The sequence below is a fragment of the Pelobates fuscus genome, chromosome 4 (assembly GCF_036172605.1).
Source record: "Pelobates fuscus isolate aPelFus1 chromosome 4, aPelFus1.pri, whole genome shotgun sequence".
NCBI lineage: Eukaryota > Metazoa > Chordata > Amphibia > Anura > Pelobatidae > Pelobates > Pelobates fuscus.
In genome coordinates, this window is record NC_086320.1 from 123,109,290 (window position 1) to 123,181,378 (window position 72,089).

Here is a 72,089-nt window from a genome sequence, read left to right on the forward strand (position 1 = left end):
CAGAGATCAGATGAGTCCTTCAGGATTGTAGTGGACACTGAATACCCGAGCCTAGCTATCAATTTCCCTATGTAATCAGCAGCAGCTAAACTTTCCCTCCTCTCACTAAGCATGCATCTTCCGAATGAATCGAAAATAGATGCTGGGAGGGAGGTTGGAGGGTGTGGAAGGGAGGGAGTGCTGCTGATTGGCTGTAATGTGTCTGCTGACCGAGAGGCACAGGGTCAAAGTTTGCCCAATGATGACGAATAGGGGGCGGATCGAACTGCGCATGTGTCCGCCCGCCGCGGCGAACGCGAACAAGCTAATTTCGCCGGGAACTGTCTGCCGGCGGACAGTTCGGTACATCACTAATAAGGGGTAGTGATGTCGCGAACATAAAATTTTCCATTCGTGAATGGCGAACTTCCGCAAATGTTCGCGAAGGGACGAACCGCCATAGACTTCAATAGGCAGGCGAATTTTAAAACCCACAGGGACTCTTTCTGGCCACAATAGTGATGGAAAAGTTGTTTCAAGGGGACTAACACCTGGACTGTGGCATGCCGGAGGGGGATCCATGGCAAAACTCCCATGGAAAATTACATAGTTGATGCAGAGTCTGGTTTTAATCCATAAAGGGCATAAATCACTGCGTTGCGCTCTCGCGGATCGCGAGAACAGAGGACCCTGCTGCTGCTGGATGGGAAACAAGGATGCAAAGTACTGGGCCCCTCTTCACTGTCACCTGACCACCAGTCGAGGAGGACAGGACGGGCAGGTAAGTGGCAGCACTTATTCCACACAACATGCACACTGCACACACTATACACACACTGCACACACTATACACTGCATACACTATACACACACACTGCATACACTATACACACACACTGCATACACACTGCACACACTATACACACACTATACACTGCATACACTATACACACACACTGCATACACTATACACACACACTGCATACACTATACACTGCATACACTATACACACACTGCATACACTATACACTGCATACACTATACACACACACTGCACACACTATACACACACACTGCATACACTATACGCTGCACACACTATACACACACACTGCATACACTATACACTGCATACAGCATACACACACACTGCATACACTATACACTGCATACACTACACACACACACACTGCATACACCATACACACACATTGCATACAAACACTGCACACACTATACACACACTGCACACACTATACACTGCATACACTATACACACACTGCATACACTATACACTGCACACACTATACACACACATTGCATACACTATACACTGCACACACTATACACACACTGCATACACACACTGCACACACTATACACACACTATACACACACACACACTGCATACACTATACACTGGATACACTATACACACACACTGCACACACTATACAAACACTGCACAGACTATACACACACTACATACACTATACACTGCACACACTACACACACACACTGCATACACTATACACTGCATACACTACACACACACTGCATACACACACACACTGCACACACTATACACACACTGCACACACTATACACTGCATACACTATACACACACACTGCATACACTATACACTGCATACACTATACACACACTGAATACACACACACTGCACACACTATACACACACTGCACACACTATACACTGCATACACTATACACACACACTGCATACACTATACACTGCATACACCATACACACACACTGCATACACACACTGCACACACTATACACTGCATACGCTATACACACACACACTGCATACACCATACACACACACTGCATACACTATACACACACTGCATACACACACACTGCATCCACTAAACACACACTGCACCCACTACGCAAACACACTGCATTCACTACGCAAACACACACTTATACATGTGTATCTGTATGTCTGTGTGTCTGTATGTCTGTGTGTCTGTCTGTGTGTGTGTGTGTGTGTCTGTGTGTGTGTCTGTTTCGGTGTTCAGTGCCAAATACAAAAATTGCAGTTGTTTTTTACATTTCAAAGTGTTGGGTGGGGGGTGCCAAATAAAGGATCCGCCCCGGGTGCCAAATACTCCAGGTACGCCCCTGGTGACACCAGATATGAGTGGTGGCACTGGACAAGTGGGCACAGTATACGCTGTGAGCCTGACACACACGCTGGCAGGCAGGCAACTGTAATTAGATTACACAGAAAAAAAAAAAGCACACTGATGTTCTAGCCCTAAAAAGGGCTTTTTGGGGTGCTGTCCTTACAGCAGAGATCAGATGAGTCCTTCAGGACTGTAGTGGACACTGAATACACTAGCCTAGCTATCGATTTCCCTATTAAATCAGCAGCAGCTACACTGTCCCTCCTCTTACTAAGAATGCAGCTTCCGGGGGGCGGGGCCTAGCTGTCATGGAGGAAAGACGCACTTCGTGTGAGCTCCCTCAATATCTCACTTTAAGCAGCTATCAACAAGTGAATTTCACCCCAGAAGGGGATGACCCAGCAATGTTGCTCCTACCTGACCGACCCGACATGCTTAATAGCGGTCAGCAACTCGACAGAGTCTTACTTACCTCCGCGTGGCAAGTGTGGCCTGGTGCTCAACGGGCGGGAGAGGCGGCTGATCTCCCGATCCTGGGATGCCCAGGAGCAGCTACTTCCCGGCAGGAGCTCCGTTACCCCCCCCTCGGACCGGTGGGGGTTATCCCGGTCCACCCCTGAAAGGCTGTCTGGAGCTAATGGACGCACAGAGCACAGCCGCCCAGGCTGACATACTCATCTGCGACTCTCCCAATATGGCGGCAGCCGCGTGTCCTCTTGGTACCAGCAAAGCATGGCAGGATATTGAGTCTAAGCTGGACAGACTTTTTAATCAATTTTGGAAGCAAATAACAAGCAGGAAGCCCCAACAAGCTCCACCACAGCCCCAACAAGCTCCACCACAGCTAAGTGAAGCAGTCCCCATTAAAATCCACCAACGCAAAAGGCGTCGAAGACGGGACCAGAGGCACAAACAGAAATGCAGAGCCTGCCCCACGTCAAGCACTCGCCTCCACCTTAAGCCACCACAAACCCCCACCGGACGTGAAGCACCACCGGGACAGATCCGACCACCCGACAAAAAAAGCTTCCACCACCTCAAGCCGTGAACCCGGCACTCAGCCTTGAGACTTGCATTTGTTGTTCCAGGTATCAGGAACTCCCAGGGTCTGCACCTGGCGCCCAGAAGGGATCGGATGAGCACAAGCAGTAAACAGCAGCCTGCCAAGCATGTCCCACTATAGTACAAAAAAAAGAGAGAACAGGTACCAGCGCTAGTATATGAAACAAATATTTACAAGATGTATATACAATGAAAATATGAAGATAAGCTGCTAAACACTAAGTCAAGTAACTTCCCATAAGATACAATAAGAATAGTAAACGAAAAAATAAATAGTTTAGCGCTTCTATAGATATACAATAAAAGTAGTAGTTATCTAAAAGGTAGATGGTAGTCTACACCCAAAATACAGACTTATGCAAGTAATAGGTCAAATGGGATCAGGTTCTGTAATAATGTAAAAAAATATCCACATAGTGTAAAATCGTACTAATATAAAATGTATATAAAAGTAAACATAGGAACACTCACAAACATAGAGCTATAAACCTAGCTCTGGTGTGGATGGCTTCGGGTCCGTTTAGGCGACCCACCCCTATATTGGAATGTTGTGTGTGGTCCTAAGAAAATGGAAACAAAAAGGAGACCGCAATAGGGTAGCACAGTATGTATCCAAAGTATGGTGGAGAGGTGTGTAAGAATTATACTTACAAACCTAGAGCCCCTATGGCTCTGCAGTCTTGTGATGTGTAGTAAGGGACTACACTCCCTAAGATGCAAAGAGTCACCGGTCACCAGGATGAAAAGAAAAAACTTGCTTTTATTTGTTACACTTTAAATAGGTAAAACAATAAAAACGGAACAATGTCCACAATAAAATCCCAGGACGCGTTTCACTACAGCGTGTAGTTTCCTCAGCTGGGTTGAAGAGCAAATGCATCCTCCTGGTTTGCCGGTCTGTGTTTAAATACCTTCTTTAATTGACGGATGAGGATTAGGTGTGCTTCGTGCCTCTACGTAATTACCACGATCAGGTAAAACATATGAGGTGCAAGCCTCTAACGTCGTATGCGGATCAAGCCTCTTTCTCATGAATGTGAGGTCACGAAAGTCTTTAGTGGAGAAGTTCGTAGGAAAGGATAGGAACTGATCCTTATAAAATTAATTTCTGTTCGTTCAGAGACTCATCATGTCCAATAAATGATGTTTGTAATAGACCAAAAGGAACAAAGGAAAAAGAAATGTGTATTATTAATTAGAAGCTCTGCTCGTGTTTATAATCAAGAGCATAGAGAAACGTGCAAAGAATATGCGTGTGATTAGATCATTCACATTATAATTTTTTGTTAGCGATACATAACATACAGGAAAGAATGTGTCACAAGATATGTAATATTTAAAACGTAGCGAAGGAGAAATACTTGAATCCCAAAAAAGGATTTGTGATTAAATAGTCAATATTAATTATCTAAAATGATGAATCCATCTAGAATAATATTGGTTATGATGGTTACCCATAAGTGGTAAATGGTGACACAGTAATGTGTAGTCTCTAGTACCCCGATCTATATACGAACGAAGACGAATATGTATCAAAGTACTAATGGAATAATATATGTGTGTGAGGTAGATGGCAAAATAATCATGAAAGTGCATGATAATACGTAGAAAGTGCATGATGATACATAGAATTAACATGATAAATCTGTGAATATTTTTTATAATTCCCAACAACAGAAATGTGGTGGAAATACAAAGCAACAGATTTATCCATAAAAGAAGCACAGTTGAGGGAAGAACTTTCACAAATTTAAGCATGGGTGTAAATACAAAGCAGCAAAACTTGTCCGTAAAAGCAACATAATGGGTACACGGTTAGGGAGAACTTCCACAAATTTAAGCATGGATGTATGTAATAACATCAAATGTCAAACTTCTGCTGAAATACAATAATGTGGATGGGACTTGAATTGTGGTAAAAATATGTACATAAGAAGTGGCTAAAATACATAAGTAAAAAGGGCTTATGAAAAAGAACTATAGGAAATGGCAGAGTTCAAAATCGGCATTTAGTCCGTGGGGGATTAGAGTGTTCATATTGTAGATCCATTCCATTTCAGTCTGGCCTATTCTTTTGTTAAAATCCCCTCCTCTCCAGTTCTTTTCTACTTTTTTCACACTTTTTCACACATGTCCCACTATAGCCAATCCTCCACACCATGCCTTTGATCACATGAACTGCTCTCTGCACATTAACTAATCGTAAAGTAGCAAGCGTTTAAACATGTCATTATTTCACGTCCTAAAGAGTTTATTGTCGTAGTTCCTTACATGCCTTTACCTTAACCGTTCATGTATTATGTTATTCACTAGTCTCATCTCATGGGGCGACTCACACTTGATTTATAACTAGTGGTGGAGCTGCTGATATAAATACACAGTTGATAACGTGCAAGCTACACCCTAAACATGACAGCCATCTTTCACAACAATGTACTGCTATATACTCATACCCTCAGTGCAACTAGCCATGATATACGCACGTTCAGCTTAGCATGCTCAAATATAACACACTTCTGTCTAAAAAATAAATAAATAATAAAAAAAAAAGAATGCAGCTTCAGAATTAATCTAAATTGTATGCTGTCTAGGAGGTGGGAGGGTGTGGGAGGGAGGGTCTGCTGCTGATTGGCTGGAATGTGTCTGCTGACTGTGAGGTACAGGGTCAGTTTACTCAATGATGACGAATAGGGGGCGGACCGAACATCGCATATGTTCGCCATCTGTGGCGAACGCAAACAAGCTATGTTCACCAGGAACTATTCGCCAGCAAACCGTTCGGGACATCACTAATAAGGGGAGAGTTGCGAAGCTAAGATGGCCGCCGCACCAACCGAGCATATGCTACACTGGGAACTTAAGTTTCAGGCGGCTTTCGATGCCCTGTGTGCAGCATTCTGGACCCAGATTGAGTCCCGCCAGCAACAACTCGTACTCACTGCAGCCGAGAACACGGAGGCCTCCAGCTCTGTACAGACAGCCTGTACCTCTCCTAGACTGAGAGCAAAAAAGAGCAAGCGTCCCACGCAGCCTGCACCTGTGAAGAAGCCAACTCGCAGGGCTCACACACGGAAAAACCCTGCCAGACGGAGATCTTGCCGACCTCACCTACCTGCATGCGGCTCCAACACCCAGGCGGTCTAGCGCTCTATGGAACCTCGAAGACTCAGTCTGAACGCAGTGAGGAGAGTATATAACGGTGGGAGCTGGTGGACAGCTACGAGATATACAGCCCGTGATTGTCCTGAAGACCCTGATCACCAGCTTCAGCATGGCCCGCTGGCAACAGGCATTGGATGACCACAGGACTCAGTATAAACCATGGAGAGTAATGGGCTCTGTTTCCCTGTTCTCCTTAAATAATGCTAAGCACACTACTAAGCATACATAGTCTGTAGCCAGTAGTAGAACGCCTACAGGTGGTACTACTCACTTATCAGCATATCTCAATCCCCAGTTGCTGAAGGGGTGAAAACTTACCTGAGGCAGCAACGATGTCCCTCGTCGCTGCCTCCTCCTCCGCGCCGCTCCTCCTACTGACTCCGTCGGCCGGTGGGTGAGACTGATCCCGCCCACCGGCCGAGGAGACCTAAAGCGCATGCGCGGCATTGCCGCGCATGCGCATTAGGTCTCACCATAGGAAAGCATTGAAAAAGATTTTCAATGCTTTCCTATGAGGGAATGAGCGATGCTGGAGGTCCTCACACAGTGTGAGGACGTCCAGCTACGCTCTAGCACAGATAATCTGTGCTATGAGTCAGGAAGTGACCTCTAGTGGCTGTCTAGTAGACAGCCACTAGAGGTGGAGTTAACCCTGCAAGGTAATTATTGCAGTTTATAAAAAACTGCAATAATTACACTAGCAGGGTTAAGAGTAGTGGGAGTTGGCAACCAGACCACTCCAATGGCCTGAAATGTCCCTTTAAATAAACAACATTGTCTGTCTTTGAAATATTGAGGGATGTACTGCCCATTGTCTCTTACAAACACCCCATTTATTGTAGGTATGAGTACTGATAGCCCACCCAGTTCTTTTATTTTATGGTAACAAGATACATTCCATTATCATATCACCTGAATAATATTACGTCTCAGGAAATAAAATACAATTTATTAATAGCTCAGCTTATTAGCCACCATCTGGTGGAGGATAGTGGGAGTGGGAGTTGCACTGCACTTCAGATCACTTCCTAGAGACCCTGCTATTACTGATACTGAATTGCCAGCGCAATGGACGCCGGGAATCGTAATGCAGCGAGAAGCGTATCGCTTCCCTGCAATCAGTGTTTGTGCCTGGCAACGTGCCACTCAAAACATGGCCGCCTCACTCCCCACCCCACCCCACGTGACCGTGACGTCGCCGATCCAAGAGCTGAGTCGCTGTGTCGCTTCCTGCCCCGCACTGAGCGCAGGAGGAAGAGGAAGCGAGGCTCCCAGTGACAGAGCGAGGCGGGGAGGGGGGGGTATGTCTCTGTGAAATCATCCTCACTGCTGACTTACTACTGTGCAACTTCCCAGGTTTGAGATCTACAACACTGCAATATGTGATAGGAGCTGTGTGGGCTTCATGGGGATAACTTTGGCTTATATGACATAGTATGGGGATAAGTGGTACCTAGGCATCGCTAGTCTTACTTTATACAGCATTCACTGGTCTAAAACCAAACACATGCATTGCATAAGGGATATAATAAGAAGGGACATGGGACATTGGGTTTAGTAACACACACCTCTCTCTCTCTCTCTCTGATGGTATTAATATAGTGTATATTTATAACTGACATTTAATGTTATGTAAAATGTTCATTCTCTGTCACAGACACACGCCTGGCTGTGCTTACAAACACCACCACATTCTTAAAAAAACAAAGGGACATAATAATGAAACATTAAGGCTCTATGGTTTATTATACAATAGCCTTCATAGTTTGTTTAAGTAAACCAGGTGTAGGTTTATTTGTTGTAGGAAAGACGACTAATTTCTGAGGGAAGGTTTTTTTTTTTGTAGACAATTCAGGTAATGTCTGCTGGGGAAAAAGGAGAAGTGTAAGAGAGACAGGTGATTTTGCCCACTCAGAATGGCTCATATGGTTTTTAGTGGATGTTGGAATAGCTGTATCCTGAGATTACCTGCAGCATTTTTTTATCTTTTGGCTCATGGTCTGCCCCCGTGACTGATTTTACTAATGAGTTTTAAATGTAAAGGTCCCCACGCGCCAGCATACCTGTAAGAGTTAAAGTAGTCTTGAATCTGGTGCCCATTGGCTCTTATCACAAAGATTTACTGCAGTCTGAGGCTTGAATCAGGAAAACGCAGACAGGGAGCCACTGAGCGTTTTAGCCAACGCTATCAGCCCATCAGCAACTCCCCATTTCCAAACTGGATTGAGAAACATCCATATTTTTCTCATTGTTTTGTGAATGGGAAGCGTCAAATGACACTCTCAGCCTATCAGTAGCTACCAGTCGGAGGCCTCTGAATTCAAGCCTTCTGACTTCAGCGTAATCTTGTGCGAAGAGCTAATGTGCTTCAGGTTTAAGACTTTGGGGCTAAACCATTGTTCACGAAATAGGTTCCCATTTGTCTACTCCTGTTTGGTATTAAAAATTTTAAGTTGAGGAAATGATTAATTACCTTTTATTAATTAATGGTTAATCCTATTTGTTAATGGTTTAACCTATTAAGGTAAGCCTTTCTCTGGGGATCTCCTTGCACCATAACAACTTCATGCTGGTGCCCGGATTGTTTCTTTAAGTAGCCATGTGAAGACTTTAAATGGCTTCTCCAATCCTGTTGGCAAAATATTGCAGCTCCCCTGTCTGATATCACAGAAGCCACATGGAGGTCAAATCATAATAAGCCTTTGATTAGATCATTCACCTGGTTCACAGTGCACGCGTGCATTCTGAGCCGAAGAAAGGAGGAGCAGGGATGGCGGGGGTAAAAATAAATAAATGGCTCATTGGCTACTAAGGAGGAAGGGATGCAATCCGTATAGGAGGGAGGGAAGACACCAGCAGATCATACCTGTCTCCAGCATGTAGTGTGTGCTGACGACGCATGTATAATATGCACAGGGTTGATATTTGGCAGCCTGGAACAGAATTCAAGGTGACATAAGTCATGTGTGCTGGGGATGCAACTAGCCCCTGACACACAATTAAAAATAACTACAAATACTCACTCCTACCACCATGACCAGTTCAGAAAACAGTAGTAGTCATGGTTGTTGGTGTAACCATTTAAGATGATCCTTAAATTTGAAATTCACTTTGAATTCCTGACAATTCTCCCTTTACTGAATAATCCTTTGTTTGCGTATTATTTTTTTTTTACTCATAATTCTCAATTTATAGAGCATGTCCTCTCCCAAGGCTCTGCTGAGCTGCAAGCTTGTAAAATACAAGGATACGAGGATTTTCTAGGATACGAGACCTTTCCTAGAGTGTTTAATCCTTCTTTGTTTATTTCTATTTATGAAGTCAAAACAGAAGAAACCCATTTTCTACCTATAAAAGATTGACATACATCTAGGAATGATAATCACTATTTTGGATAGTATATACGTATTCCTTGCAAGGACGTGATTTAAATGAACATTCCAAACACACACAGAAATTCAGCTTGCTGAAGTGCTTTGTGTCTGAAGTGTTCCATTTCACCCCCATTTTTTTTGCCTCTTCCATAAGTACTTTGCCGAAGTCTGTAAAAGAGGTATGCTTTGACCACTGATATTGATTGAAATGTGTTCCATTGCATTGAGAAGTGCTGCTTTTTTATTTTATTTATTTTGTTGGAAAATTGTGATAACTGATGTAATTGAGCTTAAAGGAACACTATAGTCACCTAAATTACTTTAGCTAAATAAAGCAGTTTTAGTGTATAGATCATTCCCCTGCAATTTCACTGCTCAATTCACTGTCATTTAGGAGTTAAATCACTTTGTTTCTGTTTATGCAGCCCTAGCCACACCTCCCCTGGCTATGATTGACAGAGCCTGCATGAAAAAAAAAATGGTTTCACTTTCAAACAGATGTAATTTACCTTAAATAATTTGTATCTCAATCTCTAAATTGAACATTAATCACATACAGGAGGCTCTTGCAGGGTCTAGCAAGCTATTAACATAGCAGGGGATAAGAAAATCTTAATTAAACAGAACTTGCAATAAAGAAAGCCTAAATAGGGCTCTCTTTACAGGAAGTGTTTATGGAAGGCTGTGCACGTCACATGCAGGGAGGTGTGACTAGGGTTCATAAACAAAGGGATTTAACTCCTAAATGGCAGAGGATTTAGCAGTGAGGCTGCAGGGGCATGTGCTATACACCAAAACTACTTCATTAAGCTAAAGTTGTTCAGGTGACTATAGTGTCCCTTTAATATTGGACTGAAGTAGCTATGGTGACTGGAATCCATGGGAGCTGGTTTACTCACAGTTTAGTAGAGATGCTCAGTCTCCTGCAGCCTGAAGCCCGGTAACCGCTCCAGTGATAAAATGGCAGAGGCAGAGCTATATTCTGCTTCACGCCATACTAATTTTAGCAGGCTTTTAGAGGTATCCTCTAAAGCAGCGTTGTTTTTTTTTTTTTTTTTTGTCTTCTGGGTTTCTTTTGTTATGCCTGCTGTATCTTAATGACTGTATCCCCTGCCAATGTGCCTTTATTTTTATTTATTTTCTCCCTTGTGCTTGATCTCAGTATCCAGGTGTTGCTATTTTATTTTCCTCTGTCCATAGTGAATGTGAGATCCATATCTTTTTATAAATTCTGCATAATATTTTATTTTTTACTTCTTGGTCAAATTAAAGCAGTACTGTCATGGCCACATCCGTTTGTTTATTTGTATCCTTTTCCCGTCTCCTCTACTCTGTGACCCCAGTCAACCCCAAATGCCTTTAGGTACCCCATTTCCCTTGATTTTTTTTTTTTTTTTTTACTGCTGAATTTCTTCTATGGATCCATGTCCTAGACACCATCATCTTAATGTTCCTGGGTGATGTGTACCACATTGCCTTAATTTGCCCATACTAGTTTGCACCATGAAATTCCCACGCATGCCTATTTGAAGACTTGGGCATTCACTTTTGTCCAAATTTCGAACCAAAATTCTGGCTATTCATTCAAAAGACTAATGAACTAATAGAAATTACAACAAATTAGACGAAGACAAAATTGAAATTTAATTTAGTTTATTACACGGAGGGAGCTACCGACTTGCAGCTCCCTCCTTGTAATATTTGCTCCCCGCCACTTCCTAAAACCACCCCATACCCTCCTCACTCTATGGGGTCAATCAATATGACCCTCATATTAGAATAAGGTAAGTAAAATTCTCCCTCCTGCCCCTACTCGTGTTATGTCTACTAAACAGTGAGCCTATTAAAATAATCAGTGGGGCTATTAAACTAAACAGGGGACCTGTAGTCCCCCCAGTGGGGGCCCTATAGGATAATAGGGGTGGACCTGTGCTCTTACAAGTAAATAGTAAGATTTACTAGGGGTTTGGGGACCCCTAATCACTGGGGGGTTGGCTAGGTGCTAGGGGACTCCCAGTCAATGGTGGAGAGGAAAGCATTGGATTGGCTGAGATCAACTGGTTCTCAGTGAAGGGAGTGGAGAAGAAAAACTGCGTGGTGGTGAAAAAAGGTGAGTAAATTCACCTTTTAGGTAGTTGATGGGGGCTAATGCTAGTAGAACTATAGACTATATAACTATACACATTTGTATTCCTGACACTATAGTGTTCCTTTAAAGCCAGATCTGTAAACTTGCAGTCTTAAAATGAATTTAGTAAAACAAATTGTTTCTCCAGTCTATAAAACAATGTTCATGCAATGGGTTGTTTTATCTGACCTGCATGGGGCAGTTATGGCTTTGTCTAAATGTGATGCCAACCGTTTAGTTGGATGGTTTTATTTATACCTGACTTTGAATTACACTGTAATACAGGGATCTCCAGATCTTAAAGGACCACTCTAGGCACCCAGACCACTTCAGCTTAATGAAGTGGTCTGGGTGCCAGGTCCCTTTAGGATTAACTTTTTTTTTTTTTATAAACATAGCAGTTTCAGAGAAACTGCTATGTTTATAATGGGGTTAATCCAGCCTCCAAATCCTCTAGTGGCTGTCTGTGAAAATCACAGTGAGAGCACGCAAGCGTCCACAGTGAGAGCACGCAAGCGTCCTGTGAGACCGGGTGAATGCGCGCGCAGCTCTTGCCGCGCATGCTCATTCAGCCGAAAGGGAGGATCGGAGGAGGAGGAGAGCTCCCCGCCCGGCGCTGGAGTAAAGGTAAGTTTTAACCCTTTACTCTCCCCAGAGCCCGGCGGGAGGGGGTCCACTATAGTGCCAGGAAAAAGAGTGTGTTTTCCTGGCACTAAAGTGGTCCTTTAATATTTACAATACTTTGCTTGCCTGGATTGTGTCATACTACAAGGCATTGGGATCTAACTTTGGCTAGCCCTGTTATGATACAAGGAGAATTCAGGTTTTGTGAGTAGCTATAACCAAAGCAAAACTTGCTTTGACATGTACACATGTAATTACAGTGCCGAATTACTCAACACTGTGAGGCGGTTCTGCATCCTTTGGTTAAGATCTACTTTTAGAAACCTTTCTTGAGCTCCTAATTTCAGGGTTTGTTTTGTGGCCCACATTTATGATTGTGTAACATTTTTGCTTTCGTTGACTAAAATATTTTTCCCCAAGTAAAAATAAACTACCAAAAAAACAGAAGAACTGAATCTTGGGTACCATACTTGGCAGACAAAAAAGTGATCTAATATCTAAAGAGAAAAAAATTATAGCCCAACCAATAACAGACTTTTAGTTGGTTATTTGGTTGTGCTAACAGCGAGTGATCATTCCTCTTTAATTGGTGCTCTTCCTCCTTGGCACTGCAATATTCACCATTTTCAGCTTGTGGCAGATGAAGATATCCGGAGTCACACAATGTTCTACATTTAGAGTTTGCATGGGAATACAAAACTAGGATCTATGATAACTAGTGTCCTTCAAGACCTTGATTAAAGGTACACTGTAGACTCCCAGACCACTTCACCTTAATTTTTAATCCCCCAGCTATTTTTACCTTGCAGCTGAAAAGGTAATGTTTTCATTTCAGGGCTAACCTGCCTCTAGTGGCTGTAATAATAAGAGCCGTTTCCACCGACATAGTAGAGTAAAACTCCACTATGTCAGTCAGATGGTCTCTCAGATTTGCACGCTGTTTTGCGGCACATGTGCCCTAGCCTCCATCGATCTTGATGATCTCAGCGAAAGAGGTGTAGCGGCATGCCGGAGACTAGTGCTGTGAGGGAGGAAAGGTAAGTTACTCTCCTTTTTCAACCTGGCAGGGTCACTTAAAGGTCTTCCAGGGCTCTGTAGCATTATGAATACACATTTGTATTCCTAACTCTATAGTGTTGTTTTAACCATCCCAGATTTTTTAATGCAGTGTAAAAAGTTTTTCTTTCTGAGTTTTTTTTTTTCCTCTCTCAATATTCCTATAATACACATCAACCCCAATACAAAAAAAATGTATTTATAACTATTTCTCCAATGGCAAATTTCTTATCTGACCAGAGAAACCAGTTTGAATGTTGAGAATATAATCAGATGGATTGTACCAGCAAAATACTGTAATCGTCAAATTTTCTAGTTTATGTAATTTGCAGAGGAGTGTAGGAAGAAAGGCAATCCTCTGAAAAGTAGCCCTATAGACAAATTACAAAATAAACTTGATTTCAGTTGTCGATAAAGTTTTAAAACTCAGATTGACAAACCTTGACACGATAGTAAAGGGATTAATGTTTGTCTGATCAGTATTCTTACACAAACCACGTTGGGATGGCTGGCCCAGATAGGATGTGATCTAGTAAACAAACTAAGAATAAAAAAAAAAAAAGTTGCTTGTGTACTATCCCAAATCTCTATGCTCCTTTAAATAACCGGATGTTTCTTAGTATCACACCAATGGCCATCAAAGTGTAAGCTCACCTGCATCTCTGTCTCTTTGGAAAATGTACATTTTGGCTAAAGACGGCAAAGTGAATTGTTAGTGTAGGACTTGCCTACTTGGAGGTTTTGCTTTGATGTGGCACATGAGCTTACACTTAAATGGCCATTGGTGTGATATTAAAAAAAAAACCAAAAAAAAAACCTTGTTCTTTAAATTAACTTATTGATTTGGGATAGTGCACAAGTAAAAAATTTTTTCTTTGTTTTGTATTCTAAGTTCTGTTTACTGTATCACATCCTGTCTGGGCCAGTCGTTCTTACCATCCTAACATGGTTTGTGTAAAAATACTGATCGGACAAACAATCCCTTTACTGTCGTGTTGTAGGTTTTTCAATCTGAATTTTGAAACTTGATCGGCAACTGTAATAAAGCTTATTTTGTAATTTGTCTATACGGCTACTTTTCAGAGTATTGCCTTTCTCCCTACACTCCTCTGCAAATTACATAATCTAGAACGTCATTTGAACTAATTTGATGATTACAGTATTTTGCTGATACAATCCAGCTGATTATATTTATAGCGTTCAAACTGGTTTCTCTGGTCAGTTTGGAAACTTGCCATTGGAGAAATGGTTATAAAGAGCAAGTATGTGTAATTAAAGAGGAACTATTTTTTTTCAAAAGCAGTGGTGTTCTCGAATAGCTAACTAATAGTTAGATATTAAATGGGCTTTTAGTTTGAAAAACAAACTCCATTCTTATTTTATTTAGGTTTGCATTAAATTCAGTAATGCATATATGAATTTAAATATCAAATGAGTATTCCCAATAATTGATTCTGCGCAGTCCATAACTGATTGAATTGGAGAGGTCCATGACCCTTACGGAGAAATGTATAATACTTGAATTGCAACAGAATTTTCGTTGTTTATTCAAATTTCTTTTACACAGACAAAGAGAACTTTATCTATTTCAATATCTCCCCCTTGCAATATAATAACACCCCTCCCTACCTTACTTTTAACTTGGCATATAAGTTTGGCTACTCTTTTTATTGTTGAGTTTTGGATTTTTGGTTACAATTTGGTTTCATTTCAGTTGGAACAATTTTTTTTTTCCCAGCAAATATTCCTGCTGCAATAAATCTAATTTGAAAAAAGTTAGGACCCAATCAGCCCAGTTCAGTTGTTATCTAGCGGTGGATAAAATGACTGTCAGAGGAATGTATAATTTGAATTAAACTAAATAACTAAGTCAGTGAACACATTTTGCTGTAACAAAATTGAGATTTGTGAAGACACTTCTCACCAAAAGAATGTAAAGGGATAACTCTAGTCACCATAACCGCTTAATATTTTTGTTTTGGGGTAAAGACTGTCCTTGCAGGCTGAGCAGTCTTTTTCTGAGAAAAGATCATGGTTACATTGCTGCCTTAAGCCATCTCTGGTGGCTGTCACTTGGACAGCCATTAGAGGGTCATACTGGATGCAGTCTTGCAGAGTTTGCAGGACTGATGTTTAGTGTCTCCACACTCTGCATGGAGATGTAAACTGTATCCCATGGAGATACTTTGAGTCAATGTATCTCTATTAGTGGATATTGATTGGCGCAGCAAGGCAATTGCTGTGCATGCACACTAGCCCCCCAGTAGGGATCGACCGATATTGATTTTTTAGAGCCGATAACGATACCGATATTCTGTGAACTTTCAGGCCGATAACCGATTTAATTTGCCGATATTCTGTACATTTACCATTTTGGAAAAAAAACTATTTCTAAAGGTAAATGCACAAAATATACATGCCACGTGTAGTGGATGCAGTCTGTGTTTGTGTAGTGTGAGTGGTGTGGATGCAGTGTGTGTTTGTGTAGTGGATGCAGTGTGTATTTGTCTAGTGTGTATATAATGAAAGCAGCGTGTTTGTGTAGTGTGTGGGTAGTGTGCGTATAGTGAATGCAGTGTGTGTGTAAAGTGAATGCTGTATATACTAAATGCAAAGTGTGTGTGTTTGTGTAGTGTGTGCATATAAGGAATGCAGAGTGTGTGTATTTGTGTTGTGTGTGTGTGTATAGTGAATGTAGTATGTTTATACAGGGAGTGCAGAATTATTAGGCAAATGAGTATTTTGACCACATCATCCTCTTTATGCATGTTGTCTTACTCCAAGCTGTATAGGCTCGAAAGCCTACTACCAATTAAGCATATTAGGTGATGTGCATCTCTGTAATGAGAAGGGGTGTGGTCTAATGACATCAACACCCTATATCAGGTGTGCATAATTATTAGGCAACTTCCTTTCCTTTGGCAAAATGGGTCAAAAGAAGGACTTGACAGGCTCAGAAAAGTCATAAATAGTGAGATATCTTGCAGAGGGATGCAGCACTCTTAAAATTGCAAAGCTTCTGAAGGGTGATCATCGAACAATCAAGCGTTTCATTCAAAATAGTCAACAGGGTCGCAAGAAGCGTGTGGAAAAACCAAGGCGCAAAATAACTGCCCATGAACTGAGAAAAGTCAAGCGTGCAGCTGCCAAGATGCCACTTGCCACCAGTTTGGCCATATTTCAGAGCTGCAACATCACTGGAGTGCCCAAAAGCACAAGGTGTGCAATACTCAGAGACATGGCCAAGGTAAGAAAGGCTGAAAGACGACCACCACTGAACAAGACACACAAGCTGAAACGTCAAGACTGGGCCAAGAAATATCTCAAGACTGATTTTTCTAAGGTTTTATGGACTGATGAAATGAGAGTGAGTCTTGATGGGCCAGATGGATGGGCCCGTGGCTGGATTGGTAAAGGGCAGAGAGCTCCAGTCCGACTCAGACGCCAGCAAGGTACTGGTTTGGGCTGGTATCATCAAAGATGAGCTTGTGGGGCCTTTTTGGGTTGAGGATGGAGTCAAGCTCAACTCCCAGTCCTACTGCCAGTTTCTGGAAGACACCTTCTTCAAGCAGTGGTAAAGGAAGAAGTCTGCATCCTTCAAGAAAAACATGATTTTCATGCAGGACAATGCTCCATCACACGCGTCCAAGTACTCCACAGCGTGGCTGGCAAGAAAGGGTATAAAAGAAGAAAATCTAATGACATGGCCTCCTTGTTCACCTGATCTGAACCCCATTGAGAACCTGTGGTCCATCATCAAATGTGAGATTTACAAGGAGGGAAAACAGTACACCTCTCTGAACAGTGTCTGGGAGGCTGTGGTTGCTTCTGCACGCAATGTTGATGGTGAACAGATCAAAACACTGACAGAATCCATGGATGGCAGGCTTTTGAGTGTCCTTGCAAAGAAAGGTGGCTATATTGGTCACTGATTTGTTTTTGTTTTGTTTTTGAATGTCAGAAATGTATATTTGTGAATGTTGAGATGTTATATTGGTTTCACTGGTAAAAATAAATAATTGAAATGGGTATATATTTGCTTTTTGTTAAGTTGCCTAATAATTATGCACAGTAATAGTCACCTGCACACACCGATATCCCCCTAAAATAGCTAAAACTAAAAACAAACTAAAAACTACTTCCAAAAATATTCAGCTTTGATATTAATGAGTTTTTTGGGTTCATTGAGAACATGGTTGTTGTTCAATAATAAAATTAATCCTCAAAAATACAACTTGCCTAATAATTCTGCACTCCCTGTATAATGCAGAGTGTGTGTGTTTGTATATAATGCAGAGTGTGTGTGTAGTGTGCATTATATAAACACACTACACAAACACACTGTGTATATAATGCAGTGTTTATATAATGCAGTGTGTTTGTATAGTGTGTGTGTATATAATGCAGTGTGTGTTTGTATAGTGTGTGTATATAATGCAGTGTGTGTTTGTATAGTGTGTGTGTGTATATAATGTAGTGTGTGTTTGTATAGTGTGTGTGTGTATATAATGTAGTGTGTGTTTATAATGCAGTGTGTGTATATAATGCAGTGTGTGTGTGTATATAATACAGTGTGTTTGTGTAGTGTGCATTATATACACACACTATACAAACACTGCATTATATATACACACACTATGCAAACACACTGAATTATATACACAGTGTGTTTGTGTAGTGTATGTGTATAATAATAGTGTATGTGTGAGGGGGCATTTTTTATTAAAAAAAAAATATTTTTATATTACATTTTTTTTATATATATTTAATTATTATTATTTATTTTTTGTTGTCCCCCCTCCCTGCTTGTTGCCTTGCCAGGGAGGGGGGATATGTTAATCCCTGGTGGTCCAGTGGCATTGGCTTAGCTGGGGAAGGGAGGGGGAGGGGGAGGGGAGAGGGGGGTGGGGTGGGCAGCAAGCGTTTACTCACCTCCCAGCAGCTCCTCCAGCTCCCCAGTGTAAATCTTGCGAGACCCGCGGACGTCAGAGCTGGCCGCGGGTCTCGCGAGATTTACTCTGGGGAGCTGGAGGAGCTGCTGGGAGGTGAGTAAACGCTTGCTGCCCGCCCCCCCCCCCCCCCCCCCCCCCCAGGACCGCCGGGCTTGTAATGAGCCTGGCGGTCCTGGGAGGTATTATCGGCAATATCGGTATCCCTATTGGCCGATACCGATATTGCCGAAAATACCGAATATCGGCCGATTATATCGGTAAAACCGATAATCGGTCGATCCCTACCCCCCAGTGCTTCTTTATTAGATTGGATAAGATCATTAGTATTGATTATTTCAGTCAGTGCAGGAGAGGTAGCCACAGTAAGACCAGTGTGTAGGGGGATATAAGGCAAGTTTAAAAAAAAAAAAAAAACACTTTCTTTTGCTTAGCTAAAGGGAACACGATAATCTAAATAGTATTAAACTCTCTAGGTTTAGGAATAGAAACATGTACTTGGACTTTAGCTTTTAATGTAACCCTGTGATCTCCGAAGGATAGGTGACACTCTACAGGAAGTGTTTAGGAAGGCTGTGCAAGTCAGAGGCAGGGAGGTGTGATTAGGGCTGCATAAACAAAGTGCTTAAACTCCTAAATTGAGCAGTGAAACTACAGGGACATCCTCTTTATACCAAAATTGCTTCATTAAGCTAACGTTGTTTTGGGGACTATAGGGTCCCTTTTTAACCCCTTAAGGACTTTCCGCGGTCGTGATCCTGGGGTCTGCCTGGGAGCACAGGCAGACCCCCTCTGCCCAATCGGCCTCTCTCCCCCCCACCTCACCTCCCCCATGCCATGTGATCAGGGGGTCATTGCGATCACATGGCCGGAATAGCCGGCTTATGCACTGCCTGCAGGGGGCCTCAATTTAGTTTTTTGCATTTTTCACACACAAACAAATATTAACACTAAATTTGGCCATGGATTGTGACCAAGTGGCTACTAGAAAAGAATGTACATACCCCATTTGTAATACCTTGCCTTGTCTACTTTTGCAAATGGTATGCCATCATGGGGGTAATTTTCATTCCTGGGCTACCATTTGGTCTCAAAGGCAACAAAACCAATCTGGCAAATTTCAATGTGTATAAACTGAAAAATGTAACATGCTATATTTGTCCCTGTAACTTCCCAAAACACCATAAAACCTGTACATAGGGGGTACTGTTTTACACGTGAGACATCGCTAAATACAAATATGTGGTTTTCATTGCAGTGAAAGCAAACCGTATGATGACATTACTGAATTGAACGCCTCAGACTTTGCAACTCACTTCACTGACAAGATCTCTACAATCAGGGAAGAGATCTCTCATCTTTCTTCTTGCCCTTACAATACTTCCCCTAACCTCACTCCCTCTGCTGTTCTATGTTTATTCGCACCCGCTATAGCGGAAGAGGTTTCTGCTCTGCTCCAGTCCTCCCGCTCCACCACCTGCTCCCTAGATCCAATTCCCTTGCATCTCATCCGTACTGTCTTCCTCTTTCTCTACCTCTCACTAAAAGTCTCAATCTCTCTTTCTCGTCTGGCATATTTCCATCGCCCTTCAAATATGCAACTGTAACCCCAATTCTAAAGAAGCCAAACCTTGACCCGAACTCCCCGTCCAATTACCGTCCTATCTCGCTACTGCCTTTTGCATCCAAGATCCTTGAAAGAGTGGTGTATGCGAGATTGACAGACTTCCTCGAGTCCAATTCTCTGCTAGACCCGCTTCAGTCTTGTTTCCACGCTAAGCACTCTGTAGAAACAGCACTGACCAAAGTATTCAATGATCTACTCGCTGCAAAATCTCGTGGTCACTACTGTATCCTAATTCTCCTTGACCTTTCTGCGTGCTCCTCCTACCTCTCCCAGCGCTCTTTCAGTGTTTCTTTCTCTGGCTCTACTTCTTCTCCCCAACTCCTCTCTTTTGGTTTCCCCCAAGGTTCAGTCCTTGGTCCCTTACTGTTCTCCATCTATACGGTCTCCCTTGGTAAACTCATTGGCTCCTTTGGCTTCCAATATTATTTATATCCGGATGACACGCAAATCTATCTGTCCTCTCCTGATCTCTCCCCGTCCCCCTTGACTAATGTCTCTGACTGCTTCTCTGCTATTTCTAACTGGATGGCTGCCCACTTCCTTAACCCCTTAAGGACCAAACTTCTGGAATAAAAGGGAATCATGACATGTCACACATGTCATGTCTCCTTAAGGGGTTAAACTCAACTTGACCAAAACCGAAATTCTGGTCTTTCCTCCCTCAAGTGTTGCTACTCCTGTGTCTGTTAACCTCCAAGTGAACGGTGCTACCATCAGCTCCATCACGCAGGTTCGCTGCCTAGGTGCTGTCTTTGACTCCGACCTCTCCTTCACGCCTCATGTTCAGTCTATCGCCAAATCCTTCTGCTTCCATCTCAAAAACATTGCGTGCATCCGACCCTTCTTAATGCCGGATGCGACTTAGGTGCTGGTCCATTCCACTGTCCTTTCTTGCCTTGACTACTGTAATCCGCTTCTCAGTGGTCTAACGTGCTCCCAACATGCGCAGTTACAGTCCGTAATTAATGCGGCGGCGAGGCTCATCTTCCTGTCTGCCCGCACCGCCCACGCCTCACGCTTCTGTCAGTCCCTACCTTAGCTTCCTGTAAGATATAGGGCTTGTAACGGAACCGCTGGCAACCCGACCGGGTACCTACCGCTGCCGGATGCTCCTAGTGCTCTCCGAAGGACTCCAAGCACTCCACCTGACACCATAACCACTGCTGACTCCACGAACCGCCGCAGCTTGGTTGGGGTCTCGCTGTCTCCACCCACTCTGGACCCAAGACCAGGGTCCAGCTTCCAGTAGGTCGACCTCTCCGAATTCCAGAGAGCAGGAACAGGAACATGCTCTTAGCAGAGCTTAATGATTATACCCTGGGGAGTATAGTGATTATAGCAATCCCCAGAGTGTAGTTCTCCAATCCCCCAAACATGAGCCAAATCTTCATGAAGATACAAGATGATCTGACTCCAATGAGCGTTTATTACTCCTTATATACAAGTTTTCAGGCCAGAGGCACACCCCCTGGAACTGGTGGTAAACTGTGACAAAAGGGACACAAACCAATAGGAACATTAACATAATAACACTCCCACATACACAATTAAATCCCTCCTCTCCATCCTGGAGATAATTGGCTTAAGGCACTGCAGATAAACTCAATTATCTCGAGGTACAGAAAATATCTGCATTTTACACTAACAGCAAAAATAAGTAAAAGTACATAAAAATACATAATTCTTATTATATTACACAGAACCCTCACGTTTAACCTATCCCCAGATAGCTCGGATCTGAGCCCCCAATCTAGGTGAACAGCACTCGGATCCCATGAACAGAGTAAATTTGTCATGGGGTAAAGCATAGCAAGCGCTGTTGAGAAACAAAGGAGGGACAAAAGCAGTCAGTTCCAACTGGTTTGGCAGTGTGCCTGGGACAACGCCCTGCTGGAGAACAATAGACAGGAAACGGGGGAGGGGAAGAAACACACCTTCCCATGGATTCAAATGGGCAGAAACAGTCTATAGAAGCCAATAAGCCCCAAATAGTCTTTTTAAATGGCAATACACCCCCGGGCCATAGTCAGGAGGCTGGCAATCAGGCTCCTCCAACAGCCGGGGGCAATGGGCAGCTTGTCACCTAACAGTCCAGTGACAAAAGGCATTTCGTCACTGTGCTCAATTTAAAATTCTGGTTCTTGCTTTCAAATCTCTACGTAATGCTACTCCCACCTATCTATCCTCCCTAATACACAAGTATAGCCCTTACGCTCTGCTGAAGACTTACATCTATCTTCTGTCTGTTCTTACACCTCTGAGGCTCGCCTTCAAGACTTCTCGAGGGCTGCACCGTTCCTGTGGAACTCCCTTCCCTCCTTTGTTAGATGCTCACCCAGTCCCATTCCTTCAAAAAATCATTAAAAAACCCCTTCATAAAAGTTTATCAATTAAACTGTAAATAGCTCCCGACTAATTCCTCTCTTGCAACTGTCACTGAGGGTTAATCCAGCCTGTAGTGGCTGTCTCACTGACATCCTCTAGAGACGCTTCCACGATTCTCACTATGAAAATCACAGTGTGAAGACGCTGGACGTCCATAGGAAAACTGTTTGAATGCGCGCGAGGCTCTTGCCGCGCATGTGCATTCGGATCTGACGTCGGCAGGGGGTGGAGAGTTCCTCAGCACAGAGAGCCCGGCGCTGAAGAAAGGCAAGTTAAAACCCCTTCAGCCCAGCGGGAGGGGGGGGCCATGAGGGTGGGGGGACCTAATGACCCTATAGTGCCAAGAAAACAAGTTTGTTTTCCTGGCACTAATGTGCTCCTTCAAGGTAAGATGGCACCTGGGGACTCCAAGCCCCATAACCATTCTATAGAAATGAAAGTATGGGGTAAGAGTGGCTTTTTGAAGCAATTTGAAATATGAGATTCACAAATCGTTATGTCTTTTAAATGAACAATAACACTATTAACCCCTCAAAACCTCCTGTAAAGATGCATATTAATATGCTTTACAAATGATAGTGTTCTAACGTTGCAGTAATGCCTTTTTTTTATTGTACATAATTTTAGACCTACATGATTTTACATTTGCTCCCTTTAGCATGTGTAGATTGTATTACAACAATAAATACATGTTACAAGACCATTTTAAAGGGACATTATATGCACCTAGACCACTTCACATCTCAGTGAAATGGTCTGTGTGCCATGTCCCTGTATGGTTAACCTTGCAACTGAAAACATTGTATGAACATCAATGTTTACATTGCAGGGTTCACATGCCTCTACTGGCTGTCTTCCTGCCAGCAAGAAGAGGTGCTTTTGCGCCAATAGCAGAGTTCAACTATTCAATGAGATGGTTTTCTAGAGACTGTCTGTCTGGCGCTGTGAAGTGTCTTGCCACGCATGTACTATAGCCTACCAATGTTTCCCTTTGTAAAAATCTTTGGATTGACAGAGCTCATCTACACTGATGAACTCGGTCAAAGAGGCAGAGGATTATCTTGGAGACCGGGGGAGGGCTGAGTCTTAAAGCGGCACTGTCATGCCGAACTTACCTTTCCTCAATCTCTTCCTCTTCTCCCCCTCTCTCATGATCTGTTATTCTTTTCTTCCTGTCTTCTTTAGTTTTCTTTAAAACCATAAGACAAAGTAGGGACTCTTTGTCTTATGGAGGATTTCTCCGCTTGACCAGCTCAGACCAGCGGAGGAGCAAAGTGTGCTTCATTTCCGCTGGTCAGAGCAATTTTCCCATGATCCCTAGCTTTCCTCCCTGTTCCCACAATGCTTCCTATCAGTATTGCCGAACGTCCTGTCACTTAGACAGAACGCCGGCAAAACTGCCGAATTGCATCCTAACAGAATGAGCACTGTTTCTCCATTGGTGTTAGGATGCAATTCGGTACTTTGTTCGTATCGGAATTTCATTCTAATGAATGAAACTCCGATCCTATTCATTGCTGTGGCTGCATCTTGCAGCCGCTTAGTAGATAACTCCCTAATTCCCACGGTATCAGGGAGCTATCTACTAAAAGGCTGAGAGACCTAAATTGGTCTTTCAGCCAAATGTACTAATACTAAGTAAAGATTACTTAGTATTGGTAAATAATATGCCCCTACTCGCTATACCGCGAGTAGGGGCATGTCTAGTAAGCAGTGAGCAGCCTGTGGCTGCTCACTGTAAAAAACAAAACAAAAACCTAATAAACCCTCTCCCCCTCACCCCCCCCTCCCCCTGCGCGGGAGTTAAAGATGGGGGGGGACCTACTGTCCTCCCCCCTGGCCCCCACCCCTGCGCGGTGGGTGGGGGCCCTAATAAAACAATAAGGGGGGGACCTACTGTCCTCCCCCCTGGCCCCCACCCCTGCGCGGTGGGTGGGGGCCCTAATAAAACAATAAGGGGGGGGACCTACTGTCCTCCCCCCTGGCCCCCACCCCTGCGCGGTGGGTGGGGGCCCTAATAAAACAATAAGGGGGGGGACCCACTGTCCTCCCCCCTGGCCCCCACTACTGCGCGGTGGGTGGGGGCCTTAATAAAACAATATGGGGGGGACCTACTGTCCTCCCCCCCCTGGCCCCCACCCCTGAGCGGTGGGTGGGGGCCCTAAATGACCCCCCCCACATCAAGGTGACTAGGGGACCCAAGCCCCTAGTCACCCCCCCACCCAAAACATTCTATCCCCTACCTACCCCCCTCACCCTAAAAATAGTGAGGGGGGAGAATAAAATAGCTAACCTGTAAAAAAAAAAAAAAAAAAAAAAAAAAAAATATTAAACTTTCCATTTGACATCTTCTTTTTTCTAAATTCTTCTTTCTTCGGCCCCCAAATAAGCCAAATAAAAATCCATCATACCCGTCGCACTTAAAAAAAAAAAAAAAAAAAAATCAGAGTGCTCTGTGTCATTTTACACAGCGTGGGGAAATTCCAAAGATCTTTCCCACGCTTGTAAAATGACACAGAGCACTGTGATTGGATGGCTTGAAATCCATCCAATCACAGTGCTCTGTGTCATTTTACAAGCGTGGGAAAGTTCTTTGGAATTTTCCCACGCTGTGTAAAATGACACAGAGCACTCTGGCTTAAACCAACCAATCAGTGTGTTCTAAGCCTAATTGCAGGACGGGGCAAGGCTTTATATATAAGCCTTGACCCGCCCTGCGGAGCTCATTACGCGGCGTGCCCTCCATGGGTGAACATGGATTAATTTTTTTTGCGCTCGTTTTTTTTTTTTTTTGCGACGTGTATGATGGATTTTTATTTGCCCTTTTTGGGGGCTGAAGAAAGAAGAATTTAGAAAAAAGACGTCAAATGGTAAGTTTAATTTTTTTTTTTTTTACAGGTTAGTTATTTTATTCCCCCCTCACTATTTTTAGGCTGAAGGGGGTAGGTAGGGGATAGAATGTTTTGGGTGGGGGAGGGGGGGTGACTAGGGGCTTGGGACCCCCTAGTCACCTTGATGGGGGGGTTGATTTAGGGCCCCCACCCACCGCCCGGGGGGGGGGGGGACGTAGGTCCCCCCCCTTATTGTTTTATTAGGGCCCCCACCCACCGCGCAGGGGTGGGGGCCAGGAGGGAGGACAGTAGGTCCCCCCCCCTATATTTATTTAGAGCCCCCACCCACCGCTCAGGGGTAGGGGCCGGGGGGGGGGGGGGGGAGGACAGTAGGTCTCTCCCCCCCCCCCCTTATTATTTTATTAGGGCCCCCACCCACCGCGCAGGGGTGGGGGACGGGGGGGGAGGATAGTAGGTCCCCCCCCTTATTGTTTTATCAGGGCCCCCACCCACCGCTCAGGGGTGCGGGCCGGGGGGGAGGACAGTAGGTCCCCCCCCCCCCCCCCCCCAATTACCATTTTTTTTTTACAGTGCTTACTGTTTAGTGGACATGCCCCTACGCACGGTATAGCGAGTAGGGGCATTGGGGAGATTTTAATCTCCCTTGTGTTATTATGGGGGTCATATTGATCCCCATAGAGTGAGGGGGGGGACCTGGGGGGCTTATGAAGCGGTGGGGAGCTCTGCTCCCCACCGCTTCTATAGTTACATATTACAAGGAGGGAGCTGCACGCCGGTAGCTCCCTCCTTGTAATAAACTGAACGAACAATCAAACACTGATACTCAGTGTTAGTTTGTTCATCTGATTTTTTTTTTCTATTCATTCATTCGTCTGTCTGATGAATGAATGAATAGGTGAAATTCCCGTTATTATTATTATTATTATTATTATTATTTATTATTATTGCAATTTATATAGCGCCAACAGATTCCGTAGCGCTTTACAATATTATGAGAGGGGATTTAACTATAAATAGGTGGGGTGTAAAACACACTAGGACAGGAATTTGCAATCAAATAAGGTGGATTGCCATTTAGGAGAGGGCATGTCCGTTCGCATGTCCAGGTGTTTCACTGGGCATGTGCGGGAATCTCACAGTCTGTCTAGTGTGGGTAGATGACGTGTCCCACAGGGACTTCACCTACCCACACAAAGATGGCGGCGCCCTGAATATAGATCGGAGCAGAAGATAAAAGAATAAAAAAAATAGGTAATGTGGGGGGCTTAGGGGCATTTGGGGGTGGCTAGGAGGTCGATTGGATGTAGTGGAGGCGGGAGGGGGGGTTAAAAAAAAAATGGGATTCTGCATGACAGTGCCGCTTTAATAATACTTTCCAAAACCTCAAAGGGTGTATACCTAATTTCTTACGACACTGTAGCGTTAGGGAAACATGTTTTTGTATTCCTAAAGCTATAGTGTTCCTTTTGATTATTTTGCATCTGCATCAGTGGATTAATACTAAAACTGAAAAACTATTGTGTAACTCATGAAAAAAAAACAAAAAAACTAGAGGGTGTCCCTAGTTTGAAAACAGTTTCTAGAACATTTATGTCTCGTGGTTCTAGGTGGTCTTCTGCTACATTCTGAATGACTGACCAATCACAGTGTGAGTCTGCCACATTTACATTTGCATATCTTCATGAAATAGAAAAGATGGTGGAGAAAAGGAATGCTTATTTATTCTCTTTGTTTACTTATTTTGTATTTTAATATAAAATGTACTTTTTGACATGTTAGTAAAACAAAACTATTTGTTTTGACAATTTTGTTATTTGTTGCAGGTGCAATGGATAGGTAACAAAGACCCCGGGCCTGGTTCATTAAGTAGATTGCCTCTGGCACAATGACTGAGTGCTTTCTACCACCCACCAGTAGTCCAAGTGAACATCGACGGGCTGAACATGGTGGGGGCCTTGCTCGTACTCCCAGCTCTGAGGAGATAAGCCCCACCAAATTCCCTGGGCTCTACCGCACTGGTGAGCCCTCACCTCCTCATGACATTCTTCACGAGCCCCCAGACATAGTATCAGATGATGAAAAGGACCATGGCAAAAAAAAAGGAAAGTTCAAGAAAAAGGAGAAAAGAAGTGAGTTAATTTTGCAACCGTGGATCATGACAAACCTTTTACCATCTGTATTGTGTGTTTTGGTGAAGCTACAGAGTGTGATTTCTAGGTATGTTTTCTGTCATAAATAAGGCAGGACGTGACAATTTGCATCTTGTAGCCACGCATTGCTTACACAATGCTACACTGCCTCCCAGCACTTTAGTTGGCTAGGTGACTGATCCACACTGCACCCAGACCTACACATCTGTATAAATCTATATTTTGCGCTGGCAAAAATGGCAAGTATCATCTGCTAGCCATCTTTGTAGTATTTCCTGTGCTGATTAGCTTTGTACTTTTGGCTCCAGAATTGTGCTGTTTGGTACACTAAATGCAATTTGATTCTATAGATTTGTTAGCCATTTGTCTATCACAATGTACAGGTCAAATTCACATTATTGTGACACAGTACCCTGGCATGTCAGTGACAGGAGAAGAACTTACAGATGGTAATTAATGGATAGGGTGGAGAGAGGTTTAATATGTTGACCAGCTGTAAGAATACAAAGATGGAAAATGTACGATCTGTGAAGGTAGAGAGGGTTACTACGATGAAACGTTTTAGAGCCGAGTGGAAAAACTCAGGCTCTGAGAAAATGGGGCAATTGTTAATACGCAGATTAGGTGTAGTTGGTTATTAAGTTGTGGAGTTGACTAATGAAGTAGAAGTGGAGAAGTGATGTGCTGCGATGGTGGTGTGAGCATTAATAAGCTAGAAGGTAATCAGAATGAAAGGGTTAACTGTAGGATAGCAGGGGGCGTTCGATAATAAGCTGTGAAGGTGGAGAGAATAGTGCAAATAAGAAGGATGACATTTATAGGGGTGACAAGTTGTATTACATGATTTACTAAATCCCTGACTAGGCTGCTCACCTACAAGTCATACAGGAATGTGGTTATTCAGTAAACTGGAGAATGACTGCCACTGTAAAGTGTATTCCCCACAGGCTGGAGATGGCCATTTGTATTCAGAATTTTTCTCTATCCCCTAAATCTGTTAAGCCTGAGCTACAGAGAGTACATTGAATTTGTTTGTATGTGTCTCATGCCTGTGTCTGTTGATGTACTAGCGTTCCAGACATCATGGGTCAAGCATCTTTGTACGTGCTTTCTTGGACTAATAGCATTCTTAGGTTACATGCTAGTATAGGAAAAAAAATAAAAAATAAAGTGCAAATTATGACCGGGCCTGTAAATTATAGTGTAACTTTTACCCATGCTGCCATAGGTACTTAAAGGGACACTATAGTCACCCGAACAACTTTAGCTTAATGAAGCAGTTTTGGTGTATAGAACATGCCCCATGCAGCCTCACTGCTCAATCCTCTGCCATTTAGGAGTTAAATCCCTTTGTTTATTAACCCTAATCACACCTCCCTGCATGTGACTTGCACAGCCTTCCATAAACACTTCCTGTAAAGAGAGCCCTATTTAGGCTTTCTTTATTGCAAGTTCTGTTTCATTAAGATTTTCTTATCCTCAATGTTAATAGCTTGCTAGACCCTGCAAGAGCCTCCTGTATGTGATTAAAGTTCAATTTAGAGATTGAGATACAATTATTTAAGGTAAATTACATCTGTTTGAAAGTGAAACCAGTTTTTTTTCATGCAGGCTCTGTCAATCATAACCAGGGGAGGTGTGGCTAGGGCTGCATAAACAGAAACAAAGTGATTTAACTCCTAAATGACCGTGAATTGAGCAGTGAAATTGCAGGGGAATGATCTATACACTAAAACTGCTTTATTTAGCTAAAGTAATTTAGGTGACTATAGTGTTCCTTTAAGAGTTTGCCACTGCTTCCATTTGGCATAGTGCAAAAGAAAAAAAGGGATGCATTCTTTGGTTAGAATATGTGAATTGCTTTAGTTAAAATTATATATATATATATATATATATATATATTCTAAATTGCTTGAGTTAACAACAAACTTTAAATGTCTTCTATAGAACACTATCCATATTAGACCTACAAATAAAGAATTATTTAAAAAAAGAACTATCTACACATCTTTTATGCTTTTTTTTTTATTTATTTTTTTTATTGAATAATAAACAAAGGTCTCTTTGGCTACATAAAACAAACCCATGCCCGTTGAGTTAATTAACCTGTTACTTTTAATACTCTCTACATTGAAACTGTGTGTTGTCTTTGTTGAGGTAATTGTTTTTAGCCTTTTTATTACCCTTTATATAAAGCACTGTATTCCCAGAGTTAATAATTCCAGATGTAAAATTGGTAATTTGCTTCACAGATTAATCATGACTTCCTATTCTGCGTTCTTGAATATAATCTGCTTTTAAGACCCATTAAGAGAGGATTTAGTATTATCTGAATCTTAAGGACAAAGATTTAAATTAGAATAATGCACTTAAATTCTGTTTCAGAACATGATGTCTGGTAAAGTAATTTTTAAAGTTGTATTTACCATGTGATTTCTAGTTTGGGCCTGTTTTGTCAGTCTTTGTTTTTGTTTTGTTTTTTATGGGTGGGGGTGGTGCAGGACACCTGCAGTTTTATTAGCATAAGTCTGTATAGCATGTTGTATAAAACCCAAAGATTGTTGTAATTAGTCAGCAGTGTTAATAATCTTGTAATTTTTTTTTTTCCTGCAGCTGAAGGATATGCTGCCTTTCAAGAGGACAGTTCTGGTGATGAAGCGGAAAGCCCGTCCAAAATGAAGAGGTCCAAGGGAATCCATGTGTTTAAGAAGCCCAGTTTCTCCAAGAAGAAAGAAAAAGATTTTAAAATAAAAGAGAAACCGAAAGAAGAAAAGCACAAGGAAGATAAGCACAAGGAAAAGAAGTCAAAGGATCTGACTGCTGCAGATGTTGTCAAACAATGGAAGGAAAAGAAGAAAAAAAAGAAACCTACTCCAGAGCCAGAGCTTCCTCCAGTGGATGTCCCCAGACTAAGGCCCGTGTTTGGCATCCCACTGGCTGAAGCTGCAGACAGAACCATGATGAGTGATGGAATCAAGCTGCCAGCAGTATTCAGAGAATGCATAGATTACATAGAGAACCATGGCATGAAGTATGAGGGCATCTATAGAGTGTCAGGTGGGTGAAGAGAAGGCTTATGGGTAGACATAACAAAATTTTTCAGGCATTTGATGCTAGTTGATCCATGGTGTAAGAGTTTGCTGAGCATAAAACAAAATACAGATACATTTTATATTCAGTAACCTCTTGGTAAAGATCACTAGGTATTTTACCACTTAAAGGAATGCTACAATAACATGTTATTCTTGTACATTAATGCATCTATATGGATGATGAGAATTACAAAAACAAACCAGTTTAGTCTTGAAAGGTTAAACACCTTGAATGTTTTGTGACTGATATTTTAACTCCTGATGTATGGTGTCTGTGAAACATGTAATGGGAATGTTAAATGGGTCTCACCATGGTACCCTAACTTACTCCTATCTCTAGATAGATTTGCCAGACAGCTCCCTGCCCACTATTTTGGAAACAAAGCAAAGAAATAATAATGTTTTTGGATAAACTGCCTTGTTCTTCATACTGTGGACCTTTTTTAAGATAAGGTATGGAACCCTTGAAATTATATATAAAGCACTTATGGGGAATCTAGAACTACACATTTTTATCTCCCGTTTAATAGGCTTCCTCCCACTTCAGTTTTTTTAGACTGTCTACAGCAATGCGGCGGGGCAGAGACTTCTTTCTATGGCTATTGTGGCATTCAGGCTGTTTCTGGAATACACTCTTAGTGCCTGTGTTTCATATGGACGCTCCATATTTTGGCATTTCTCCCACCAGGTACAGGAAGGGGAGTAAAGGTGTGAGATTTTAAGGCTGAACACATGTATGTGTTGCAATAGTGATAGTATTATTATTATTGGTATTTATATAGCGCCATCTAATTACGCAGAGCTTTACAATAATATGAAAGGGGGAAATTTTACAATAAATGAGACAACTGCACAATGACACAGGAACAATTGGTAGATTAGGACCCTGATCACAGGCTTACAGTCTAAAGAAGGTGGGGTACAAAAACACAATAGGACAGAAAGGGTGACAGCCACCAAACAAGGTGGAAAAGTAGCAGAACTCTAGGTGAGAGTGGAGTATGGCTCTTCAGGCGCGCAAGAGACAGATCTGGATGAGTATAGATAAGTTAGTCTGGGAGTCCATAAGCATTTCTGAACAGATGTGTTTTGAGGGACTCCTTAAATAATTGAAGACTAGGGGAGAGTCTGATGGGGGTAGGCAGGCTGTTCCAAAGGAAGGGAGCCGTCCGCAAGAAGTCCTGCAAGCGCGAGTTAGCAGTAAGGGTGCGAGCCAGGGACAGGAGAAGGTCACCTGCAGAGCGGAGAGAGCGAGAAGGGGCATATCTATGAATCAGTGAAGAAATGTATCAGGGGCTAGAGTTGTTTAAAACTTTATAGGTAAGGGTTAGTACTTTGAATTGACACCTATAGAATACAGGAAGCCAGTGTAAAGATTGACAGAAGGGCGAGGTTTGGGAGGAGCGACAAGTGATAAAAATCAGCCTGGCAGCAGCATTCATTACAGATTGTAGCATGGCCATTCAGCTTCTCGGAAGACCAACTTGGAGAGAATTACAGTAATCCATGTGAGAGATTACCAGAACATGAACAAGCTCCTTGGCAGCATCTTGCATGAGAAAGGGGCGTATGTGGGTGATGTTTTTACGGCGGAATCAACAGGTTTTAGTAACATATTGGATATGAGGCGCATAGGTGAGGCCAGGATCAAAGATAACGCCAAGACAACGAGCTTCCGAGGACGGACTGATGCAAGTACCAAAAACTTGCAGGAAAAACGAAGGAGGATGATCAGTATTATGAGGCGGAAAAAATAAGTTCAGTTTTAGAGAAATTGAATTTCAGAAAGCGGGAGGACATCCAGTCAGAGATTGAAGAAAGACATGCTGTGGCACGGTGTAGGACCATCGGGGAGATATCAGGGGAGGACCGATATATCTGGGTGTTGTCAGCATACAGATGGTAGTGGAATCCAAAGGAGTTAATGAGTTTGTCAAGAGAGGCAGTAAAAAGAGAGGAGAGAAGGGGACCAAGAACAGATCCTTGGGGGACTCCAAATGAGACTGGATGAGGGGAGGAGGTGTCATTGCAGAGGGAGACACAGAATGAACATTGAGAGAGATAGGAGGAGAACCACAAGAGGACAGTGTCACAGACACCAAGTTTGGAGAAGGACATGATCAACAGTGTCAAAGGTGGCAGAGAGATCAAGAAGAATTAGTTTGGAGAAGTGGCCTTTGGATTTGGCTGTGATTGGGTCATTTGTAACTTTAATAAGAGCAGTCTCAGTAAAGTTGAGGGGGCAGAAGCCAGATTGAAAAGGTGAGCCATACGAGTAAAAACAAGTCTTTCTAGAAGCTTTGAGGAAAAAGGAAGCAGCGATATGAGACAACAGTTGGAAAGGATGACTTTTACAGTATGGGTACAATAGTTTATTGTGAATGTACTATTATATCCTGCACTTGGCATTGAAACCAAAAAGGCATTTTCTTTATTTTTAAATTTCTCATTTAGAATGAATGTCCTCTAGTTAGTTTTTTCAATATTCTTAGGATATCTAATCCACTGAAGATAGTCCCATAATAAGCCAGAGAGAGTCAAGGCTACATCAAAATCCAAGGATTTATAGCTTACTGACTGCATTATTCTGTTGCCGGATAGTTGTCAAGAGAAAGGAAGCGCTGAAGAGGCTGCTGATGCTATAAAAAATGCGTAATGTGATTAATTTATAAACTGGTTTATAGCCAATTTAGAGCAAACCTTCATGGATACAAGATCTTCTGCTGTGAAATCTTGTGTTTTCCTCTTAACATGCAGTAGTGCTATCTGTACATAAGAGGAAAAACCATGGTAGATCATGTTTGGTAAATGCTATTCTTAGCATTTATATAATGCCAACGTGATTAAGTCCAATCCCTAAAATCCTTTTAAAGCGTAATTCTAAATATAGGTATTCAGTAATAAAATGCTGATGTACTATAACAGACTGTAATACCACTCTGTCAAATTGATAAAACTATAAGGCAGGTCACCATGGCGACTAGGAATTTTGTCCTGACTCCTGGGCGTTCAGTGATGAGGTAGAGTGGAGCTGGCCGACTAAGGGACAGGGAGCTGAAATCTTCAATCTCTCCTTGCTCTGCTCTACTACTCTATTTCTCTGTATTTCCCTTTGAGGTTTTGTATGGTATACTTATGACTATTTTAGAGCAATATTTAGTTGATGTACCACCCTTAACTCCCTCCTGGCAGTTTGGGACTCTTTTTTTTTTTTTTTTTTTTTTTTTTTTTTTTTTTTACAGATTTGTTTTAACATAAAATAAAGTCTGCGCTTATTTTTTTTTTTTTTTCTGCGCTTTTTATTTACCTTTATAGTTTTATATTAGGTGTCTTGACCAAGGACACTTACTGGTAAAGTGCCCTGACTGAGATTCATACCGAAGTTCCAAGTGAGATTATCACTGCTCTAACAAGGCAACATCCAGTTCAATAGTGTTGTCTGTTTGTGAAAGCAATGCTATTTTTGCCTGCACAAATTAGTGAAAGGTGTCTGTGGTGATGAATGAAGAAGAATGAGACAGTGCTTTAAAACAGTCTAAAATCTTTACTTTTTATTGAAAACGTAGATATGGTGCTGAAATTTTTTTTTACAAAAAAAATCTTTTTTAAAAAAAATATTTTTTTTGTTAAACATTTTAAGATCTTAGAAGCTATTCCAAAGGTTTATGTGCCTATTGCCCAAAGGGTAAAAGAGAACCTTACCACTTGCATAGTCTGCAAGCCAATGGATAAATTGGCTGAGATGTCTTTGTGCAGTTTTTTTTTTTTTTCCCTTCAAGTCAATTCAGCCTAAATGAAATGTGAGCTTCTGTGATTAGAGCCAGGGAGCACATCAAAATAGCCGTCTGTTGAAGGCATCCCAGGTCTAGAGGAAGACAAAAGTATGAAATAAAAATTAAAGTCCATAAGTAATCGGTTTCTGATGCAAGTACTTTGGAAGGAAGATTAGCCTATTTTCCTCATTAATGATGTTCCGAGCTGTAAATTGTTCTGTCCTGAAGTAGATGGCCATGAAGGTGAAGATGTTTGGCTTTTTATGCAAAACAGACCATCTAGATTTTCTCAACACTCTTTGTTTTTGTTCCATGCAAATTTCTTCTAGCCTCTGTCATTTCCTCTGTGCATCTTAATTCAAAGTTTGGATGATTTTTCTAGACAAAGTAAAAGTCATTGCTATTCTTTCATTTTTGCCTAGGAGACCATGGTGTGCAGAACTTGTACAACCAGCAAAGGGACAGTTTTGGGTTCTTCCCATGAGTAATTGAGCATTACTTGTTAAGTCTCAACCCATTCCACATTTGCAGCCCCTAGCATGGCTACTGAATGCAATTGATTTTGAGGTTCTTGACATTCTGGTACAAGCTAGCAAGAAATCTTTCTCTGTATGTACCAGAGAGTACATCTGTACCCTGGTTTATATCATCAGGAATTAGCCCTCTGCATGCTTCAATTCTGAATCTTTTTTTCAGGTGGACTTCTTGAAAGGCCTTAAACCATTGGCCATTAAAGTTCTCATTCTTGCATTAAGCTCGGTCTGTAAGAAAATTGACATATACTCTGATCAGCAACTGGCAGGTGAAGTGAACAATATTGATTATTGTGAAGGAGATCCTGTACAGAGTACCTCCACCCAGTCTGTTTCCTAGCCGCTTCCAGGGACCCTGGAGCGCTTCAACCCCAGTCGCAGAGGCTCTCTATGGGACTTTTCTACCCAACCAGCCTGCAGCTCTCCTTCCTTTTAGGCACACTAACATTAAACACTAAATACCAAATATTTTACACACACACTGCACCTATAATGGGCACAGGGTGACTAAAACATAAGAATAGTCCAGGGACTTGCATATATAGTATGTCTGAAGCTCCTGGTGATGGTGACTACCGTCACAATTGTATTGTTACAGTGATACCTGTCAATGGGTGGGACATATTTGGCAGCAAGTTAAGTCAGCACTTGACTTTCAGGTGTTGGAATCAGGAAAAATGAGAAGCAAAAAGCTCTGAGTGACTTTGACAAGGGCCATATGGTCGTGGCTAAATGACTAGGTCAAGATATCTCCAATATGGCAAGTCTTGTGGATTGTTCCCAGTGTGCAGTGGTTAGTACCCATCAAAAGTGGAGCAAGGAAGGACAACTGGTGTACCGGTGTCATGTGCATCCAAGGCTCATTGATGCACGCGGGGTGCAAAAGCTAACCCGTCTGGTCAGATCACACGGCAGAGAGCTGAAATTACTGAAAAACGTAATGCAGTCCATAATAGGTGTCAGAACACAGTGCATCTCAGTTGACCGATTATGGGCCTGTGTAGCCGCACACTGGTCATGATTTTGCTTTGGTCCTTTAACAAGATTGTTCCTTACTGTTGTTGTCTTGCAAAGCTATCTTTCTTGTAGCTATATAAAATCAACCAGTTAGGTGAACTGCAGACTTTGGGATCCTAATACCCTCTTTTCGACGCAGACGAAGTGGTGCTGAAGTTGATTGTTCATTCAGTCTGAAAATATTTAATCCAGATAGTCTTTATCACGTTTGGATGTTAAAAGAGCACTGCCGATTTGTTTGGAATGAACCGCTTCATTTTTATCATTCCGACCACCTGTAAAGCTAGAGGAATTTAGCCAGTTGAATTAAAGCTGCCATTTCAGACATATTCCATTACAAGTATACATCCACCAGAAGGTCCTAGAGCACACTCCACCAGGTCAGTTTCAACATCTGATATCTTCTGCAGAACAGATTTGTAAAGCAACCACTTGGTCATCATTCCATACTTTCATTAAGTATTGTCGAGTAGACGTCTGTGCTGCAAGGGATGCTTTGCTTGGGGAAAATGTTGCATAAGGAAAGACACCTTTCAAAAAAAATTGGCTTGTTAATGTCCATTTGTGGTACTCACTGTTTGGCAAGACAAAAATTTTACTCATAGGAAATTTCAATTTCAATCATATTTAACCACAGTATAGGTTCCCTGTCTTATTTGACTAAATGTGTTTATGCATTATATTTACAGTGAGCAAAAATAGTTTTCTCTAAGATGGATTAGTTTGTTATACTGTGTGTTTGTGTTTATACTACATTTGTCTGATGTAGGGCTCATTCCTGGTTTGTTAAAAGCTAGTAGTGGCTTCTAATTACCGACTAGTTTCTAACCATTCCGCTTTTTTTATTTTTATACTGGCTGACATAATACAATACTGTCTGCTCACAAATATTAACCACTTGCAGAATTGGTAAAGCACAGAAACACATGCTGTCACCATAGCAACAACACTTTGCCAGTAAAAAAAAAATAAAAAAAAAATTAGGCTCATCCTTGGCATTGGATATACTTTGTTTTGGTTGCATTCTGTGATGTGTATGCTGTAACAATAATAAGCGTGTGTGTATATGTACATATACCTTTTTAGGGAGGGTGTGGGTGTGTGTATACATAGAGATCCATAGATATACATACATACGTGTGTGTGTGTGTGTATATGTGTATATATATATATATAGATATATATATATATAGATATATATATATAGATATATAGATATAGATATAGATATAGATATAGATATATATATATATATATATATATATATATATATATATATATATAATCTCTTTCTCTGTGTATACACACACTCTCCCTAAAAAGTAAGATTTCTGCAGTTCGCTACATATTATTGTTACTTGAAATAAGTTCTGAATGTGTAAATATTCTTTTTAAATAAAACTATTCAGAGAATTATAAAACCGTTTTATACTCCCTTTCAGGAATAAAGTCAAAAGTGGATGAGCTAAAAGCTGCATATGACCGAGAGGAATCTCCAAACCTTGACGATTATGAGCCTTATACAGTTGCCAGTCTACTAAAGCAATACTTGCGGGAGCTACCCGAAAACGTCCTGACAAAAGATCTGATGCCGAGGTTTGAAGAGGCTTGTGGCAAAAGTACAGAGGCGGAGAGGCTACAGGAGTGTCAGCGCCTAATAAAGGAGCTTCCAGAATGCAACTTCTACCTGATTTCCTGGCTTATTGTACATATGGACCATGTTATTGGGAAAGAACTTGAAACCAAAATGAATATCCAGAATATTTCTATTGTTCTCAGCCCAACTGTTCAGGTAAGGGAGGACACGGCTGCATTACACTTTACGTCAATTCACATTTTAGCGTTTTAGATGAGATTGCCTTAGTTGCAGTAAATCTATCTAGCTGTGTCTGTTCTTAGTATTTGTTGCTGATGGTTCTCAATTTTTCAGTTTGAGAAGTAATTTGTTCAGTAGTAATTTGGATAGTTGTTGTCAATCTATTACTAGGTCATATCCACATGTGAACTGTAATATTATCCAATAGCAATTGGATAAAAATGGGCCAGAGGCCTGTCATTGGTCTTCTTTAGGGAGAGGGCAAATACATCCCTGTGTTCACACACCAACCATTCACGTACACTTAATGGCCTTCCATGCATCTGCATTCAGGGATTTACTAAAGTCTGAATGACTTGTACCAAGTGGAAAAAGAATCATCTGATTCCATACAGGGCCATTCAGGCTGCAAATCCAGACATTATTCACACTATTTAACATTATCTGGATTTTGCTAATGAGGGTCCGAATGAGCCTGAATTATGTTCAGATTTCAGCTGTACCAAACACGGCCACTTTATTTCATACATACACAATGACCCATTACACCCCTGAATTCACACTTACATTGACACATCATACTGTGGACGGAATGCTGATCACACACGTATGGAAGCAAGTGAACGTTAATCCGGTCAAGTAAGTTAAAACCTAAACTGTAAACCATAACTCATGGTGCTGATATCATCTCTCTGCTCCCTAGATAAGTAATCGTGTCCTGTATGTGTTTTTTACACACGTCCAAGAACTGTTTGGGGGTGTCCTTTTAAAACGAGTGATAAAACCTCTCCGCTGGTCTAACATGGCCACCATGCCTGCATTACCAGATACACAAGAAACCATAAAGGAGGAAATTCGGCGGCAGGTATGTGGTTATTTGCCTTGTTAATTATTTAATAAATATCACTAAGTAGGAATTACTAGAGTATTAAAGTGTGATGCAACTTTAAAATATTGGCTACCATGATTTGTTGACACAGGCAGAGTGATCTTTTGTCTAAACCTGTTTGTCTCCACTCCTCCCTTACTACCCTTACTACTTTATAATGCATTGACATATTCCACTTTGTTGCACAATGTACAGGTAATACGTACAGGTAATATTATCACACACAATAAAGAGAGGATTTTGCTGTTATAAGTTACAGCCAAAAGGTTAATCCTATTGACACACAAACTAAAATGCAGTGTATCCAGAAGAGATTGACAGATTCAAAATCCCTAATTATATATTGTTCATATAAAGTGTTTTGCATACACTCTAAGTGAGGCGTCCCCAAACTCCTGCCCTCCAGATGTTGCTGAACTACAACTCCCATGATTCTATGAATCATCGGACAACCATCGGAGTTGTAGTTCAGCAACATTTGGAGGGACGGAGTTTGGGGAAGCCTGCTCTAAGTGAGAATTGCTAAGTGGATTTAAAATTTTAAGGCCAAACTGGAAACATTCTCCAAGTCAGGTGTGCTTCCATGTGTGACTACGTAAGCCTAGATTATCAAATAGTTTTAATAAAATTACATTTTATTCCACCGTCCCTGCCTTTTACTCTAGGCCAGGGACAGAGGCCTTACACCCTCTGGCGGTCCAGTGGCTTTGTGTAGGCTGCCAGGGGGTTTCACATTGAAGAGGGACCCAGCACACTTATCTTCTGTTTTCATCAGCTCCTCTCTCCAACTCTCTTAAGCCTGGTATGCTGCTTGAAGTGTTGCTGTGGAAACTCGCGGCAACGCTTAGACAGCTGGGGGCTCACAATAATTGCAGAGAGGAGCGGAAGATAATGTGTGCTGGGTCTCCACCGTCTCCCACATTACCAGCAATATCTGTATCATTATGAGCTGAAACTGATTTTTAGCAGGTGCTCAATTGGATTCAGGTCTGGGGAACGGGCGGGCCAGTCCATAGCATCAATGCCTTTGTCTTGCAGGAACTGCTGACACACTCCAGCCACATGAGGTCTAGCATTGTCTTGCATTAGGAGGAACCCAGGGCCAACTGCACCAGCATATGGTCTCACAAGGAGTCTGGGGATCTCATCTCTGTACCTAATGGCAGTCAGGCTACATCTGGCGAGCACATGGAGGGCTGTGCGGCCCCCCAAAGAAATGCCACCCCACACCATTACTGACCCACTGCCAAACCGGTCATGCTGGAGGATGTTGCAGGCAGCAGAACGTTCTCCACGGCGTCTCCAGACTCTCACGTCTGTCACGTGCGCAGTGTGAACCAGCTTTCATCTGTGAAGAGCACAGGGCGCCAGTGGCAAATTTGCCAATCTTGGTGTTCTCTGGCAAATGCCAAACGTCCTGCATGGTGTTGGGCTGTAAGCACAACCCCCACCTGTGGACGTCGGGCCCTCATAGTCTATTTCTGACCGTTTGAGCAGACACATGCACATTTGTGTCCTGCTGGAGGTCAGTTTGCAGGGCTCTGGCAGTGCTCCTCCTGTTCCTCCTTGCACAAAGGCGGAGGTAGCAGTCCTGCTGCTGGGTTGCTGCCCTCCTACGGCCTCCTCCACGTCTCCTGATGTACTGGCCTGTCTCCTGGTAGCGCCTCCATACTCTGGTCACTATGCTGACAGACACAGCAAACCTTCTTGCCACAGCTCGCATTGATGTGCCATCTTGGATGAGCTGCACTACCTGAGCCACTTGTGTGGGTTGTAGACTCGTCTCATGCTACCACTAGAGTGAAAGCACCGCCAGCATTCAAAAGTGACCAAAACATCAGCCAGGAAGCATAGGAACTGAGAAGTGGTCTGTGGTCACCACCTGCAGAACCACTCCTTTATTGGGGGTGTCTTGCTAATTGCCTATAATTTCCACCTGTTGTCTATCCCATTTGCACAGCAACATGTGAAATTGATTGTCACTCAGTGTTGCTTCCTAAGTGGACAGTTTGATTTCACAGAAGTGTGATTGACTTGGAGTTACATTCTGTTGTTTAAGTGTTCCCTTTATCTTTTTGAGTAGTGTATATAAAATTGAAGGATTTCTTAATGATGCAAGGAATCATCATAAGGGAGGTACACCTGGAAGCAGCAATTATTCTGGATTGTAAAGAATTATTGTGGTTATGAGGGCTTTCTATAAAATGTAGCTTGCCATTCTCAAAGCAGGAGAGGAGTGTGTAAGTAAAAGTTTTAGTTACATCTTCTTTGAAAGGAACAAATGCAAGACTAAGACAGCACAATTTGGACATAAAGGGAAGAACTGTCAAATACAAAATCATAGCACAAATCTTTTATTGGATTTTTGATGCACAAAGGAAAAAAAAGTGGTGGCTGTGTTGTGAATGAGTAGTCAAAACAAACCATAATACCAGTTTTATATTTTAACCCCTTAAGGACAGAGCTTCAGAAGCTTGTCTTTCACTTAATGACAACGGCATTTTTTGCTATTTGCGTTCAACTGCAATTTGCATTTTACTAATTTATTGCACCGACACATATTATATACTGTTTTTTTAAAGGACAGAAAGGGCTTTAATTTGATGTAACACATATATATATATAAATGCTTATTTATTATAAAAAAATACAGAAATATGCAAAAAAAATAATTTTTGTGTGTTTTTTTTTACAGTTTTTGCAATAATAATGTGTACATAATTAGTGCAGGTTAAGGAAAGTAATTAAAAATAAATTCATTTAGTTGTTCTGAATTACAGAATATATAATGTGTCTGGGATTTTAAGTTTTTTTTGGTAGTTACAGGTCACAAAGCACAAGGAGTAAAATAAACTTTTTATGTGGAGCGATTTTAGAATTTGGTATGTTTGTCTTGTAAGCCTAATAGCCATAAAAGAAAACAAAATTGACACACAAAAGTATATATTTATATAAAGTAGACACCACAGGCTATTTACCTAAGGTTGTTTTGACACTTTCTACGTAGCCATTTTACCGCCAACCTCTGCTAAATATTGGAGTAAAATTGTGTTTTTTGGTGGTTTTCGCACACAAACTTATAACAAAGAACTTCTCATGTGTATTTTGTAAAGTTGGTGTGTGCTATTCCTGTACAAAGTTTTATTATGTGTTCAGTTACTTCTGCTGAGTACAACGGTACCCCCATTGTATGTCTTTGGCCCTATTTTGTGAAGCTACAGTGCCATATAGGAGACCTGTCCTTTTCAGTATTCACAGTAGAATTTTGAGAGACGGATTTAATGAGCCTATGCTTCCATTTGGGGTATTATAACAGTTTGACTGTTCAAAACACCCCACAAAGGCCTACCATTTGTAAAAGTAGACACTCCAGGGTATCTCATAAGGTGCATATTGTGCCTTAACATGCCCCTATTATTTAACCAATATATGACAAAGTATGTGGTAAAAAATAATTTTGTGCATTTTTTACATACGGATTGCATTTTTGCTGGGCATTTTGTATATTTCATGTGTGCCACTAAGTTCAAACCCCCCAAATTATGCTCAGCTAAGTCTTCTGAGTAAAAGGACACCCCCATTGTATGTCTATGGCACTATTTTGTGAAGCTACAGTGCCATATAGGAGACCAAGCCATATCAGTTTTGACCGAACTTTGAATTTTGACGCCGGGCCTATGTGCAATTTCCAAGCATCTTTGCAGGTTTTAAATTCAAACTACCCCACAAAGGCCTACCATTTCTTAAAGTAGACACCCCAGGGTATTTCAAAAGGCATATTTTGAACCTTAGCGTGGGATCATTTTTCCGCTAGCGTGTACCAGGTGTAGCGGTTATAAGCGTTTTTTTCTGCCTTTTTGACACACAAAGTGAGTTTGCACAGTATATTTTGCAAACCTTATGTGTACTACCACTGTATAATACTTCATATGTTGCTCAGCTATGTCTGCTGAGTACAAAAATACCCCCGTATGTACCTTTGCCAGGTATATGTGGACATCGGAGGGGCACATTTGGGACACAGCCATTCCATTTTTTTTCAAATTTTGCATTTTTACGCTGTGCCCATGTCCCATTTTAGAGTATTTTACCAGGCTATATAAACCAAATACCCCATAAAGCCATACCATTTCTTAAAGAAGACATCCCAGGGTATTTCAAAAGGCATATTTTGAACCTTAGCGTGGGATCATTTTTCCGCTAGCTTGTACCAGGTGTAGTGGTAATGAGCGTTATTAAATGTATTTTTTTACTTTTTAAACCTTTTTTTACTTTTTAAAACTATTTTTTAAACTTTTGTTTTGATTATTCATTTTTTTAAAGTTTCCTAAACTTTCGTAAAACTTTTTTTTTTACAGATTTAACATTTTTCTAAGCTTTTTTTTTTACGTTAACCCCTAACTAGCAGTAAGCAGCACTAACAGTAAATTCCCCATTTTCCCATAACTCCCACCCACCCCAGCTAGCAAAATATTTAATTATACAATATTTAAATTAGTTAATTAAATACATTTAACCCCTGAGGGTTAAAAAATAAATAAAAGTTAATTGTCAGGGGTTAAAAAAAAAAAATTAGAACAGTATAATACTGTGATCTGTATTTTGATCACTGTAGGCAGTGATCGACTGGCAGGGAAGGGGTTAATTTTTATTTGGACTGGGTAAAGGGTTTATTTTTTTTATTTTTTTACTTAAATGTTATTAAAACTTTTTTTAAACTTAATTTTTTAACTTTTTAAAGCTTATTTTTAAACTTTTTTTAACGTTAACCCCTAGTTAGCGTAATACTAAATCCCCCAATTCCCCACTAACTTCCACCCTCCCCAGCTAGCTAAATTTATAATTTTAAAATATTTAAATTAATTAATAAAATAAATTGAACCCCTGAGGGTTAAAAAAAAAAGAATTAACCCTCAGGGGTTAAAAAAAAATCAGATCTTAGTAAAATGTAATCCCTGCCAATTGATCACTGTAGTCAGTGATCAATTGGCAGGGAAGGGGTTAATTTTTTATTAAAATGGGTAAAGGGGGGGTAAAGGGGGGTGGGATTTTAATTTTACTATTTTTTTTTTTCCACCAGGGGGCAGGATCACTGAAGATCCGTCCCCCTGCACTTCACACAGAACCAGGAAGTGCAGGGAGGCGGAGGTGAGTATACAGAGCACATGTGCCCGCTCAGACATGCTGTCAGAGCGGGCACATGTACTGGGGCAGCCCGATCCGGTGCTCCCGGTCTGCCTCTAATGCAGAGGCAGACCGGAGCACCATTAACCCCACGATCGCCGCGATTGCGGCGATCTGGGGTTAATTTTAACGGGTGACGGACGAGGTCCGTCACTCGTCATTAACGCATTCCCCTGAGTGACGGACCTCGTCCGTCACTCGTCGTTAAGGGGTTAAAATACCATAGTTTTTCCCTTGCATCTAGTTTTCATCCGTGCTTGTATGTCGTTTCACCTCCTCTCCCCTACTCGCTTGTCTGCAATGTAGCTGTTACAGGGGAATGGTCAATTCTACAAATACACCATTGAATAAAAAATTGAAAGTCCCTTTTTTTTTTACATTGAGATGGTCTTTATTCTTAATTTATTTTAAAGATTCTGCAAATAACGTTGTAAAGGTTTAGGCAATGTTAAGGAAAGCAAACATTTCTCCTCTTCTCTAAATTATTTCTCCATACTGACTGCCAGGTGCTGGATCATATAACAATAAGTGACGGCTATGATGGAGGTGCCCAATTGTACGATAAAGTTATGCAGATTTCCACATTTTATTTTTAACATCTCAAAAATATATATTGGTTAACGATCACTTTATTATGTCTCTATATAAGTAACACTGTCTTGTTTTTTAATGACAGGCACAGCTACAAATGAAAACAAACAGTTTGATTTCTGCTTTGTTTCCTCACAGGAGTTTCTTTTGAATTGCTTGCATAGAGACCTTCAGGCTGGGATAAAAGATTTGTCCAAAGAAGAGAGACTATGGGAGGTTCAGAGGATTTTAACAGCGCTTAAAAGAAAGCTGAGAGAAGCTAAAAGGCAGGTGTGTGGTACTAAGTGTTCACCCTTCCTAGCAATGATGCACAATGGCTCTGATAGGACAACACTTCCACTTGTGTAGGTCTTGGACAAATCCCAGCAGTCTGAATGTGCTGTGTGAATAACTGGGCTGTTGGCTCGTCCAGCACAGCTGCACCTCTTTCACATTCCATGCATCTTTTAGAACACACTTCCTTGTTCTCTTGCATGTCTTTCTTTTATTTGTGTCCTGATGAATGAAATCAGGATTACAACTATTTTATACAAATTAACTGACCTGACATAGTTGGCCAGATGTTCTACAGAGCATGAAAATACACCAATATATGTGATTGATATATATAGAATTTCCAGTATAAATAAATCTTGCACCTTTTTATTCCGCTTTACATACTGATTATATATTGTGTGTGTGTGTGTGTGTTTATATATGTCTCTTGGTGAGTTCTCCATGCAGACCCTGGTGCCTGTAAAGATGCTCTGTTGTTTAAAAGCTTTACGTAATAGTAGCTACAGAACGAATATCGTAGGCAGTTATGAGACTGGGTGGGGTGGGAGGGTTGGGCTGCTGCATGCTTTCAGAATATGAAAGTACCACTCCTGGCGCACACATTGCGCTTGCTTAACTCCACAGACTGGGAGGGTTCCGTGCGTAGTGCCCTGTGTATGTATTGCACCACTTTGTCATATTGGTGTGTATATTAGAGAAGAACATGCACCTGGCATATAAAGTAATCATCTAAATTAATGAGACTTGTCACTAATTATTGTCTGTAAATCCCATCAATCTCAGGCAGCCCTGGCCATGTGTGATTGACATTCTGATATACCGACATGGAAATGGGGAATATCTGTTTCTAACGCAGACTGCCTTATACTGACATGTATTCCATTTAAAAACTGTTGTGACACGAGACCTGTATTTAATCTGAAAACTGCCTCTGTAGATCTAAAACAATTCACGAATACCTATAATTCCTATTGCTTGCTTTATATGCCTATGGCAGAGATTCATATGTATTAATTTTGATGTTTTTGGCAACATGATTCTTCTGTATAATGAGATACACAATTTAACCTCAAAAGCAGATTGTAAAGTCCATCTATCTATATTGATACGTGCTACAATGTATCGTGTTTGTCCTTAAAGCGGCACTGTCATGCCGAACTTACCTTTCCCCAATCGATTTCTCTTCTCTCCGTCTGTCAGGATCTGTTCTTCATTTCTTCCTGTCTGCTCTAGTTTTCTTTAAAACATAAGACAAAGTAGGGACTACTTTGTCTTATGGAGGTTTCCTACGCCTGACCAGCAGAGGAGCAAAGTGTGTATCATTTTCTGTGGTCAGAGAAATGTTCCAACAATTGTTACCTTTCCTCCGTGATCTCGTGATGCTTCCTGTCTGTATTCCCGAACGTCTTTTCACTTAGACCGAACGCCGGCAAAACTACCAAATTTTAACAGAATGAGAACAGTTTCTCTATTTGTGTTAGGACACAATTCGGGACTTTGTTTATATCGGAATTTCATTCTAATGAATGAAATTCCGATCCGATTCGTGCCACAGCATCTTGCAGCCGCTTAGTAGATAACTCCCTAATTCCCACCGTATTAGGGAGCTATCTAAAGGCTGATAGACCTAAATTGGTCTTTCAGCCAACTTCACTAATACTAAGTAAAGATTACTTGGTATTGGTAAATTCTGCCCCTACTCGCTATATCGCGAGATGGGGCATGTCTACTAAAAAATGAGCAACCAATCAGTGTTATGAGTCAAATTATACAGCATGGAATGAAAATTCCAAAGAACTTTCCCACGCTGTGTAAAATGACACCGAGCACTCTGGTTGGATTTTGAACCAACCAATCAGAATGCTGTGAGAGGTAAATTTAGAGACTTACCTGTCTGTCTCTTAATTTACTTGTCTGCGTATTCTGATTGGCTTAAACCAACCAATCAGAGCGCTCTCAGCCCAATTGCAGGGCGTTGGAAGGCTCAGTCTGCGCCGTGCCCTCCATGGGTGAAGATGGATTATATTTTACCGTTGGGATTTATATATATTTTGTCTTATTTTTTTGCGCTCAGGCTTCTTATCTTATTTTCAAAGTTAGGGTATTATGGATTTTTTTTGGGGAGAGGGGAGAGGGGAGAGGGGAGAGGGGAGAGGGGAGAGGGGAGAGGGGAGAGGGGAGAGGGGAGAGGGGAGAGGGGAGAGGGGAGAGGGGAGAGGGGAGAGGGGAGAGGGGAGAGGGGAGAGGGGAGAGGGGAGAGGGGAGAGGGGAGAGGGGAGAGGGGAGAGGGGAGAGGGGAGAGGGGAGAGGGGAGAATTTTTTTTGTTGTTTTTTTAGAAAAAAGACATCAAATGGTAAGTTTGTTTTCTTTACAGGTATTTAGTTTTATTGTTCCTCCCCTTCACTATTTCTAGGGTGGGTAGGTAGGAATTTAATTTTTTGGGGGGGGGGGGGGGGGAGAGGGTGACGGTGACTAGGGGTTTTGGGACCCCTAGTCATCTGGCGGGGTTTACATTTACCGCCACCTGCTTCCCATGGGTTGGGTCGGGTGGAGGAGGGGAGGACAATAATAATGTAATAATGCCTCCACTCGCGCTGCACGGGTGGGGGGGCTTATTTTTTATTTATTTTTTTTTAACAGTGAGCAGCCACTGGACATGCCCCTACTCGCGGCATAGCGAGTAGGGGCATTTGGGAGATTATAATCTCCCTTATCCTATTATGGATATCGTGAGGGAGGACATGATGGGGGGGAGGGAAGCTTAGGAAGTTGCAGAGAGCACTGCTCCCTGCCGCTTGTATTTTTACATATTACCAGGAGGGAGCTGCACGCCGGTAGCCCTTGTATTCATTTGAAATTTATATTAATTTATTCATCTTTCTGATGAATGAATAGATGAAATTCCCGTTTGCATGCCAAAGTGTTTAACTGGGCATACGCAGGACTTTCACAGCGCTATCTAGTGTGGGCAGATGGTGTCCCACAGGGACTTCATCTACCTACACAAAGATGACGGCGCCCAGGACCAAGGTCCAGGCAGAAAATAAAGATAAAAAAATAGGTAATATGGGGGGCGTAGGGGTATTTGGGAATAACTAGGGGGACAATTAGATGAAGTGAAATTGGGAGGGGGGTTAAAAAACAAACAAACAAAAAAACAAAACCGAGGTTCGGCCATTACATATTGCCGCTTTAATAGGTGTAAAGTAATATCCTTCCAGCTTTGTATTTTCTTTTGAAAATGTGTTTATCTGAGAGTTTGAGGGGAGATTCCACTTGTTGCTGCAGAGAATCTTATTCTGTATTTAAAAAAAACAAAAAAAAAAAACGTTGTGGGCACTTGTAAGCTTCTGCATTTTTTTTCAGGACTGTGAAACCAAGATTGCTCAAGAAATTGCTAGTCTTTCTAAGGAGGATGTTTCAAAAGAAGAAATGACTGAGAATGAAGAAGAGGTTCTTAATATACTCCTTTCCCAGGTATATTGAGTTGGCATTGCAGCTACAAATATGCACCCTGCTGTTATTGAGATCTTGTACAAGTAAATTGTACCTTAAAGAGGACTGATGAATTCTATGAGAAATTTTCCCATAATCTCTTTGCACTTTTTTATTGTATCTATTTTTTTTTATTATTATTATTCTCAAAAGGATTTCCCCACAATCCGGTATTCTTGTCTGTGAGACTAAAATATTTATAAACAATTTTGTATCTCATTTTAATTACTCATCATGCTTTTAAATAGTTTTCATTATTTTTGTATTCTCATGGTATTTTTTTTTTCTCTTCACATTTGAGATGTGAGCAGTTTTCTCATGGATGTTAAAACCACCATCTAGCCCTCCTGGCCCTCTCTTGCCTCCCTAAATATAGTAAAATTTTATTTATATTCAAGCCTGAAGCTGCTGGCTCTGCCCCTGTCTGCCTCAGACCTGCAAGCTGTCTGCTGACATCATCAGAAGTTTTGCTGTGAGCAAATCGGTGCTTCCCCATAGGATTGGCTCACTGTCAATGAGGCAGAGCCAGCACAATTCATACACAGCCCTGGCCAATCAGCATCTCCTCATAGAGATGAATTAAATCAATGAATCTCTATGAGGAAAGTTCAGTGTCTGCAGCAGAGGGTGGATACTGAATGTTGTGATGCAGCATACTAGGCAATACTGAGATAGGAAGTGGCTCTAGCAGCCATCTGAGGAGTGGACAGTGAAGTTATCACTAGACTGTAATGTAAACACTGCATTTTCTCTGAAAAGACAGTGTTTACAGCAAACAGCCTCAAGGGAATGATTCTACTCACCAGAACAAATTCAATAAGCTGTAGTTGTTTTGATGACTATAGTGTCCCTTTAAAGGGAAATCGAGAAATTGCAATAATTACATTTGGTTTTCGATTGGCTTGATGTCCAACATCCTCAAGTTCAGCATGATTGATTGCTGTACATTCATTGCTGAGAAACATCTGATTGGACAAAGTCATCATGGTTGATGATGTCAGCAAGGAATCACTGGGTTGCCTAGGTGAGATGTTGCCTAGGTGATGGAATGAAAAGAAGTTTTAGTGGGTTTTTACTTTTTCAACCCCACTCAGTTAAAAAATAAAAAAATTGATGCTAAACTGATGAACTGTATGCAAGACATTTTTTTTTTCTCCCCCTGCATTGAGTGGCCTTTTCAAGGACTTACCCATTGTATTTTTCAGGAAAATGAGATCCTAACAGAACAGGAAGAATTGGTGGCAATGGAGCAGTTTCTCAGAAGACAAATTGCAACAGAAAAGGAAGAAATAGACCGTCTCCGAGCAGAAATTTCTGAAATACAAAGGTGAAAATGTAAAGTTAAAGAAACAAAAAATAAAGGGCTTTGAGTTGTACTTGGGAATCTTGCTCCAAACTGTAGTGTTGCATCAAATATTATTTTGAAGAGCCTGTAAAGTTAGAACATCTTACAAAACAGGCTGCACAGGAAATGTTAAAATGTTGTCACATGATGTAATTTCTTTATTGCAGCCGCCAGCAGCATGGACGAAGTGAGACTGAAGAGTATTCCTCTGACAGTGAGAGTGAAAGTGAGGATGAAGAGGAGCTGCAGATTATTTTAGAGGACCTGCAGAGGCAGAATGAGGAGTTGGAGGTGGGGGTCATAGATTCATATGAGCTTAAAATTCAAACTGCTTTGTTTGTCACACTGATAAGTAAAAATGAATAATAGTTAAAGGGTTATTCCAAGCATCGTAACCACTACAGCCCGCTGTATCATACAGGGAGTAGCGTGGCCCAGTTTCCCAGTAATGGTGCAAACTGTTTATCAATAGTTTGCCTTCTTACTCTGCCATTCTCAGAGTATCCTATCCTCCTGTCTAACTGGCTTCTACAGAAGTCCATCCAGTCACCATTCATTAGCTGAGTGTGTCACACTGTGCATGAAAATGTGCACAGAATTGACCTACAAATCACTGCAGTGGTCGTGGTGCTTGGAGTAAGCCTTTGATTGTTATATAATGTATATGGTCTACCCAAACCCTAACATCTACTTAATTACTTTTCATAGCTATATTGTTGTTACATTCCAGCACACTGGCAATTTCCTAATGTGATGTCTGATCATGCTGTGGGCCATCTCTACTAAAAAAAAGATAATTCAAATATTCACCACCAAGGCAAATGTTTGATTCCAGAGCTCATGCCTGTAGACCCAGCACAGCTAACCCAACCCTCCACTTGTGTTCCCCTGTGTATGAATGTTCTAACCCTTGCAGCATACCAATTTGGCAGGCAAACAGATATGGAAATTGGGAAAAATTTCAAATAGATAAAGATTCCCACCATATAAAGTCTTTTTATGTTCGTGTAGGAAAACTGTAATCATGGATACTATATTTCTTGTTGTATTGAACAAAATATCCTAAACTAAAGGGCTACTCCAACCACAAAGACCACTTCTGCTTTTTTAAGTGGCCATGGTGGGTAGGTGTTTGGATATGCAGTGGTTTCTGCTTAAAATACTGTACATGCAGAGTTACATGCACTCTTTTCCCTCCATGTCCCCTTCACTTTGCCAGCTCAGAGCCGATGAAATGGTCAAATCAAAGGCTTCTCTGTGAGAAGCCTTTGATTGGACCTCTGCGCAACTACAGTGACATCGACTGGGTGCGCCGGGAGCTTCGCCTGGTGTTGGATTAAGGTAAGTTAAACTAATTTTAAAAATACTCTTTGAGCTTTTTTGTAAGAGGGGGTTGATAGAATAATCCCTTTTTGACATTATTCTATCATAAACCATAAAGTGTTGCAGAAACCCTTTAAGTCAAAAGGGAAAAAAGGATGTACATAAACTTGTCACCATGTGTTTGTTACATTTGTGTCTCTACTGTATAAAGTACTTCTGAAAACTGCAAGAAATTCCCTTTCCTAGGCTTTATTTACTTCCCCCACAGGGGAACTTTTTTGTATGGTGCTTTAATAGACTGTGTTCAATTATAAGTTGCTTAAGGAACCAAAGTTAATTCAATAACTCTGTATCGCTTTTGCTACACTAATAGCCCTCCATGCTATTTTATGCTAATTAGCATTGCATACGTTTAGCTATTAACTATGCCTAGCCTATATGGCAACACAGAGTGTATTAAGCGAGGTGCACTTCCTAACAAAGGGCACAGGTATCCTAGAATAAATGTAACTTGTAATGTCACTGTTTAGTCAGTAAGCCAAATGGCTTTCATCTCGGTTCTCCCTGGTATACAATTGCTATACACTGGTACTGATAGAACCTAATCTAGCTAATGTGGCAATGTCAAAAGCCGACAACACAGCGAGAGGTATGTCGAACTATAAATATATACTTATGTATATACTATACTTTATTTCTAGTTGCATCGAAGAATGATCCTAAATTAAATCAAAAGAACTATAGTATCAAAGATTACCATTTTCCTACATTAGCATAGAGACTTTCAGCGATGGGAATATTTTTTTCATGTTTTTCAGTGTAACTTTTTGGGTTAAGTCCTTTCACTAGTTTTAATATATGCCTGCCCACCTCTGACACTCAGATCAGTTACTGTATAAAGTTGGAATTGGTGTTTAAGAACATATGTTTGACCCCTTTGAATTAAAACATCACATGTAATCATCCATATGTTAACAGGAAGCAGTCATTTCATTGTATGCATTTATATTGCAAGGTGGAACTTCATTATCTTGTGTTTTATGTTTAATCATACTGTCCTATCAATTTGTAATGATTGTGTAGAGTCTGCTATTTAGTATTCTGGAAGCAGATCAGTTCAGTGGACAGTAGTGTGTTTTGTGTGTGTGTGTGTGTGTGGTTTTTTTTTTTTCTGCTGTAATCTGTGAGTCAATGTGTTACTTTTTATATCCCTATTATTTGTCAGATCAAGAACAATCATTTGAACCAAGCAATTCATGAGGAAAGAGAGGCCATCATTGAGCTGCGAGTGCAGCTCCGGTTGTTACAACGCCTAAAATCGGAGCAGCTGCAGGAGGAAGAGGAGCCAGGGAAACAGGGCACTCGATCGCAGCTGCAGAAAGACACTGCCTCGGAGACAAAAGCAGTAAAAGATCAGCCAAAATCATTGAAGGAACAAGTGAGACCATCGCCAATTAAAGACTGGAAGGAAACACTCATCTGAGAATGACATCCCTGGGTAAAAGCGTTTCACCCTACTAATTTTCAGTCCATTACTGTGCTTCACAAACCTGCAACCTTCCTACCGCAAAAGCTTTTCAAAGTTCCCCCTTCCCCCCACTGCTCTCTTTTTGCAGATCTAGCTTATTTAGGGTTTCTAAATAAAATGTTAAAAACTTTGCAGAAAACAGGTAGGTGGTGGGGGAAGAGTCAATTTTCTTACCAAAAACGTCTGGTTAGCATGGTGATAATCCTAGAGCAATGTGGTTATGGAAATAAAATTACTTTTGTTTTTACTACCTTTTGATTTTAGTGTTTTATAATGAAAAAAAGCCATTACAAATAAGCACACCTATTTATTTTTAGATGTATTTGTGTTGTGTGCAAAGCTTTTCCTTTTTTTTTTTTTTTACACTTGTTCTTTTTCCTGTTATTGTTTTTGTTCATTATATGTTAGGGATTTTATCGCTGTGAATGCACAAGTTTTAAGACTACTACTAAAAGGTTTCTGTGTAAGGGCCTGTGTCCAGTTTCTGCTGTCCAGATGATCCTTTTCTTTTGACATTAATTTTGTTCCCTTTGACCATCAGAAGTATAGAACTTGACCTTTTTGTGTTTATCCCCTTCAGGGCCATTCTAAGGGTGGTCACATTGACAAGGGATAAGCTATTGATCCAGGCGTGGACCTTATAATATTAATCTGCTAGCTATATGTTGATTGTAACTCTTCAGTTCAGTCAGCTGTAGATCAGAAAAAAATATTGTTTTACTGTTTGACTTAACATATAAATATTGTCTATTTTGTTTTATAACCTGCATTAATGATTTAGGCTTTGTGAAATGTCCTGATTTACTATCACAAATCCTGCTAATTCTTAACTGAAACATCCCCAAAACACACGCACCTGGATTCGGATTTAGCACATTTAAATGCCTATTAATTTAAAAGGCAGTTCTGCATGTTTTAATAGAATATATAGCCATTTTCAAAAAATAGAATATTAAATAGTAACATATAAAGCTTTATAGAGAGTAGTGTGATTTATTTCTTTTATTTTTTTTTCCCTCCCTCTTTCCAGTAAGTGCCAATTAATAGAATAATCTAATTCCAACTGCAGTCTGATGCTCGGTGAGCATAATTCTGACACTAAAACAGTTTCCTCAGCTTAAGACTGTATTCAGCCTTGCTTGATTGTGCAGTTAAACAATGAGTCACTCCTACGTCAACAGTTTAACCTTAGCTGGGTCTGTTGATTCCTGAAAAGAGCCTACTTGCTAAGCTGAGAAAACACCATGTTGAAATCCCACCTAACTCTTTGTGTTTCTACAGTGCAGTCACCCAACTAAAACTTTTTGATATTTAGCCAATCGGCACAGCTTACTGGGTATGAGGGCACCTGCAATTCAAGTTTTCTGCAGTTTTCCAACAGTATCGTTACCTAAAAATAACCTTGGGGCAACTCCAAAAATGCATGGTGAAAACATAATTCGAAATGCAATGTGTAAACAATTAATAGGTCACTACATTATCATGTATTATGGCATTTGTCAAAGCATCATGGGTGTTTCAGTGCTGGACTGCAATCCTTTTGGCTACTCCTTTTATAGAAAGATAAATTGAAAGCTTATCCATGTTTAAAAAGCTAGACATTTCCGAATAGATCACTTCCACGTGTTAAGGCAAACTAACCTCTTATTGATCATTTTGCATGTTTGTGCAATCACATATATATCCTTTTTAGTAAAGAAAGGATTGCCGCAAGATGCAGACTTTGAAAATAACTTGCTTTGGTCCATTACACTGACATCATTTTGTGTGCCTTTTATTCGTCATTTTTAAGATAATCAATGATTATTTATCTCGGTGTCCCACCTAATGTCCTTTACAAGATGTTAATGTGAATTGCGTACTAAGCAAGGCACTAATTAAGTGTTTGTGAATCCGGTCATCTTGAGCCAACAGCCTGTCGTGGAGTAATAAAAGGCTTGTCTGTGAGCCTGGGTGACAAAATAGACAGCAATAGATTTTTACAAATGTAATTGTATGGACACAATGAAAATCTTGACACTCTGTGAAAAATTGGTTGTTTCTTTAGATAGCGGAGAATAAGGCAGCTGTTAGCTTTGCTGTAACTTTAGGCTTGCTGGTTGCCTCTCTGGTGACAATACTGTATGGAGTCAAAACCTTGGTGATGTCCCCATATGGGTGTGTTCCTTTTGTGAACTTGCCATTGTAGGCCTGCTTCATAACAACCACCCAGTCGCAGCTCTGCAGCAATACCGGAGCTTTGTTTGTTGGAAATGTAATATCCTGCACATCATGTTCATTGTCCCTGTTTGGCATGGATAAGCATTGCTTCAAGGATAGCATCCTTAACAAACTCAAGGATTTTTACTTTTAATATCTGTGTAAATGAATACAAGCTCACTAGCTGTGTCAAATAACTGTTGAGTGAGCACTTACATGCCCAGCAGTTTGGAAAGCGAGCTGTAAAGTTAAAAGGCACTCCTCCCAGCAATATAGTGTGGCCTTTTAAACACACTGCTGGTGCACAGAAAAAAAAAGCACATTTCCATTTTACAGAACACGGTTTGCATTTTGATTTGGGTCTTAAAGAACGTAAAAGAAAACTTTAGGCGGCAAGTGTAAAGGCAAATACTGTGCACCTTTTTTTTTTGGTATTAAAGTCTACTTGTGATGCACTTGGCCGAGTCATTGGGTGGTAGTTAATTACACAGGAATATATACCAGTGATGCTGTAACTGGAATGCACAGTCTAATAATGTATTCATCTTTAACATGTACAAAATGTAGATTCTTGATTCAACTTATTTTGCTTTTATTTTGTATTTTTATTCATGAAGTGTTATAATATTGCCTCATGTCTGTTACACACATTTTGTATTTGCATAATTGGTTAGGATAGCTTGAATGAAAATTACATGTTTCCAGTTGGTCTCATATTAGTGTTTTATGCTTTCCGCCTTTTATGTAGGTATTTTAGTTCATGTTTAAGGCATCACACATCAGAGCAAATAAAGTACCATTTTAAACCTGCAAGGTGTTTGTCAGTCTATGTATGAGTGTGAATGTATGAGTGTGAATGTATGATGAAGAATGTGTGACCTTTTTTGGTTACTTTTACTGTAAAACATGGTTTGTGAGATCAACCTCCATGCTCCCGTCTGACATGGCGCATTCAGAGCAATGTACAGATTAACGATTACTGCAGGAAGATAGCACCATAGGTATATGAGCAGTTTGTATTACCAACCCCAGACTTGCTGTGTTGATAGATGGCACTATACATCATAATCTAGTAAATTAACCTAATTTAATGTTCTTGATTTCCAGAAGTCCAATTCCGGAGGTTTACCTAGTTCAGGGATATGCAACCTTCGGCTCTCCAGATGTTGTGGACTACATCCCCCATAATGCTCTTACACGCATAATGCTGGCAAAGCATCATGGGAGGTGTATTCCAAAACATCTGCAGAGCCGAAGGTTGCCTATCCCTGACCTAGGTGTTTAACTGGTCATGGTGCCTGGAGTCTTTCGCTTCTACCCTGTCTTTTCCTCAGTCCATCCTACCTGACCTCCATCCTACTCTGGAGAGGAGTGACATCAGGCCAGGGAGAACTTGGTCTTGTCGAGGGATTAGGGGTAATTGCTTAATTTATGGTGTTGGGATTAGAGCAGCAGACCAGCACAGACAGGATGACTACAACCAAAACCAATGTTAAGACCTATATACCGTATATACTCGAGTATAAGCCGAGTTTTTCAGCACATTTTTTGTGCTGAAAAACCCCAACTCGGCTTATACTAGAGTCAATTGTCTGTATTATGGCAATTTGCATTGCCATAATACAGACTGGGGGCTGTGGGGGCTGCAGAGAGATGTTACTTACCTTTCCTGCAGCTCCTGTCAGCTCTCTCCTCCTCCGCCGGTCCGTTCAGCTCTTCTGTCAGCTCACAGTGTAAATCTCGCGAGATTTACACTGGGAGCTGACCGAGGTGCTGAACGGAACGGCGGAGGAGGATAGAGCTGACAGGAGCTGCAGGAAAGGTAAGTAACATCTCTCTGCAGCCCCCACAGCCCCCTCCTACACAGTGCCCATCCACTGGACCACCAGGGAAGGAGAGCCCCCCTCCCTGGCCAGCTAGCAAGCAGGGAGGGGGGACGAAAAAATGTATAGATATTAATAATAATAAAAATAATAAAATAAAAATAATAAAATAAAAAATAATAATAAAATAATAATAATAAAAAAATGTAATGAAACAAAAAAATATATTAAAATAATAATGAAAAAATAAAAATGCCCACCCCCCACCAAGGCTCTGCATCACACTCTGCATTACACACACACACACACACACACACACTGCATTCATACACACACACTGCACTCATACACACACACACACTGCACTCATGCACACACACTGCATTCATGCACACACACTGCATTCATGCACACACACTGCATTCATGCACACACACTGCACTCGTATACACACTGCATTCTCATACACACACTGCATTCTCATACACACACTGCATTCTCATACACACACTGTAAATAAATATTCAATTAATATAATTTTTTTAAGGATCTAATTTTATTTAGAAATTTACCAGCAGCTGCTGCATTTCCCACCCTAGTCTTATACTCGAGTCAATACGTTTTCCCAGTTTTTTGGGGTAAAATTAGGGGCCTCGGCTTATATTCGGGTCGGCTTATACTCGAGTATATACGGTATGGCCAACAGGCCATATAACAAAACTGGGGAACTAGAGGCAATAAGCCAGGGCTTGACAAATTTGCTTGGAATCTAAAAAGCCAGCTAAAATTAGGAGCCAGGCTTTAAAATTTTGTTATTTTAGTTGTGCGAAGATAAAACATACAAGCTTACAATGCCATAACAGCTATAGTAAGCACATCATCAGACAAAGGGTAACAGTTGTATGGCATTTGATAACACTGCACATTTTTATGGTATAATGAAGTGTGTCACAGAGTGATGTCCTGTTGTTGATAGTAAGGGTGTAGTAGGGGTACATGTCTGATCTCGTATGTTACAGGGAATTCTCGGGCATGACGTAGATTGTTTTATGTTTTAAATCAATCTTATAAACAAGGAAATAATATAAGAGCCTGCTTGACAGACGGTAGAAACTAGGTGTGCTCGATGGTTGCAGCAGGTCAGCGCACCCGTGCTGCGCTCAAAAGATAGGGCAACATGGATTAGCAGAGTATGTTTTACGGGAAGACAACTGGGAGTCTGTAAGGATATAAGAGGGGTAAATTGAACCCTAGGAAACATGCTGTAGCCTTTGCAAATTATGATTAATACCAAAGCTAGGCAAAGAAAATGAAGCATAACAAACTATGAAAACTTGCAGTTGGTATGGAAGGGTACAAAAGAAAAGGGGGGTATGACACCCTGACGTTTAGCCCACTCCTGTCATAGGATGGACACTGTCCCAGCTAATAGTATTCCAAAGCCATGCCTTGGCACTACACCAACCCCAGGCCTTAACAATGCCCATATCGCCAGTCTAATTAGTCCCAGTTGGGATTGTGACCTGACTGAGGCCCTGTAAGGGGTTGCTTGTATTCACGGGTAGTGTGGGTCTTCCGAGGTAAGGGGTTGAGTCCAGGTAATTTTCCCGGCTGTGGGTTTGTTTCAGGACGGCTGCTGAACATTGCCGGGCGGATTCTTCGGCGCCGGAGTGGTTTTCGTGGCACCCGCTTCTTCCTTTTTGGTGACTGAGCTGCGCCGCCCAGGAGTCGCAGGTTGCCCTCTTGTAAGCGGCAAGGTTGGCTCTGGCTGGGCTCCAGCAGGCTTGGGGCCAGTATGTGGCTAGTGTGGACCAGAAGGCTGCGAACAGGGCGTCCAGCTTCTCCAGCAGAGTCAGTTGCTTAGGTTGAGGCGCTGGGTTACACGAGGCATCCACCATCTTGGTCATGGCAGGTGGGTAGTCCTAAGTGTGTAGTAGCGAGAGCTTTACCAGTGAGACACTGTTGAAAATTGCAGAGATAACCCCCACCGGCTGGTAGGGGGAGAGGGTGCAGGATAGTCCTCCCGGATAAGTGTTTGATAGCAGGTTGAGGGATCGGCTGCTTCCCTCTCGCGCACTGCCAGTAGGCCTCTTGTAGGCCGCAGTGTCTCCTCCGGGGTAACCCTCCGATCACGGTTAGGAACCCAACTGGTTTGAGAGCTAGAGATGTCTCCCGATACTGTGGTCTTGATGTATCATTTGAGTCGCAGATTTGCATTTATCGCTTAGTTAGGAGCCATATTACACGGAGCTCTCTGTGTATGCGACCAAAAAGCATGGCTGCCAGGCTCCGCCCCCCCCTTTTTTTTTTAAACTAACAAAGCTTTATTTTCAATGACAAATATACAACTTTTAAGGAACACTAGTCACAAAGACAAACTACAACTAGATGTAGTTGTTCTGGTGCCTGCGGGCTTTTCAGTGTAAACACTGCCTTTTCAGACACTCACTGCTGGTTCCTAGGATTTGTCAAAACCCTGCACTAAGAAATATGAGAATAGGCGTAACGGAAACATGGTATGCAACTCATGACTGGGCAGTTAACTTAAAGGAAACAAACTTGTATTCCTGACCCTATAGATCTCCTGACCCTATAGATCTAAATAGCTGTTAAGGTGACCGGCACCCTTACTTAAACCAGTCCTCAAGGCCCACCAACAATCCAGGATTTAGGTTTCCCTGTTTAATTCCAATGGAGATACTGATATTACGCCTTGAGGACTGGTTTGGTAAACTCTGTCCTATAAACTACCTAATACTATACCCATAAAGGATGCTTGTCTGGATCTAGTTATAACCAACGTTGATCTTCTGTCAAAACATTCAAACAAAGGAGCACTTGTGAATTAGCAATCACAATATGGTGTCTTTTGAAATAAACTCAAAAAACAAATGGAAGGGACAGATGATACAAATATATCTGCTAAAACATACAGCATGCATTACTGACCTGCATGGATGTCAAGTCAACTTCTCTGAAAAATAAATCCGATTAATTTTTAGGACCTCTTCCATTACATCTGACCAGACAAAGTAGGGTACTCAAGAGGCAGCTGTTCAGAAACCCAATGCTACTCAATTACTTTGGATAGCCTGGATAACTCCTATAATATCTGGGAGAATAGATCAAAGGACAATCTTAATATAATAGATATCAGTCACTATCCAATATCTTGATTTAGCCTGGAATCCATTGAATGTCTACATAAGGACAACATAATATCAAGCCTAAATCGCACAAGAAAACCTGATCTCAGGGTTATCCATTAAATTGAATGCAAGGGGAACTCCAAACTCTGCATCAATATAGCCAAACCGGAAGCATAAATTCACTCTGATTTCAATCTGAACCTAATATAAATCTTGCACCTAAATAGAGCAGATATTTCAGAGAGATAATTCAATGAAAAATAAATCTGAGCCATTCTTACCAAAAATATAAAAGATTTCACCCATCGGGCTAGTGTCGCTGTAGATACCGGGTGATGAGGCATTGTGATGGCCAAGAACAACTCTTGATTTATTGGACTCCTGAATCCCAGGGTTCGTTTTTCGTATTCTCTTAGGCAGGCCACCGGGCAGAGATTAACGTTATGTGGAAATGTCGGATAAGACACCGAGGTAGTCGATGACTTCGTCCGCCTGGCAATGTTGAATGACACTCCCGTGGGGGTAAAAGATTGTGCATTTATGTCCAGTGCCCGAACATCTGAAACCCTTTTACAAGAAATCAGGCAGAGGAGCATGACCAGTTTTGCTGATAGCTGTTTAAGCGTGAGTTCCTCGTTTCGTGGCCAAGATTCCAGTTAACGGAGGACCAGATTCACATCCCACAGCGACGAGTATCGAGATTGGGGTGGTCGAGCAAATTTTATGCCTTGTAGGAGCCGGCACACCAGCAGTTGTTGACCAACCGGAGTCCCTTCTAGGCCATGATGGCCAGCTGAAATTGTCGATCTATTGACGTTAATGGTATGGTAAGACAACCCTTGGTTTTATAACTTGGTAAGGAAACGCAACAGGTAATTTACAGGAGCACGTACGGGATCCACCTGTTGTTCCATGCACCAACTACTCCATCCGTTCCAGGCATATTGGTAGGATTGTCTCATTCCAGGTGCCCATGCTCCTGCCAATAGGTCGAGAGTGTCCTGTGGAACATCTGGTATGGCCCAGGGTCCCTGGAAAGGAGCCATGCCAAGAGTCTGAGGATCCCTTGGATCAGGACGGGGGTGTGAGTTGCCCTCTGGGTCACGTAAAAGGTGTGAGACATCTAGAAGTAATCTCGTAAGGGCGATGGACATCTCCATGAGGGAAGGGAACCAAGGTTGAGCCATCCAGAATGGAGTTATGAGGACCAACGATGTCTACACTAGTCTGATATGTACTAACGTCCGTGCCATGAGGACGAAAGGAGGAAAAGCGTACAATCGTCCCTTCGGCCAGTGTTGGAGGAACGCATCCGCTGCTAGGGCTTCTGGATCTGGTCTCCAGCTGAAGAACGCTGGTAACTGGGAGTTCAAGCGGGATACAAAAAGGTTGATGGACATCGGACCCCAGAGCATTTGAAGTTTTAGGAATGTTTCGCGGTTCAGTCGCCAATCGCTGGCGTCCCGCAGATGTCTGGATTTCCAGTCTGCTACTATGTTGGATAGGCCGGGAATATATTCCGCCTGGACCGAAATATTGCGGTCCAGGCAATATTGCCAAAACTCCGAGGTGGTTGATGTAGCGGACCGCCGATATAGTGTCCATTCGTAGTACAATCGAGCAGTTGGTCGTGGCTCAGAGGAGGCTCTTCAGGGCAAAGGAACCGTTACACAGGCTGTTGATGTGTAGTTATTTTTCTGAATATGACCATATTCCTCCGGTAGAGAGAGGCCCGCATCTCGCTCCCCAACCGTGCGTACTCACATCGGACTCTATGATGAAGTCCTGGGCAGCTCCGAAGATCGCTCTGCCATTCCATGGTTCCATGTGTTGAAGCCACCAGGTGAGTTCCTGTTTGGCTTTGTGGTCTAGTGGAACAAAGTCGGAGTATGAGTGTCCCAAGTATAAGTGCGTGGCCTTTAACCATTGGGAAATCGCTTGGATGGAGGGCGAAAGGAGGCAGATTATCCTGGCCAGTTGTCGTAAGGTTAATATTGGGCGTGCCAATGTCTGGCGGATTTCTTTCTTGATGCTCTTGACCTTCATGGTCGGTAGGCTGAGCGTGCCTTTTTTCACATCTATGTTGAATCCCAGAAACTCCATGGTTTGGGATGGGGTTAGTGTTGACTTTGTCCAATTGATTAAAAATCCAACATTTTGTATGAGGGACAGTGCCCAGGAGAGGTGTTGTCAGAGCAGTTCGATGTCGTGTGCCATGATCAGCATATCGTCCAGATATATGATCATCCGTACACCTCTGCTGCATAGGAGAGCCAGTTTGGTGAAGCACCACGGGGCCGATGAGAGTCCAAAGGGGAGGCACTGAAATCTCCATTGGAATTGGAGAAGGTGTTGACAGTCTTTGGCGATGGGGATTGTGAGGTAGGCGTCTTCTAGGTCTAATATGACCATCCAGTCCCCTAATCTGAGGAGGTACCTCAGGCAATGGATTTCCTCCATTTTGAAGTGATGGTATCACACAAATGCGTTTAGGGGGCGCAGGTTGATAATTGGTTGTACCCCCCTGCCCTTTCTTGGGCACTAGAAAGAGGTTGCTTTCGAAGCCGGGGAAATATGTCGGGACCTGATAGATTTCGCCTTTTTCTTGTAGTGCTTACTACAGGGTCCTGTCGTGTGTGGAGAAAATGATCCGGTGTGGTCTGGAGGATTGGACAGGGTGTTGTATAAATTCGATTTGGTACCCTAGGATAGTGTGTAGGGCCCAAACATCTGTTGTTAATGTGCGCCAAATCTCTACATAGTGAGCCAGCCTGTCCCCCACTATAGACATTCACAGGGAAGGGGATGATAGGACACTTACCATAAGGCCGTCGGCCATACGAGGTGCCCCTGGTCCCTCGCAACTGCCACGGTCTGCCCCTGACCGGGAAGAAGGGCGACGGGGACCTGTTCTCGGGAGGCTGGATTCTAGGCGTTGCAGGGCCTCGATATCCCCAGTAGGTACCCCGGGAAGAGCGGCCAGACAGACGGCCCCATTAACAGATTTATTTAACCAATCATTGTTAACAGGAGTAGTCCCAGAAGATTGGAAGTTAGCGAATGTTGTGCCCATTCACAAGAAAGGTAATAGGGAGGAGTCGGGCAACTATAGGCTGGTAAGCCTTGCTTCAGTAGTGGGGAAAGTGATGGAAACCATGTTAAAGGATAGGATTGTTGAACATCTAAAAACACATGGATTTCAAGATCAGAGACAACATGGGTTTACTTCAGGGAGATCATGCCAAACTAATCTTATTGATTTTTTTTGATTGGGTAACTAAAATTATAGATCAGGGTGGTGCAGTAGACATTGCTTACCTAGATTTCAGTAAGGCTTTTGACACTGTTGCACATAGAAGGCTTATCAATAAACTGCAATCTTTAAGTTTGGATTCCAATATTGTTGAATGGGTGAGGCAGTGGCTGTGCGACAGGCAACAGAGGGTTGTAGTCAATGGAGTATATTCGAAGCGTGGGCTTGTCACCAGTGGGGTACCTCAGGGATCTGTACTTGGACCCATTCTCTTTAATATTTTTATTAGTGATATTGCAGAAGGTCTTGATGGTAAGGTGTGTCTATTTGCGGATGATACTAAGATATGTAACAGGGTTGATGTTCCAGGAGGGATAAGCCAAATGGCAAGTGATTTAGGTAAACTAGAAAAATGGTCAGAGTTGTGGCAACTGACATTTAATGTGGATAAGTGCAAGATAATGCATCTTGGACGTAAAAACCCAAGGGCAGAGTACAGAATATTTGATAGAGTCCTAACCTCAACATCTGAGGAAAGGGATTATGGGGTGATTATTTCTGATGACTTAAAGGTAGGCAGACAATGTAATAGAGCAGCAGGAAATGCTAGCAGAATGCTTGGTTGTATAGGGAGAGGTATTAGCAGTAGAAAGAGGGAAGTGCTCATGCCATTGTACAGAACACTGGTGAGACCTCACTTGGAGTACTGTACACAGTACTAGAGACCATATCTTCAGAAGGATATTGATACCTTAGAGAGAGTTCAAAGAAGGGCTACTAAACTGGTTCATGGATTGCAGGATAAAACTTACCAGGAAAGGTTAAAGGATCTTAACATGTATAGCTTGGAGGAAAGACGAGACAGGGGGGATATGATAGAAACATTTAAATACATAAAGGGAATCAACACAGTAAAGGAGGAGACTATATTTAAAAGAAGAAAAAACTACCACAACAAGAGGACATAGTCTTAAATTAGAGGGACAAAGGTTTAAAAATAATACCAGGAAGTATTACTTTACTGAGAGGGTAATGGATGCATGGAATAGCCTTCCAGCTGAAGTGGTAGAGGTTAACACAGTAAAGGAGTTAAAGCATGCGTGGGATAGGCATAAGGCTATCATAATTATAAGATAGGGCCAGGGACTAATGAAAGTATTTAGAAAACTGGGCAGACTATATGGGCCGAATGGTTCTTATCTGCCGTCACATTCTATGTTTCTATGTCTGCAGGCCCCCCAAAAGAGAGAACACTCTCTTTAAGTTTGTTTGTGCCTTGTCTGATGCCATAAAGGTATTGATGTAGTTACCCAGTTGTCTCCGAAGAGAAAACCTTATGCCTGAGGCCTAGGCTCAGTTATGGCCATATTAACCAGTTTCGGTTCTATTTTCATGAGGATAGCCTTTCTCCGCTCAGTAGCTAAAGCTGCATTTGCATTGCCGATAAGGCATATATAGACCGCTGGACCCATCCCCTAAGGGCCAGAAGGTCAATCGGGGTCCCATCGGTTAAAGCTGCTTCGACCATTCCAAAGATCTTTGCACTGGGGTCTAACATGTCCAGCAGTTTATCCTGGCAATGGCGTAAGGAGTAATCAAGCCCCTTTTTTTGCCTTCCAGACAGATTTTCCCAAAAATTGGGACACTTTGGGGTCGATGTCCGGCGTGGCACAAGCCATGTCTGGTACCATAGGGCGTGGGCATTTCGCCCTAAGTTTGTTCTTTTTGGCCTTATATAGGGGTTTCCTGATCCTGGCCGCTATATAACGTGCCACGTGTTCGGTCAGGAACCATTCTGCCGACCTCGGGTTGTGCAACGTATCGCGGTCGAATAGGGGTTCCCCTTGTGGATCTAGGATAGCGGATGTATCCGTGTTATCAATAGCGGTTATGGTCGCTTTGCGTGTTGGGCTATGACCCGGGGAGGAAACCTCCGATTCATTAGAGTCTATCTTGTCAGACTCATTCAAGACCTTCTCAGAATCCGAATCAGTGTCAGAAGAGTCTGTTAGGGCTTTTGCCCTTTTCCATGTCCGTACCGCTTTTGCCCGGCGGGTGGCTCTTTTTCGTGGGGGCCCCACGACCTCAATGTTGACAGGACGCAACCTGTCCGTCTTTTCGGTTTTGGAGGCATGCCCATCCATGTGGTGGGTCTTTGCAGTGGCTTTACGGCCGCCCTGTAATACTGGCCTATTTCCAGGGGCCTTAGGGCGGGTCACATCAGGATTATGGCTAGACGCTATGATGGCGTTAGTAATGGAGTGGGATATAGTATCCGACGTTGTCCCCATTGCGGAGTAGATAGCCTGGGTGACTGATTTGGTCATAGTAACATCTAGGAGCGAATGGAACTCCTTTGAGTTCAATTGCTCCAATGGGGTTACCTCCTCCCCTTGGCTGGAATGGGGTCCAGGTTCAGTGGTTAAAGGGTGTCTGATGGCACTCTCAGCCAAAGTGGGTATAGTACCTAGGTAGTATTTGGGGGTTTGCATGGTACTAACAATAAGCACCTATCAGGGTTATACAGCAAGATAATAGAAAACAGTTCTGCCTGTCACAACTAATAGTGTCTAATCATACACTGCAGTGACAGGTAGGACAATAATAGGCAAGGCACAGAAAACAAACTGAGCTGTCAGCTTACCGAGTGTTCCCTCAGGAATGGCCGCTGGGGTGCACTAGCTTGCTGACAGCCAGTTGTCTGGGCCAATCGGCTCGCGCCCGCCCCTTAGTGAGCCACGCGAGCTGAGGAAAAGCAAGGCAAATTCTGTTGCCACACGCAATATGGCCGCAGCGATGTGCAGCCGCGACTGCGCATGCGCGAGCTGGACCTGACCGCGGACAGGGCCCAGACGGAACGGACGGTTCCGAAGAGGATGTGTCTCGTCTGGGCGCTCGGACATCGCGATCGGGGCGAGTGTCGGGTAATAAACTACACGGAGTGTGCAGGGGAAAGACGGGTTAACTGCCCTGGCGGGAGAACGGAGGGGCGGCAACTTGAAGCAGCTCGCCTACAGATGGCCCCTCACGAAGGGACCAGCACAGTATTTAACACTGATATACAAAAAACAAGTGTAGTGATCAAGTAAAAAACATATATACATAAAAGTGTAGTGATCATACACACAGTAAACAGTATGATTAGAAATTAAGCATACAAAACATCAGAGTTAGAAACAATATGGTGGTACTTAGCTGAGGCAGCAGCAAAGAAAGAGGAAGAGATGGGGGTCACATGGGACTATATGATATGTGGACTGTTCCCATTGGTTAAGATATAGTGATGTAATGGTTAAGCCTGTGAGGGTATTTGTTCAATTTTTTCTATATTATGAATACCTTAGCTTTCTTTGCTGCTGAGGAATAAAAGAAAGAGATAAGCCTAATATGAGCCTCCGTGTCCTGTAATAAAATCATTATAAAGCAGAAATTCTAAAAAAAAAAAAAAAAATAAGTCTTCAGTATATAGGTAAGAAGTCTATGGATGTAGATTTGCAACTCAGTCTTGCAAAAGCATTACAGCAAACCGGAACACAGGATGAAATGTTACAGCTAGAGATGTCGCGAACATAAAATTTTCCGTTCGCGAACGGCGAACGCGAATTTCCGCAATTGTTCGCGAACGGGCCAACCGGGCGAACCGCCATGGACTTCAATAGGCAGGCGAATTTTAAAACCTCTTTAAAACCTCTTTCTGGCCACAATAGTGATGGAAAAGTTGTTTCAAGGGGACTAACACCTGGACTGTGGCATGCCGGAGGGGGATCCATGGCAAAACTCCCATGGAAAATTACATAGAGTCTGGTTTTAATCCATAAAGGGCATAAATCACCTAACATTCCTAAATTGTTTGGAATAACGTGCTTTAAAACATCAGGTATGATGTTGTATCGATCAGGTAGTGTAAGGGTTACGCCTGCTTCACAGTGACAGACCAAACTCCCCGTTTAACGCACCGCAAACAGTCAATTTGCACAACCGCAAACTTCCCATTTGCACAAGGTTGGATACCAAGCTAGCCATGTCCCGTTCCTTGTCCTCACTGATGTCATTGAAGGTCTCTTCCTCCACCCAGCCACGTACAACACCAAGGGTCCCCGAAAGGTGACAACAAGTCCCCTGTATTTTTTTTTAAATGTACACTACTGTTACACCAGATATGAGTTGCACTGGTGTGACACTGTGCCCTGGCAGGCCCTGAAATGCACACGTAGGAAGGAAACTGACTCCTATTATATTACAGTCAAAAATTTTTTTTTTTTAAATGCAAGCTATTGTGACACCAGATATGAGTGGTGGCACTGGGCAAGTGGGCACAGTATAAACTCTGAGCCTGACACACGCTGGCAGGCAGGCAACTGCAATTAGATTACACAGAAAAAAAGAAAAAGAAAAAAAGCAAACTGATGTTCTAGCCCTAAAAAGCCCTAAAAAGGCTTTTTAGGGTGCGGTCCTTACAGCAGAGATCAGATGTGTCCTTCAGGACTGTAGTGGACACTGAATACACTAGCCTAGCTATCGATTTCCCTATTAAATCAGCAGCAGCTACACTGTCCCTCCTCTCACTAAGAATGCAGCTTCCGGGGGGCGGGGCCTAGCTGTCATGGAGAAAGGCGCACTTCGTGTGAGCTCCCTCAATATCTCACTTTAAGCAGCTATCAACAAGCGAATTACACCCCAGAAGGGGATGGGGGGGGGGGTTATCCCGGTCCACCCCTGAGAGGCTGTCTGGAGCTAATGGACGCACAGAGCACAGACGCCCAGGCTGACATACTCATCTGCGACTCTCCCAATATGGCGGCAGCCACGTGTCCTCCTGGTACCAGCAAAGCATGGCAGGATATTGAGTCTAAGCTGGACAGACTCTTTAATCAATTTTGGAAGCAAATAACAAGCAGGAAGCCCCAACAAGCTCCACCACAGCTAAGCGAAGCAGTCCCCATTAAATCCACCAACGCAAAAGGCGTCGAAGACGGGACCGGAGGCACAAACAGAAATGCAGAGCCTGCCCCATGTCAAGCACTCACCTCCACCTTAAGCCATCACAATCCCGCACCGGACGTGAAGCACCACCGGGACAGATCTGACCAACCGACAGAACAAGCTTCCACCACCTCAAGCCGCGAACCCGGCACTCAGCCAGAGACTTGCTTTTGTTGTTCCAGGTATCAGGTACTCCCAGGGTCTGCACCTGGCGCCCAGAAGGGATCGGATGAGCACAAGCAGTAAACAGCAGCCTGCCAAGCATGTCCCACTATAGCTGATCCTCCACACCATGCCTTTGATCACGTGAACTGCTCTCTGCACATTAACTAATCGTAAAGTAGCAAGCGTTTAAACATGTCATTATTTCACCTCCTAAAGAGTTTATTGTCGTAGTTCCTTACATGCCTTTACCTTAACCGTTGATTTATAACTAGTGGTGGAGCTGCTGATATAAATACACAGTTGATAACGTGCAAGCTACACCCTAAACATGACAGCCATCTTTCACAACAATGTACTACTATATACTCATGCAACTAGCCATGATATACGCACGTTCAGCCTAGCATGCTCAAATATAACACACTTCTGTCTAAAAAAAAAATAAAAAAATAATACCAATAAAAAAAAAGAATGCAGCTTCCGAATGAATCTAAAACGGATGCTGTCCAGGAGGTGGGAGGTTCTGGGAGGGAGGGTCTGCTGACTGTGAGGTACAGGGTCAAAGTTTACTCAATGATGACGAATAGGGGGCGGACCGAACATCGCATATGTTCGCCATCCGTGGCGAACGCGAACAAGCCATGTTCGCCAGGAACTATTTGCCAGCGAACCATTCGGGACATCTCTAGTTACAGCAATTAAAGGGAAAGTGAAGAAAGCCCCAGGGCCAGATGTTCTCTAGTTACAGCAATTAAAGGAAAAGTGAAGAAAGCCCCAGGGCCAGATGTTATTTACTCACGCATGCTTGGGAAGCTTAGTGTAGAAATATCCATAGCACTATTTTTAATTTGCTCTTTTCAGGAATTGTACCATAGGATTGGAGAAAAGCAGGTGTGATGCCTCTATTTAAAAAGAGGTTCAAACGGTCAACCTGGAATCTACAGACATGTGAGCTTAACATCTGTGGTTGGGAAATTATTTGAAGGACGGTTAAAGGATAATCAAGAATTGTGTAGAGACAACCAGTTTTATAGATTTGATTTTGGAGATGACCAAATCTAAATGATGGAATCCAGAGAGTATTGTTTTCAGTTCCATTCTCTGAGCAGATTAAATTGTAGATCTGGGTCAATTGACCGCAGGATTTGTTGAGGATACTAACCACAGAATCCTTATGGATTGTATGAACGAGCAAATATATATATTTTTTTCTGGCAAAATGTTCGAATTTCTGTCTATATCTTTTGTTGTTTTTCTGAAGGGATACATTTTAAATGTTTTGTGTCTGTTATGGTTCCTAAGAAAATAATTTTCTGAGTAGGAAAGAAATAGGATTTTATCTGTTTATGACCCAGTCATGATTTTCTAAAAATTAAGCAGATTCTGATGGCTTTTTTTTTTAGCTGAATTTGCTACAAGGAGCCAATAATCCAGGCAAGTGACAATATGAATTCCTCTTACTGTCAAAGCTGCTGTAAGGACTACTAGAATTGTTGTGAATATTCTTGGTGAGTAAGAAAGACCGAAGGGCAGTGCTGTGAGTTTGAAATACAACAATAATTTTTTTTATTGCATATCTTAATCTTTGAATGATGATGGAGATTGGAATATACATCTAGGAAATCTAATTTTTTGATCAATTGTCTTGCTGACATAATTGTCTCAATTATGACTTTCTTTAACTTGTTCACTTGCTTGAAGTCCAAATTTGACCAGAATGTGCCATTGGGTTTCTTCATTAGCAAAAGTCTGGAGTAATGACCTTTCAATCTTTCTTGAACTGGGATCCCTTCTACGACTGCTTTTTCTCTTAGTTCCATAACAGAAAAGTTTTTGTTCTAGTTCTTGCAAACAGACTTCGGAAAATAAGAAATGTTGGGAAGGCATGACATTGAATTCTATTTCGTAGCTATATTGAATTCTATTTTGTAGGCTGACTGAATAATTGTCAAGGCCCAGGGTGAGGTGTCTTTTTTTTCCAGAAACTGAGAAATAGAATAGTCTGCCTCCTACAGGCGTGGTGTCAGAATTTATCCTGTGTGTTTGAGTAGGGTTTTTTCTTGTCTTTATTATTTTCTCCAAAATTCTGACGTGTGCTGTTTACTGGAATATTTTCGGAAAGGAAGACTCCCTCCAATTGTTTACGGTTTCTATAGTGTTTTTTTTTCTCTTGCGGTAGGGCCTTCTTTTCCTTGTGCCATGAATTCTAACAGCTTGAAAGAGGAACCAAAAAAGACATCGTCCTTCACAAGGAAGATCGAGTCTGCTGACCAGGGACACAGCAAGGCAGCATGTCCCCTATTGTAGCCAATCCCATTGATCTTGCTGCCTATTTAACACTTTCTGTTGTAGAATTAGAGAAATGCTGATGCCAACTTAACATTCTGTAAAAGTTTATGGATTGTCTTCTGTATCTTTAAGCAAGGATTTTCCCAAACTCTCTAGACAAAATCGTTGTGCTCTGATGAATGAAGATCCTGTGATTAAGGCTTTAAATATTTCAAATTCATTTTTTTAAGCTGACTGAATTAGTGATTGGCATAATAGTCTTCTTCCCCAACTGCGCCATTAGAAAATCTGCTTTCAGTATAACATTCAAGGTAAAAGAAAAAAATATATACGGTATTTAAAATGTTTATTAAAATATGATTTTTTTTCTGGAGTTTTCCACTCATGGGCCATCATTTCTTTAAAGAAATCTTTTACATAATGGAAATGGAAGAAGGGGAAAGTTCTCAAAAAAGAAATCTAGATATTTTCTTTTACAACCTAAGTTTAGTAGTTTAGCTAAATATTCTTGGTTAAAAATAGGAACATTTTTAGAAGATTCTGATGAAAAGAAGAACTATTACTTTGTCTGAATTTGGAGAAGATCTAGTTCTACTTTTTCTTTTCATCCCAGAATTTTCAGCAGAATCCCATTCAGGGGCCAAATTTAGAGTTGCAGATTTTACATCCTGAAATGTTTGCTTTTATTAGTTGGTTTCAACTTCAGCTGATTCTTTTAAAGGAATACTATAGCGTTAGGAATACAAATGCGGTGACTAGGGCCACGTTCCGTGGCAAATAAATGGTTAGTTAACCATTTATTTGCTTACCTTAATCCAGCGCCTGGCTCTATAGGCACTGGTGACCTCTCCTCCTCTATCGGCGTCAGCTCCCAAGTGGAGCCGAATGCGCATGTGCAGCCAGAGGCGCACGCACGCATTCAAACCCTCCCATAGAAAAAGCATAAGTCAATGCTTTCCTATGGGGATATTTTTTGATGCTGGAGGAAAAAATTTCTTGTTTCTCAGTTTGTTAGGTTTTTCAGGCTATTTCTATTTTTCACAACAGTTAGACATCCTGAAAAGACAATAGGAAAGGGACAGAAATCCCAGAGGCAACTCTAAAATAAAATTATTATTTTTTACCTCTGCATCTTTAAGTGCACAGGGCAGAAGGTGATGTCCCTTTTCTGCTGAAAACCGCATTTAATTGCTTTCAAAAATACTTTACCCTGGACCTTTGAAATTTAGCACCAGGATGCCGAGATCCCACTGTGATGAAATCATTTGTGCAACGCATGTTAACCCTGTGTGCATTCCACCTGTATAGCCTTTCTGGACTGAAGACCAAATCCACCTTCACTTCCGACACATGGCCAAAGCCATATATTGCTATAACATAGCCACTCAGTGTGTGTTCCAGCAGGTCTGTGCCCAAACTATCAATTTGGACTCAATATCCGAATAATCAGCTCTCAACATGCTTTTGGACCTGTCTGCAAGCACCCCAAGCGACCCCACTGCAGTCACACCTCTTGCATGTATGAAAAAAAATCAAAAATGGGGAAATACTCACTGAACACCTGTCTCTTTAGGGACAGGCAGAAAAAATGGTCAAGTGGGTTTATCCTCATTTAAAAACCTACAAGGGGGAGGGGGAGAGGGGTGCAGCAACACTTGAAGGCACAAGAAATGCAAAACCCAAAATCAGGAATTTCCACTTTACCAGAACTAAATAGAGCTTCCGTAAATACCATACCGGGTGGTGTCCGCCATCTTTGAGGTACCTCCGCTGACTTTTGCTAGACAGCCATGGCTCCCAGATGGGTGTTGGAAGCCGCCAGGGTGGGGACCAGGATTACCTCCACCAGTCCAAA

General features: G+C 41.9%; 1 protein-coding gene across 1 annotated transcript; it reads left to right on the forward strand.

Annotated features, from left to right (window-relative positions):
• The first annotated feature begins 7,553 nt into the window (after positions 1 to 7,553).
• Positions 7,554 to 55,385, forward strand: RALBP1 (ralA binding protein 1). The gene is made up of 10 exons (XM_063451567.1): positions 7,554 to 7,721; positions 27,184 to 27,489; positions 30,124 to 30,567; positions 37,368 to 37,717; positions 38,445 to 38,606; positions 44,544 to 44,675; positions 48,049 to 48,159; positions 49,383 to 49,504; positions 49,690 to 49,813; positions 52,071 to 55,385. Exons 2-10 carry the CDS (start codon positions 27,246 to 27,248, stop codon positions 52,326 to 52,328), a joined length of 1,947 nt encoding a protein of 648 aa, XP_063307637.1. The 5' UTR covers positions 7,554 to 7,721; positions 27,184 to 27,245; the 3' UTR covers positions 52,329 to 55,385.
• The last annotated feature ends 16,704 nt before the right edge of the window (positions 55,386 to 72,089 follow it).

Coding starts and splice junctions, on each gene's coding strand:
- RALBP1 (XM_063451567.1), top strand. CDS start 27,246: ATGACTGAGTGCTTTCTACCACCCACCAGTAGTCCAAGTGAACATCGA. Junction 30,568..37,367: donor GGGCATCTATAGAGTGTCAG/GTGGGTGAAGAG, acceptor ACTCCCTTTCAG/GAATAAAGTCAAAAGTGGAT. Junction 44,676..48,048: donor TGAGAGAAGCTAAAAGGCAG/GTGTGTGGTACT, acceptor ATTTTTTTTCAG/GACTGTGAAACCAAGATTGC.